This window comes from Triturus cristatus, chromosome 1_2 (genome assembly GCF_964204655.1).
Source record: "Triturus cristatus chromosome 1_2, aTriCri1.1, whole genome shotgun sequence".
NCBI lineage: Eukaryota > Metazoa > Chordata > Amphibia > Caudata > Salamandridae > Triturus > Triturus cristatus.
The window spans coordinates 1,063,339,238-1,063,411,326 of record NC_140580.1 but is presented as its reverse complement, the minus strand read 5'-3'; positions in this window follow the sequence as shown (position 1 = coordinate 1,063,411,326).

The window sequence follows — 72,089 nt, the reverse complement described above, 5'->3', positions numbered from 1 at the left end:
TTTACGTTATTTGCAAATAGGGAATGTCTCAAGAGAACCGATAGAACCAAACAATCAGTGGGGAGAAGATAGGCACGGTGAATTATCAGCCCTTACCGATATGGACAAAAAGTTTGCGCTACCTATCCTTCACTACCTGCAAAGGGAGAGAGAATATTCCTATTCTTCACCGTTTGTAGGCAGAGAATGTCTCAAGAGAACCAATCTCGTTTAACAACCGAGGTTAAGCGATCCAATTAATTAACTAGTATTTTCAAACAATCAATCAAACAAAAAGAGTCGTGCTGTACGATCTTACCCGGACCGTATGGACAGTTTCTCGTCCTCCTCTTCCAGCGCCCGATCGTCCTCTATTCTCTGTTATCGCCGCGGCACTCCTGAGGGTTCCTAGTCAGGACCGTAGATCACTCGAGAGAGGTCTGTTCGGAACAGGTGAAGTTCGGATGATCGGCCGCCAGACGAGGGTCTATCGGGCGTGAGCTCTTCCCGATCGTTGCAGTCGCTCACTTTGTCGTCAGGACCTCTCCCACTAGATCCATGTGCCGCTGATGGGCCCCAATTTGGGCGCCAATTGTAAAAGAGCAGTTTTCCATGGGTAACCTTTCCGAACACTGCTTGGCGTTAGTCGCCTCGAAACCATTCGATGATTATCAAATAAAGAGGCAGGCGCTGGAAACTGGAAAGCAGGAAACAGGTTTTAATTTGCTCCGGAGCAAAACACGTCAGATCGGACAAACAGGGTATCGTCTCGAGGTGCTCACTCCCACATCTCTGTGGCCTGGCCTCTTATACACAGGTTTATTGCTTTATTACATATATATATATATATATATATATATATATATATATATATATATATATATATATATATTTTCACTGAAAAAACCAAAGATTTCAGGCCTGATATAGTTAGGAATTTAAAAAACCTTAGAAATTCACTGAAAAAACAGTAGGTTTTAGGGGTGTTATAGTTAGCTGGACATTTCACTCGAACAAAACCATTGAAATTCCTCCGATATAGTTAGCTGTACTAATTACATCTCGCACGCCCGCAATCCACTGCTGATGATGTCACATATTAGATTATTCATGACATGGTCAGTGACATCACTGATGACATCTCAAATGACATCACTGATGACATCACTGATGACATCATCCACATGGCAATCAGATACACCTCATCATACACTAGTATAACCTTTCATCACTCACTGTAAAATAGAGAGTGCCAGATTTAAAACCATTGACACACCAATACAAGTTTCTAAACACCCACTCAGTGATTCCTAGATCTGATCACTTACCTATAGATTCACTCATACATGCTGTCAATGATCAATAGAACACTATCAAATATACTTATACACCTATATCGACATTACACACCAGCACACAACCTAATCACTTATGAAGTCATCCTACTCACTTATGCAAACAATGGATCATACTTACTTTTACTTACACTTATAAAAACACCACTTCATCTATTCATATAGATAATAGCTCATACTTAGTGTGTTTTAAAATCACTATTACAACTATATAGTTATCCATACAGTCACTCATACAATCACTGAGTCTTATGTATACTTATATATATACAACAACTGACACATACACTGGCTTTTATTTTTCTAGTTTGTTGGACATGTACCATTGAGACATATATTTGCTCATCGCCACACCCATAAAGATATTCACTCACCCAAACAACTGTTATAACATGTAATTTTAACTTCATATACCTACTGAATCAACTATTCACACATCTTTGGGCAGTCACACACCCCCCACCGAACCACACACACATTTACTCTCCCATACAAATACTCAGTTAACTAATCAATAAATAATATAGACTTTCACGTAGCTAGTAACCAACTAGTGCAGCAGTTTGCACAACAACTGACAAAGTGATACAGATATTCACACAGTTTAGTCACTATCCAATATATTTAGTGAGACACTATAAATTAGTCAAGTAAACAGTCAATCACACTGCTACTAAATCCTCCATCCAGATATTTATATTTATATATCCACTCATTCTTCAATGCAAATTGCTATATATATAATACATATTTAAATGACGAACCAAACCACAGTCTCTGGATGATGTCATCAGTGATGTCATCAGTGATGTCATTTGAGATGTCATCATTAATGTCACTGACCATGTAAAGAATGATGTAATATGTGACATCATCAGCAGTGGATTGTGGGCGCGCGAGACGTAGTTAGTACAACTAACTACATCGGAGGAATTTCAATGGTTTTGTTCGAATGAAATGTCCAGCTAACTATAACACCCCTAAAACCTACTGTTTTTTCAGTGAATTTCTAAGGTTTTTTAAATTCCTAACTATATCAGGCCTGAAACCTTTGGTTTTTTCAGTGAAAATATATATATATATATCGTCATGTGATCAAGGGCGGGATCGCCCGAAACGCGTAATGGCGGAGAATGGCTAATAAATAACTGCACGAAAAAGACTGGGTCTGCGCTCGTTTGTTTTCCAACCAAGGGAAGAGTGAAGGCGAGTGGAGGTGAGATATATATATATATATATGTATATGTATATATATATATATATATATATATATATATATATATATATATATATATATATATATATATATATATATATATATATATATATATATAACTTTTTCCCCTTGGTTTTGCTATTTACTGATCCATTAATTGTTTTTAAGAGTGGACAAGCATTCTACCAAATATTAGATATTACATGGATAGGGGCATTTCAATTTGAACATATTTCATATTACCTCTCCAAAAGCAGATGTTGCCCGTGATTTTTAACAGGTGGTTAGGTTTTCTTCCAACAAGTAGACAGACAAAGGGAGCATCAGGAGAACTGAAGCTGGCATTTTTCCTTTACAGCTGACACATTCTGATATCCAAAACATATATGGAGAAAAATCTGGATGAAATTATTTAATTATAATCTTACATCTAAATTATTGCTGTCATGGATTTGACATAAATGTATCACATATGCAAGAATTGTCTGTGCACTCTACAGTATACAAGTTTATTGAGCTGCAAGCTGTACTGTAAGCAGTAATTTCCAAAGTCTGCTGGTTTTTGAGTTTATGGATAATCGTAAACCCTGAGAGACAGTAAGTAGGCAGGCATATCTTCCTTTCCCTACTCCAGGCACTAGATGAAGGGACTCCGGCCTTTTCTGTAATAAGAGCTACTTCGAAGCAATGAAAATAGTAGTGCACTGCTGATTACTTTGTTCACTAATATGGAGCTAAGAATGGTAAAGCTATACTTACCTGTGCATAAGTACCTTCATGGTATTATGTAAGCAATATTCTGTATGTGAAGTGGCTGACAATCTTTTGTCACTTGATGTTGTGACAGACATCTCAGTGGTTGCTACAATAATCTTGCAAGGTGTGGTCATTACTGGAGTTGTGTGTGATGTGGTCACTAATACAAGAATCATCAAAGTCACTAATAGCTCTGGACTGTTTTCATTGATCAGAAGTATATCTCATTATAGACAAGGCTGGAGACCCCTAGCATAAACGTTGTTAAAATCAGAAACTGACATCTCCCCATTGCTTTTGTTTAGACGTGTTTGCAGTGTGAAGAGCCAAAGCCTGTTTTGCAAAAACCTATAAAAAATGTTATCTCAATCATTTATGTAAACCTCTCCAATTAAGATGCTGATTGTGAGAGCCATTCAGTACAAGCTTTACAGGTAGGCTATTACTCATGAATCACCATATTCCCTCAACATCTGGGTACACCCCAGGCTCAGAAGACACTAAAATTGCACTTGTCAGCTTCTTACTTCAGTACATAATTAACAAGAGCAACAGCTTGACATGACAGAATGCCAATTCAAAAAGACTGTAGCACAGTGGTACTCATAAACTTTCTCTCGGGGGCCAAATTTACAGTGTGGTTTGTGGCCGAGGGCCGCACTGGTGGGGGCGGAGTCAGAGAGGGAGGGGTGGGGCTAAAGCAAAAAAAAATTGTGACGATGAGCTTGAACACAGGTCCCTCCAGCAGATGCCTTTGTCCACTGAGTCACCAGACCCAGCATACACAGATCTCCCTCTCTCTCTCCCTCTCCCCCTCCCTCCCTCCCTCCCCCTCCCCCCTCCCTCCCTTTCCCTCTCTCCCCCTCCCTCTCCCCCCTCCCTCTCCCTTCCTCCCCCTCCCTCCCTCTCTCTCTCTGTCTCTCTCCCCGTCTCTCTCCCACTGTCTCTCTCTCCCCCTGTCTCTCTCCCTGTCTCCTTCCCTCCGTCGCCCTCCCTCCGTCGCCCTCCCTCCATCTCCCTCCTCCCTCTGTCTGCCTCCTCCCCCTCCTCCCCCTCAGTCGCCCTCCCTCTGTCACCCTCCTCCCTCTGTCTCCCACTCTGTCTCCCACTCTGTCTCCCTCTCCCTCCCCTTCCTCCCTCTGTCTCCCTCCCTCCCTCCGTCTCCCTCCCTCCCTCCGTCTCCCTCCCTCCCTCCGTCTCCCTCCCTGTCTCCCTCCCTCTCCCTCCCTCTCCCTCCCTCCCTCTACCTCCTTCCCTCTGTCTTCCTCCGTCTCCCTCCCTCCCTCTGTCTCCCTCCATATCCCTCCCTCCGTCTCCCTCCCTGCGTCTCCCTCGCTCTGTCTCCCTCCCTGTCTCTCTCTCTCCCTCCCTCTCCCTCATCTCTCTCCCTCCGTCTCCCTCCCTCTGTCTCCCTCCCTCCGTCTCCCTCCCTGTCTCTCTCCCTCCCTCTGTCTCCCTCCCTCTCCCTCTGTCTCTCTCCCTCTGTCTCTCTCCCTCTGTCTCCCTCCCTCTGTCTCCCTCCCTCTGTCTCCCTCCCTCTGTCTCCCTCCCTCTGTCTCTCTCCCTCTGTCTCTCTCCCTCTGTCTCTCTCCCTCCCTCTGTCTCCCTCCCTCTGTCCCTCTCCCTCTGTCTGCCTCCCTCTGTCTCCCTCTGTCTCTCTCCCTCCCTCTCCCTCCGTCTCCCTCCCTCCGTCTCCCTCCCTCCCTCTGTCTCCCTCCGTCTCCCTCCCTCCCTCTGTCTCCCTCTGTCTCCCTCCCTCCCTCTGTCTCCCTCCCTCCCTCTGTCTCCCTCCGTCTCCCTCCCTCCCTCCCTCTCCCTCCCTCTGTCTACCTCCATCTCCCTCTCCCTGCCTCCCTCTCCCTCCCTCCCTCTCCCACCATCCCTCTCCCTCCCTCCATCTCCCTCCATCCCTCTCCCTCCCTCCATCTCCCTCCATCCATCTCCCTCCCTCCCTCTCCCTCCCTCCGTCTCCCTCTCCCTCCCTCCCTCTCCCTCCCTCCGTCTCCCTCCCTCCATCTCCCTCCATCCCTCTCCCTCCCTCCATCTCCCTCCCTCCATCTCCCTCCCTCCGTCTCCCTCCCTCTGTCTCCCTCCCTCTACCTCTCTCCCTGTCTCTCTCCCTCCCTCCCTCTGTCTCCCTCCCTCTCTCTCCCTCTGTGTCTCTCCCTCGGTCTCCCTCTCCCTCCCTCCCTCCCTCTCCCACCCTCCCTCCCTCTCCCTCCATCCCTCTCCCTCCCTCCATCTCCCTCCATCCCTCTCCCTCCCTCCCTCTCCCTCCCTCCGTCTCCCTCCCTCCGTCTCCCTCTCCCTCCCTCCCTCTCCCTCCCTCCATCTCCCTCATCCCTCTCCCTCCCTCCATCTCCCTCATCCCTCTCCCTCCCTCCATCTCCCTCCCTCCATCTCCCTCCCTCTGTCTCCCTCCCTCCCTCTCTCTCTCTCTGTCTCCCTCCCTCTATCTCTCCCTGTCTCTCTCCCTGTCTCTCTCCCTCCCTCCCTCTGTCTCCCTCCCTCTCTCTCCCCCTGTCTCTCTCCCTCGGTCTCCCTCTCCCTCCCTCCCTCTGTCACCCTCCGTCTCCCTCCCTCTATCTCCCCCAGACTACGCCTCTCTGTCTCCTTCCCTCCGTCTCCCTCTCTCTGTCTCCCTTACTCTCCCTCCGTCTCCCTCCCTCTGTCTCCCCCAGACTACGCCTCTCTGTCTCCCTCCCTCCGTCACCCTCTGTCATCTCACCCCTTGTGTGTGTCAGCCCTCAGCCCGGGCTGAGACAGCTTCCCAGCGCGCGCACACATACAGCCGCACTGAGACAGCTTCCCAGCACTCACAAACAGCCCACCCGAGTACTTCACAGGTCTTTAAAAGACCATTTACATGTTAATAAAGCTTTGTTGTATTTCACCTTTTAGGCCCCCTGCATCTCCACTTCAACAATCACTGGAATCCCCCAGCCCCTACAGAGCAGAGTCTGGGCTGCTAACACTATTATTATTTTTTTTTAAACACATGTAGGATGTCTGCAAGGTCCGCGGGCCGCCGAGGAAGGTTTGCCGGGCCGCTGGCGGCCCGCGAGCTGTACTATGAGTAACCCTGCTGTAGCAAATGGCTTCCTCCAGTTAAGTCACCAGGATTATTCACTACCCGGTTTTTGACTTTTATTGTGAGTGAGACGCACTACCCGAGTCTCACTCACGGTAAATTCATGTAATTGGACTGAGAATGCAAACCACCAGTCTCTGGCTTTTCAGATCACTGCATAACAGCTAGGGAAAGCAGCACTGGGCTGGTTATATGTGAACACGAGTGCACACAGGTGTGCGCATGAGTGTGGGCTACGCATGTGAGACTACTGTTTTGAAAACCTGGTATCAGCACACAGGTAGTCTGGCGCAGAAGGGACTCTGCGTGCATTGGTACTGACTTGGGTTAGGCCTCATAATATGAGTAGACATTCAAAGTGTAGGTCTGTAGTGCTTACTGGTAAATCTGTGGTTTTCACTGTATTATACATGTGCAAAATCTGCCTGAAAGTACTGTTTGGCTCAACTTAGGCTTGCAAGGTTCAGCAAGGTACCAATCTGGGGTAAACTATGCATGCCGAGTTAATTACTCTGCTCCCCAGCAAAGGGATCAAAGGCCTTCCCACACAAAAGGGAAAAGGAAGGGTTGGGTTGGGTTGGGGAGGAAAACTGTATCTGACAATTAGCTTGTCAAACTGCACCTGGCCCATTGGAACAACGGAGGAAGCCCAGACCTCTGGTGCCAACACAGAAGGGGCTTGCCTTTTTAGTTTTGGTGGAAAGGTGTCAGGCAACTCTGTCAGCTTGGGGCTGATCTGATGCCCATAGTGTGAAACATTTACGTCACCATTTTGGATTGCCCGAGAATGCTATGCAGGAGGGTTAGGAGGGGGTTGTGGGATGATGTGACATCCTATGATTGGCCAAGGGACCTAGCCCCTAAAACTTTCCACCCTACTGAAAACCCCCTGCACAAAAGAGAGACAGATGAGAAGGCCCTGGACATGGGAGTGACAATAGCAAAAAGATGCCTAGCTGGAAGTAGAAGCCACCTGATGCCCTGCAAGAATGGACTTTAGGACTTTGACTCTAGCTGACCCCTAGGACCAGGACAGGTCTCCCCAGGGCCAATGACGCTGGCCGCCTTATGCCCACTGAAGACCAGTTTGGAAAAATGACTTGGACTCCACTGCCACATGGGGGTCCTTTACTAAGCCAGAAGGCTCTGTGTGGCAAGCATGGTGGATGGTTGCAGAGGGGCTTTACAAGATGTCCTCACCTGCAGGAGTCAGATTACAAGGCTGGCACAGTGAACCAGCAAACCTAGTTCCCCATGAAAAGCACCCTCTTTAGAAACCAGAAACAAAAAGATCCAAAGATGGAAATAATTGGTTCAATGGGGCCAGAGACCTGCTGTCTTAAAGATTTGCATTTTTTAAATGAAAACTACAAAAAACGAGTGTGTTGCGCTCCACCTGATCTTCTGAAAATTCCCCCGGGGAGGGCCATGCCTCCGGGGGTCACAGCAAACCCAGCTGTTCTCTGTAAATAGGGAAGGGGTGTACCAAGATCTCGCTTTGCCCCGGGGATCCCATCTTCTGTTACCCAATGCAATTGAGGAGTCCCAGGCGGACCCCCCTCCTGAAAGAAGAGTAGTGTGGCTGGATTAGTTGCCTCCCCCCATGCCCGTGTCTGGCAGAGGTGGGTCACACCAGTCAATTCCCTCCCTGCCTCTGGGCAGGAGCAGAAAGGAAAAAAAGTGGCCCGCCAGGCGGGAGCAGACAATGTGGATGCCAGCTATCGCCAAGTCAATCAATCAATCAGGCAATTGTAAGCGCGCTACTCACCAGTGAGGGTCTCAAGGCGCTGGGGGGAGGGGTACGCAGCTCCGTTCTGCCAAATAGCCAGGTCTTGAGAGTCTTCCTGAAGGTGTTCAGGGAGGGGGCGCCTGATGTCTGCTGGTAGCTCGTTCCAGGTCTTTGCTGCAATGTGAGAGAACGATCTTCCCCCTGCTCTGGCTCTGTGGATGCGTGGGGTTTCAGCCAGTGCGAGGTTGGCAGATCAGAGGTTTCTTTTGGGTACGTGGAAGTTTATTCTGTCGTTGAGGCATTTGGGTCCGTAGTTGGCTAGGCATTTGTAGGCGTGAGTGAGGATTTTGAAGGTGACTCTTTTCTCCACGGGGAGCCAGTGGAGTCTCTGCAGGTGTTGGCTGATGTGTTCGTGCTGGGGAATGCCGAGTACGAGTCTGGCTGCGGTGTTCTGTATTGTCTGGAGTTTGCAGAGTAGGGACTTGTTGATGCCGGCATAGAGCGTGTTTCCGTAGTCCAGTCTGCTGGTGATGAGTGAGAGGGTGACTATCTTCCTTGACTCCGGGGAGATCCATTTGAAGGTCTTTCGGAGGATGCAGAGGGTGTTGAAGCAGTTGGAGGTGACGGTGTTAACCTGTCGGTTCATGGCGAGTGATGAGTCGAGGACGATGCTGAGGTTTTTGGCGTGGTCTGTGGGGGTAGGTGGGCTTCCGAGGGAGATGGGCCACTAGGTGTTGTCCCATGCTGAAGGGGTGGTTCCAAGAACGAGGACTTCTGTCTTCTCGGCGTTGAGTTTTATGCAACTGTTGGTCATCCAAACTGCGACTTCTTGCATTCCCTTCTGGAAGTTGAATTTTGCGGTGGTGGGGTCTCTGGTGAGGGAGAGGATGAGCTGGGTGCCGTCGGCATAGGATATGATGTTGAGGTTGTGTTGTCGGACGATAGCTGCGAGGGGGGCCATGTAGATGTTGATGAGGGTCGGGCTCAGTGATGACCCCTGTGGGACTCCGCAGGTGATTTCCGTGGGGGCAGAGAGGAAGGGTGATAGTCTGATCCTTTGGCTTCTTTTGGAGAGGAACGACTGGATCCAGTCCAGGGCAGTTCCTTGTATGACGGCTTGGCGTAGTCTGGCGACTAATGTACGGTGAGAGACGGTGTCGAAAGCTGCAGACAGGTCGAGGAAGATGAGGGCTGCAGAGTGGCCTTAGTCCAGGAGAGTTCGTATGTCGTCTGTGGCAGCGAGTAAGGTGGTCTCGGTGCTGTGGTTGCTTCGGAATCCGGATTGGGACGGGTCGAGGATGGCGTTTTCTTCGATGAATCATGTCAGTTCCCTGTTGACTGCTTTCTCTGCTACTTTGGCTGCGAACGGGAGGAGCAAGATGGACCAGTAGTTCTTGAGGTCGGTGGGGATGGCCGTGGGCTTCTTGAGCAGGGGCCTGACTTCTGCGCATTTTCAGTTGTTGGGGAAGGTGCCTGTTGTAAAGGTGGTGTTGATGGTCTATTGCAATTCAGGTGCGATGGTGTCCCCGGCTTTGTGGTAGATGTGCAGGGGCAGGGGTCGGTGGGTACCCCCGAGTGGATGCCTTTCATGGTCATGGCGGTGTCATCAGTCATGATAGGTGTCCAGTTGGGGATGATGGGCTGGCTGGTGTCTTGGGGAGGCGGGAGGTGGGGGGCTGGTTGTGGCGTCTTGAGGGTGGCCAATGAAGTTGTCTTAGAGTGCTCTAATTTTGAGGTGGAAGTAGGTTCCAAGCGTGTCGCAGAGGTCTTGGGAAGGTGTGATGTCTGGCTTCACTGCGTGGGTTGGTGAATTCCTGAATGACACTGAAGAGTTCTTTGGAGTTTGTGGAGTTGGAGAGGATTTTGTTGTGGATGAATTTTCTTTTGGTTGTTCGGATTTGGTTCTGGTAGTCGTCATGGCATCCGTGTAGGTGGAGTAGTTGTCAGTTGTCTTGGTGTTCCGCCAGTTCTTCTCCAGGCGTCTGCAGGTGCGCCTGGCTTCTTGGAGATTGGTGGTGAACCATGCGGCTTTCCAGAGGGCACTGTTTTCCGGGGTTGTGTAGCGGGCGAGCTCGTCTGCTCAGTTGGAGATCCAAGTGTGGAGTCCTTTGGCTGTGGTGTTTGCGTCGGATGCCCAGGTGGGGTTGTCTCGGGTGAGGGTGGAGTGCAGTTGTTAGTCAGTATGTGTGGAGTTTCTATTCAATGCTGTAGAACTCAGTGATGTCATTAGAATGACATCACTGAGAGACTCTGTGAATGCTGCCAGTTGATGAAGCTGGAGGTTACTCTATGGATGTGTACTTATCATCTTAAGAAATAAAGGACTTAAACTACTAACCACTGTCCCTGTGGTTACTACATTTTTATGGCGACGAGAAGACTGCGCAGGGGGCAGATAATTGAGTGACCTCCACCCCTGGAAAAGCAGATTGACATTGGAAGTACGTCTGATGAACTGTGAGTAAAATAAATATTTCATCTTCACCTTGAGTTTGTCAATGCTTGTTTATACATGAAGCAACAAGCAAAAGAAGCTGTATATTTAATGGATTTTACAAAATTTATACATAATGGGAAACTTCAACGTATGGAATTGAAGAAGTGAATAATTGTGGAGTTTCAATATTCATATTTACAGCCAACGGTGAAGATAATTAAACTTCAGAACAATAGTGCTGTCAAATTGTGGCCAAACGTAAAAAGAGTTAAGTGACATAAAGCTGGTGAAGGTTTAATTTCTTAAACTTCAAATCAAACGTTTTGTCTATATATTGCGAAGATTTAAACAATTCTGAAGCCAAATAAGTTAAAGCACTTAACTTTTCAAAAAAAGCAGCGCGTGCAAGCAAGCGTGTAGAAAGCCATTAACAAGGAGGCTAATGGAAAGTAAACAAGTTGCACTCCATTGTCTGTAACTAAGCATTTAGGTATTCCCTCTTCCAAAAATGCACTCTTTAAAAAATCAATGACCACCTCAGATGTAATATGTTCTACAGGCTTTATCATAAACCACTTGCTATGGTAATCAACTAGAACTATTAATCTACAATTGCCTTTATTATGCTTCTCTTAGGTTTAATCCCCTCAGCAGATATCTCATGCCCTAAATAATCCACTTTTTCCTTTCTTACCTGACACTTTTCTTTCTTGATGGTCAACCCATGACTAGCAATCTTTTTCAAAACATTATTTAACAATTCATCATGGTCCATAAAAGATCTTCCCACCACCATGATGTCATCCTGAAAGCACAACACACCATCCATCCCCTTGAAAATATCTTGCAAGATCCTTTGGAACACGGCAGATGCCGAAGCTAGACCGAAAGGCATGCGTCGATAGCGGAAAGCCCCCAGCGGTGTAACAAAGAGGTTAGAGCTCGTGACTCAGGATGCAGATTTATCTGGTGGTAAGCAGCTGACATGTCTAAGACACTAAATACTTTTCCACCACCCATAACACTTAGCATTTCTGTTATATTTGGCAATGGTTGTCGATCCACCCATATATTTTGATTTAAGTCTCTTAAATCAATACAGAGACGAATTTTGTTTCCATCCTTCGGTGCGACAACGATCGGAGAAAGCCACTCCGATGACTCAATGGGTTCAATAATTTTACTTTCCAAAAGTTTGTCAAGTTCCTTCTGTAAAGGTTCCCTCATTAGTAAAGGTATGGATCTGACCTTATGTACCACTGGGCGAGCATTCTTCTTTAAAATAATCCGGTGACTAAAATTTTTGAGCATGCGCAAATCCTCAGAAAAAACCTGCGGAAACGACAACATTAATTTTCTTCCCCACTCAGAATTACCATCAGAAACAGGCAAACTACATTCATGAGCAGGTTCAACTATCATGACTGGTTCCTTGGCATTGGGATCCAGAATTATATTGAGATCTTTTTGGTGTCGCCACCCTAAAAGATTCGACCCGTCTTCAGTTATATATATTCTACCATGAACGCTGTTACCTTTGAAAAAGATTGCTAGTCATGGGTTGACCATCAAGAAAGAAAAGTGTCAGATAAGAAAGGAAAAAGTGGTTTATTTAGGGCATGAGATATCTGCTGAGGGGATTAAACCTAAGAGAAGCATAATAAAGGCAATTGTAGATGCTCCACAACCAACTGATAAAGATTTATTGAAATCATTCCTTGGGTTAGCGGAGTATTGCTCAAAATTTATATCAGGGTTTTCAGAGATTGTGGAACCTATGAGGATGTTGTTAAAAAAAGGAGTATTATTTAATTGGAATGTTTCAAATGAAGAGGCGTTTGAAAAGATTAAATCATCATTGGTTAGTGCTCCTACTCTAGCCCATTTTGATGTGACTAAGAAAACAATTCTGACAACTGATGCAAGTAATATAGGATTGGGTGCTGTATTAACTCAAAAATCAATGGAGGGTGAAAGTGTGATTGGGTTTGCATCGAGACGTTTGCAGGGAGCAGAGAAGTCCTACTCCGCCATTGAGAAGGAAGCGTTAGGTTGTTGTTGGGCAATAAACCATTTTAAATTTTATTTGTGGGGTTTACCATTTGTTCTAAAAACAGATCACAAACCATTGGTACATATTTTTAAAGGTGGAAAAGGGCTTGAAGGTGGTGTGACTCCAAGGATATCCCGGTGGCTTTTATCAATATTAGATTATAATTTCTCGATTGAGTTTGTAAGAGGTAAAAAAAATATCATTGCTGATTGTTTGTCGCGTATGCCAGTTGAGGGACAGGAGGAAGATTCATTATTGGTATATGAAGTAGAATCTATGTGCGACATTAATGATTTGACTTTGGCATTGAAACAGGAAGAATGGAATGAAGCTTTAGACAAGGATGAAGAATACATGGTGCTTAAAAAAGTCATACGTGATGGTTGGAATAGTGAAGTTGATATAAATGAAGAGTTGAAAAAGTATTTAAAAGTTAAGGACCAGTTAAGCATTCAAAAGAACAGAGTTTTGAGATGCAACAGAGTGGTTCCCCCTAAGATGTTGAGAGGAAAGTTACTTAAATTGGTACACGAAGGACACTTAGGTAGAAGCATGTGTAAAAGACGGTTGAGGCAAAGTTTTTGGTGGCCTGAAATGGACAGAGATGTGGAAGCAATTGTAAAAGAATGTCAGCCATGTTGCAATAGTGATAAATGCAGAGTAATTCGTCAACCTCCTCTGGCTCCCTTGACATTCCGGATCGGCCATGGGAGAAAGTGGCAATGGATTTTTTGGGTCCTATTAACAGGCTGGGTATGAGAAGTAGATTCTTAATAGTTCTAGTTGATTACCATAGCAAGTGGTTTATGATAAAGCCTGTAGAACATATTACATCTGAGGTGGTCATTGATTTTTAAAGAGGGCATTTTTGGAAGAGGGAATACCTAAATGCTTAGTTACAGACAATGGAGTGCAACTTGTTTCCACGATAATGGCAAGGTTTCTTTCAAATCTTGGTATCAAACATGAAAGGGTGGCAGTATTCAGGCCTCAAGCTAACGGGTTGGTTGAGCGAGTGAATCGTATTATAATGGACAATATTCAATTGTCATTAAGTAATGGATTGAGATGGTGAGAAGAGTTAAATAAAATGGTGTGGGCACACAGAGTAACTCCACATTCTGTCACAGGTGTGTCCCCTTTTGAGGCTTTAAAAGGGAGAGAAACAGCAACGAAAGAGTCACCTGTATGGTTACAAAAGAAAAATCAGGTGTGGGTAGATCAAGAAAGAATTGCAGAAAGAGTTAGAGAGTCTCAAGAAAGAAATACAGATGATTATAATAAGAGAAAAGGAGTGAAGGATATAAAAATTGCAGTTGGTGACTGGGTGATCACTAAAAGAACGGGCTTGGTTAAAAAAGGGGAAAGTAAGTTTTCCAAACCTCAAAAAGTGGTAAAGGTAATGAATTATGTGGTAACTCTTGCTGATGGGAAAATATGGAGCATGGGGAACTTGTGCAAGATTGATGTCCCAAATTCTTTTGAATGATTATATTTCTGTATCTCTTAGGATTAATGAATGTTTTGTTATTGCTATGAATGCTAACCTGTACAGTTGTTGTTGTTTTTGGATTGTTTTATTGTAAACTCTTTGTAAGGGGGGAGATGTGTGGAGTTTCTATTCAATGCTGTAGAACTCAGTGAGGTCATTAGAATGACATCACTGAGAGACTCTGTGAATGCTGCCAGTTGATGAAGCTGGAGGTTACTCTATGGATGTGTACTTATCATCTTAAGAAATAAAGGACTTAAACTACTAACCACTGTCCCTGTGGTTACTACAGTAACCTTGCTCCAGTTCCTTCGTGGTGGGCGGGGGGGGTGGTTTCGGTGACTTGGGTTTGTCGATGGTGAAGTGAACGCAGTGGTGGTCGGTCCATGGCGCTTGCGTTATGTGGCTGAAGTGAACGCTGCTACCTGCCGGGTCCATGGGGTTGAGGGTGTGTCCTGCTCTGTGCGTCGGTGTGGTGACGAGTTGGTTGAGTCCGATGTTGGCAAGGTTGTCACAGAGGCTGGTGGAGTTGGGGTAGCTGGTGTTGTGGAGGTGGAAGTTGAGGTCTCCAGTGAGTATGTAGTTCATTGATGCGACGGCGTGGGGTGCGACAAAGTCGGTGATGGTGGTGGCAAAGTGGGTTCGGGGGCCGGGGGGTCTGGAGATGAGGGTTCCTGGGAGTGTGGTGTTGGGGGTGGTCTGGATCTGGAAGTGCAGGTGTTCGGCGGGGGGGAAGGTTTCGCTGGAGGTGGTGAGGCAGAGGGTGTTCTTGTGGGCGAAGACGAGGCTCCCTCCCGGGTGGTTGGGGCAGTCCTTCCTCTGGATTTTGTATCCATCCGGGATGGTGGGTTTGATGTTGCGGGCTGAGGCGGCGTTGGTCCAGATCTTCGTGAAGAAGGCGACGTCGGGCGAGATAAACTTGAGTAGGTTCCAGATTTTCATGGCGTGTTTGTGCACGGAGCGCACGTTGAGGAGGATGCATCTGAGGGTGGCGTTGGTGCAGGTGTTGGCGGTGCAGGAGGTTGGATTGTGGTGAAGGTCTGACGACAGTGGAGGCAGGAGAATTGGCCATGGGTCAAGTTTGACGAGGCCTGTTGGCAGTCTCTGAGTTTTCCGGGGTTGAGTGCGAGGAAGGCGGCGGAGTCGTAGCGGTGGAAGGTCGTGGATCCAGGGTTCCTGGCGCTGGTCGCGGTCGGGTCGCAGACGGGCGCAGACGGGCTTGCCTTAGGTGTGCCTTCACGGCACTAGCGGGGCACCCGCTGCACGCGACCGCACAGCGGCCACCATTAAGTAGGGAAGTGGGGAGGAACGAGCAGCTGGGAGGCGGGGGCAGTGGTGGCGGGAATGGCGCAACACGGAACAAGGTCAATTAAGGAAAAAAACAACAGTGGGGTCAAATAAGGAAAATGGCAACAGTGGGGCACAAAAAGCGGCAACTGTGGGGCACAAAAAGCACAAAGCACAGGGGTCAAATAAGGAAAACGGCAACAGTAAGGCACAAAAAGCACAAAGCATAGGGGTCAAATAAGGAAAACGGCAACAGTGGGGCACAAAAAGCAACAACAGTGCGGCACAAAAAGCACAGACAACAATGGGCAACAAGTGGGCACGGCCTGGGAAGGTAGAGTAGATCAGCGGCGGAGCACACCAGAGCGGAGCTGTTGGGGAGAGAGCTAGACCTAGGGTCAGAGGACTTTCTGTGGGAGTGTGGGAGTGGGTGGGGGGCCTCAGTGCTTCTCTCAGTGCCCCAAACGAGCATTGAGACTGTGGGTGTCCCAGGTGTGACTAGGGCACCCAGGACAAAGCAAAAGACATGCAGTGCCAGCCAACAAAGGTGAAGCGGTATGGTCACTAGTGAAATATTCATTTTCCTGGCCTGGGTGCAAGCCATAACACCAAATGAGGGGGTTCCAATTTGAATAACTCTCTGTGGGCACCAGAAATGTAAAGTACAAATGTTTTGGGGGCTGGGTGAGGGGCAGCAGCCCCCCCCCCCCCAGTTTATTTTGTTTTAATCCAACCCTGTGTCTCCCAGGTCATAGGATGCATGAACTGAGGAGACGGTTAGAGTGATTTTAAAGTATTCTGAGCTGGAGCTTTTGCTCTCAGGATCAGGAGTACAGTGACCTTTTTATGGTTGGTCCTATGGCTATATTACACAGCCTGTAGATTGTGAAGACTTATTAGTACTGTGCTTGCTCATTTAAATGGCGGTGTCATATTGAAACATGGCATGTGGTTGACTTTATTATTGTGGTGACATCCTGGCAAAGACAGTAGGCCTATCTTATACTACTGACACCCCTTATAATGTTGAGAATGTATAACATGGTTAGAATGGTGACACCGTGAAAAGGCACGTAGGCCTGCCTTATTTAAAAGGACACCCCTTTTAGTATGATATTGCATTTGGTATATGTGGGGTGGTATAGTGATAATGGGGATGAGGACACACCAGGGGTGAAATGTGATATGAGGATGTCACCAAGGGTATTTCCATCTACCTAATGTATATATTTGTAATTTAACGCACAGTATTTAGTACTCTGTGGGTAATAAATGTTCTTTTCCTTTTTAAAAGATAAAACACTGGCTAGGCAGTATTTTATAGAGTGCTGTTGTGTGTCATTGAGATGGATGACTAACCCACACCACCATCTCTGAGTAGGCCTTGCTACCCTAAGAGAGTCAAGTGCTAAAATGGGTTACTTGGTTCCCAGTAATAAGATATTTTCAGACCTGTTACTTGTGAAGGACTCACATCCTTCACAACTAATACCCCAAATTCATTCAACAGGCTAGTAAAATGATAATTGTGCCAAGCTACACTCTCTCTTGAGCACAGGGAAAAAGCACTGTATGAGCATGAGCTGGAACTTATAATCACAGACAGCTTCCTTTCAAGAGAACAGGTGTCTATCTGTGGGCATGCCAGAGCTCCTCCCAGGTTTCAAGTAATGAGTGGTTCTAGAGATCTGCAGAAGAGTGTGGGACCACCCTCATGAGACCCTTAAGGCCCCTTCCTAATTCAAAGAGGAGGGCGCCTTGGCTCTGCATCATGTAATATCTGGCTGTCTTAGATAGTAGATCAAGACCATGAAATGGGACTGCAAAAGGTCCACAAAGGCCATTCCAGCAGGGGTTAAATGCATAGACCGTATATAAGGGCTGAAGCTGTGAAATTACTCCTTTGTCAGAGTAAGACAGGCACATCCAAGGTTACATAAATGTACAGAAGAACACCTTTGTAGCCCGGAATACACTGGAACTGCTGAATTGCAGAAGGGTTATGTTACAATAATACCCTTTGCATGTCCAACTAGGATAATGGTGCTGCTGTTTCCCAACATTTGATGAACTCTTTTACATCAGCATGAACCAGAACCCAACAGACCCTTACCCTTCACAACAATTCCACCAAAAAGGAAGCAAGAAAAACAGGAGAAAATAATTAATAACATGAATACGCTCATCAAGGTTTAACATCTCCACTGTATACAAAAGATCATTAACCATTAATTGCTTTATATAGTCCAACCTCCAGCTTGTTAGCCCATTTTCCCTCCATATTTGTCAGGCCATCAATCACGCACATGTTGACCAGAATTCCTAATATTTATGTCCACTACTGCTATCAAATACTTCTCGACACTCATCACACACTCACCATCTACTTACTACGTTTACACATTCTCTGGGAGTCCAATATTTTCACATATTTTCACTACTCAATTCAACTACATCCCTTCTAAATAATCTTTGAAATTTCTTGGAGCTGGAAAACCGACACATCACAGTCCTTTGTAACTTTGACAACTTCACTTGAGCCCATTGCCGTTCATTGAACACTACGGCACTCATTTTAATGATGTTATTAGATTCATAAAAGAGTTGTGTCTGGTTCTATTAGTGTGATGAAACCATGACAAAGCCAGTAGGTCTGCCATATACACATTAAATTTAGACCCTACGCGTTTCGGAGCTCCTGCTCCTTGCTCACGGGTCGGCTTGCCACTGGCAGATACGTAGGAGAGAGTCCCTCTTAACCATTATATCGCCCCCTGATGGGCTCCTGATGTCGTGGGTTTCTCTGGGACTTTGAGTCCTCACGTTTAAATATTACCCTGTATGGGTCCCGCCTACCAGTGCTTTTGTTCATGACTCTCCATAGAGCCACTGGTCGTTTTGCCAGTAAATCCACAAACTGCCACCCTGCTGTACGAAGTCGGGAATCCGGCTTCAACAGTCCATTTGCATATCAAGGTGGTGCTGCCTTCTCGAACAAGATGGGATGATAATAATTCTTCCAAAACTGTCCCACATTCGAAGGCGCAACCGATGGCAGGCATATATATATTCCATTTGCTCTCCTGCAGTTGCACGCTGTACACCAAAACGAAGGACGCGTCATCGAGCTGATTTTGCAGGAAAAAATCTGAACAATTACTCCAATCCTTTGGACAAGGAAGATGACGCCATGTGCGATTTGAACAATCATTTATATGTCAAACCGCCGACCGCATGTTGTGCAATGGTATAGGTACATTAATGACATTTTTGTGGTTTGGAGAGGTACGAAAACAGAAGCTGAAAAATTTGTAATACAAATAGAAGTGAATGATTTGAATCTACAATTCAGCAGCACAATTAGTGCACATTGTGTTAATTTTCAGGATTTAACAGTGTATGTAGCTAATGGCAAACTGGAGACAAAACTTTATAGGAAGCCTATAGCGGGGAACACACTTTTACACGCGACCAGCTCCCATCCTAGAAATCTTGTAAGGAGCATACTTACCAAAGGTGAGGCTTTGAGGTTAAAAAGGAACTGCAGTGAGAGTGCAGAGTCCCAAAAAGAAACTCAAATTCTCAAATCCAGATTTAGGAAAAGAGGCTATCCGGATGAATGGGTCAACACTGCATTAGCCAAGGTAGAAAAACAACCCAGAGAACAAGTACTATTCAAGGAAAGGAGTTGGAAGAAAAATGATCTGAACCAGAAAGATTTGACCCATTTCAGATTAGTGACAACCTACAATACACAGGAAGCCACCGTAAGGGGAATAATGAATAAATACTGGTACCTAAGACGTAGTGATCTAGTGTTAGGCAAAGCAGCACCCCGCAACCCTCTAATCACATTTAGAAGGGCAGCTTCAATTAAACAAAGTCTGATCAGTAGCATGCTGAAAGAAACTAAGGCACCTAGTGGCGCAGCATGGCTAGCCAGGAAACAAGGTTTACTGAAGTGTTCAAAATGCAAAGCGTGCCTGTATGGCAAGAACACAGAAGCATACACAACAGGTTTAAATTCAAGAAAATCAGGGGTAAATACACCTGCAAAACTGACCATGCAGTTTATGTTTTGCAGTGTCCATGTAGACTAAAGTACGTGGGCAGCACCACTTTGGAGGTGCACAAACGCATCTTGCAACATGTACGTGCTATAAAAAATGGAGCTAAGAGCTACACGGTAGCACAACACTTTAATGAACACCATAAAAAAAGATGCGAGAGGTCTTACATATTTTGTGATCAAAGCAGTGCTAATAAATGCAAGAGGTGGTAATCGTCAGAAGATGCTGAGAAGGCTTGAATCATGATATATAATCGAGTTGGACACAAAAAGTCCGAATGGCCTTAATATTGGGGAGGACATGCAAACACACCTCAGAAATATGCGTTAAAGCTAGCGGAATTCCTCTTCCTGCAGTAACTAGTAATATCTGTACATACACAGTTTTAATAATAAGAGTTTTTAAATTTTCTGTCACAGAAACTATATGGACTATAGATCATTTTTTGTACAACAAATACCTGAGACAATAGAACCTATTGAAAAGCCCACTTGGGCATGAAATGTAATCACTCATGATGAAATTCATAATTGTGATTGGTTGCTTGCCCACAGGGGCGGAATACCAAAATCTGTAGGAATGGCTTAGCATGACATACAATAAAATGTTTATAGCCCACAAGGGCGGAATATCGTTGATCATATTTAATGGCAATGAACAAGTGTTAATGATGATATGTCTAGTTTATATTAGCCAGCTGCAATATTGGTAAAGGTTGAAGTGGCAATGAAATGGTTAAAGCAAAAGAACTGTTATGCCTATAATGCTTATCTTTGCAATAATTTGCAAAAGTGTGATTTGTATAACTAAGCATCATGAGATTTTAAGCATTAGTATGACGGTTGTAAATCTTATTGAGAATTGAAATCTCAAAAAATGCAAAAAACTACAGGTCTGTTGTTTATGTCGCTTTCACTTTTAGTATCACTTTATGAATGGAGACAGTTTAAAGACAGCCTGAAATGTTGCCTCGCCATTGGTGAGCAAGGCTGGGATCAGCCGAAACACGTCCGATGGCAGTTTGACAAGTAAATGATTGTTGAAATCGCAAAAAAAATAAACTATGGCGGTTTGACAAATAAATGATTGTTGTTAAAATTGCACATGCCGTCGTCCTCCTTGTTCAAAGGATTGGATATCTATATATATATATATATATATATATATAAAACGTCTCACCAAGTGTATCTCGTACACAAAGGCACTCCTCCCCAAAAACGACACAGCATATCCGAAGTTCCTTCACAAGATTTTAATGTGCTTCAAGCCAAAGGTTTTACCCAACGCGTTTCGACGAACATATCGTCTTGGTCACGGGTAAGTATCTGTTTGGTTTCAACAGTTAAATACAATTACACAAAAAAAAAAAAAAAAAAAGGACATCGGCACTTTGCACAAGTCTGGCATTCGTTAACATCAAAAGAGGACTGTTGTTAGTGTCTATGCCTGATTGAAATTTTGGCGGCCATCTTTGAATGGTAATATACTTGTAATGTTGCCAAATACATTCTCAATAAAGTTATACAATTCATCGTTAAGACTTTAGCGGCCATCTTTAAATGGTAACATACTTATAATGTCAACCTTTGGAATTCCATCTTAATAAAGTTATATCTTTCGAAAACAACCGTAACGAGAACAAAATATTGACGAGAACAAAATTATTAGTCCATATTTCTGCAAACATATCAGTGTGAGCAATTTACCAATAATAAATTAATCCTCTATTCTCTTTTTGTGTCATTCACACACTATAAATTCATTAAACTTTGTTCTCAGGTTCCATTTCCATCGTATTATGGGTCTAAAGCCAAAAAGCACACATCATCATCGTGTCCTACCCAAGTGGGTGAATATTCCCAGACTTAAGATAAATGAATAAAGGAGTGTTCTATCCAAGTGGTTGGCCTGACCTGATATCTGAAAAGAAAAGAAAATGTCCCTGTAATAATCCTTTTCTACAGTACATAATATGATTTTAGTACCAATTTGCACAGTCAATTTGACTATTTCTTCTTAATTCAATAACAAGAGTCTAAGAACCCTAAAATAATTCAACTTAAATATTGTATCTTGAAACAAAATCATGCCCAAGTGGGCAACAATTAATTCTATACCGCTTGTTCTGACTCTTGTGATTATGCTTCTTTTTGGCACTTTCAATCTTGATTGTTGCCTCTTTCATCCTTTATTCTACGTCTGGAATCACCTAAATATTATGAGTGGAGATAGCAAACAGAACAAAATTCAATCAGACTAGTCCTCTTAAAATTCTAGCGCCGATGTTGTCCAACTAAAAGGATTAATACAGATTTAACTGTAGAGCAGGTCAGAGCTAAATTACTGGCAGCCTAACAAGAGATAATACATGAGGTTAAGGACATACGTCAAGAAATTAGAAATGGAAATCTGATCATTTCGATTATAAACAGCAAAGTCTTACAAAACCATTGGGGTTTCAGGGGAAATGATAGCCATGACAATTAAAATGTACATCCCAGTTCTAAAAGGACTTACAGTTTCCTAATTAGCATATGTTAAACTCAGTCGCCCAAGTGCCAGGACAATTCTTCCTCTGAATTTAAACCTACTGGAATCTTGGTATCGAGTTCCATAATGTACCTAGACTCAAGTTGACGTAATTTGCGAATTCTATCGCCTCCTCTCATGGAGGGCAAGATTCGGTCTAAGACAAAAAACTTTAGAAGATTACGGTTACTTTTGTGGAACTCCTCAAAGTGCCTGGCAATGGGGGACAATTTATCCTTATTTTGAATTGCCCTCATATGCTCCAAGATGCGTTTCTTAGCAGCAAACATAGTGCTGCCCACATACTTCTTGGGGCATGGGCATACCAACACATAGACACAATAATCTGACAAGCATGTTAAATGTTTCTCAATGCGTCTATTGCTGTCAGAAACTGGAAAATACACTGTTTTAACATTGGTACTGGTTTTGCATGCCTTGCACGACATGCATGTGAAAAAACCCTGAACATCCAAAAAAGATCCTCTTTTACTGGGTACCTCATTACTGCATAGTTTGTCTTTTAGAGAATTGGCTTTTCTATAGGTGACAATTGCGGCATCTCCTAATATGTCCTCCAATGTGGGTTCAGTTTTTAAAATCCCCCAATGTCTATTTAGACAACTTCTTACTTCATGAGAACTAGAATTAAAAGTCGAGATGAATCTCACAGTTTGAACATCATTCATCTGCACTTTATTCTTTGATTTCAATAGTTCAGATTGTGTGAACTGGTCTGCCTTCGAGAGTGCATCTAAGATCACATTTAATTTGTAGCCTCTTTCAACAAATCTTTTTGTCATGCACTCGCTTTCATTTTTGAAATCCGCATCCGTGCTGCAATTCCTCCGAGCCCGGAGGAATTCCCCATACGGAATGCTGCGAATTAAATTTTTGGGATGGTTACTTTCTGCGTGTAGTAAGGTGTTGCCTGCAGTAATCTTACGGTACAGGCGAGAACATAGCTTATTATTGACAGCCTCAATTTCCAAGTCCAAAAATTGGATTTTCTGGCTATTGATTGTTCCCTCCAATTTTAAATTCTTAGTATTCTTATTCAGACTGGAAATGAAACTCTCAGCTAGTTCATGTGGGCCATCCCAGATGATGAATAAATCATCAATATACCGCAGCCATATTTTCACATGGCTGCGGTATAACTCATTCGTTCTGGACACCTGCTGCTCCCAGCAGCCCATAAAAAGATTAGCAAAACTGGGAGCAAAACAGGTGCCCATGGCTGTCCCTTGTTTTTGTCTGTAACATTTATCATTAAAGATAAAGAAGTTATTCTCCAGACAAAATTTCATCATGTTTAACACCATTTCACTATGTTCCAAAAATGAGACCGATCTGGTATTTAAGAATTGTTTGCAAGCCTCTATTCCATCAGTATGTAGGATAGAGGTATATAGACTGCAAACATCCAAGGAAATTAGCAGGAAGCTGTCCTCCCATCTAACCTCTTTGATTTTGTTTAGGAAGTCTTTGCTGTCTTGTAAGTATGATGGCATAGTCTGAACATATGGACGCAAAAAGAAATCAATGTATTTGGAAGTATTCTCTGTTAGACACCCTATCGAAGAGACAATAGGTCTCCCTGGAGGTGAAATGGGATTTTTATGTAATTTAGGTAATAAATAAAGAATGGGTATTTTGGGATTACGGTTCAAAAGAAAAGAATACTCATCCCATTCTAAGATTCCCTTCGAATGCCATTCTTTAAGCATATTGTGAAATGTGACATTGGATTCATCTATGGCACTGATTGATATTTGTTCATAACACTCTTGATTATTCACTTGACTCAACCCTTCTTGTATGTAATCATGCACATTTAGAATAACAACGTTCCCGCCTTTATCTGACTGGCGTATCACAATACTTCTATCTGATTGTAGGGATTTGATTGCTAGTCTATGATCCTTAGTCAAATTGTCCCCCAGCCATTTCTTCTTCTTTGCCAGATTTTTGAGGTCATTGATTACCAGGGTTTCAAAGATATCAATGCCACAGGGTGGCAACGTTGGATTAAAAACAGATTTTGGTTTGAAATGGTTTGGACAGTTAAAATCAGTTTTGTAACCCAATGTTTGTGCATTAATCGCTCCTATTTCAACATTCTCATAATCCAATTCCTTCAGAGCAATTAGAGTGTTAACTTCATTAATGGTTTCAGTAACCGGCAAACATGTGGGATGAGAGCTGTGAGTTACAACATTTTTAACTTTCAATTTGTGCCATTTGTGTAAACGTAATTTGCGAGTAAAGTAAAATAAATCAATTCTCTCTTGGGAATAGGAAAAGTTAGAGGAAGGGCAAAAGGAAAGGCCATATTGTAAGACCTCCAACTCAGCAGTATTCAGTGATCGTAGGGAAAGATTTACCACATTTCTGCAGTCATTCATTTTCCTCGTCTTTTTTGCCCCCGTGTTTCCACTCCCATTGGGGTTGTCGTTACTTTTCCGCCATCCACCCCTCCTGGTTTGCTTGTGGATGGCGAGGTTTTGCCTCTTCCTCTGCCGCGTCCTGTGAAGCCTCGTCCTCGTCCCCTTCCTCGGCCTCTGTCGATTTGCCAATTTTGTTGGTTTGACGTTAGATTCATTAGACGAAACTCCTCCCAAAAATTTGCCGATTTACTCGGGATGATCGTTGGTTGTGGGGTGCCCTCATCCGACACATCACTTTCCACCACATCACTTTCAACTTCACCTCCTGTCGGAATAGTGTCTATACTGCCTTGAATCGCAAAGGACTTCAAGGCAGTATAGACACTATTCCGACAGGAGGTGAAGTTGAAAGTGATGTGGTGGAAAGTGATGTGTCGGATGAGGGCACCCCACAACCAACGATCATCCCGAGTAAATCGGCAAATTTTTGGGAGGAGTTTCGTCTAATGAATCTAACGTCAAACCAACAAAATTGGCAAATCGACAGAGGCCGAGGAAGGGGACGAGGACGAGGCTTCACAGGACGCGGCAGAGGAAGAGGCAAAACCTCGCCATCCACAAGCAAACCAGGAGGGGTGGATGGCGGAAAAGTAACGACAACCCCAATGGGAGTGGAAACACGGGGGCAAAAAAGACGAGGAAAATGAATGACTGCAGAAATGTGGTAAATCTTTCCCTACGATCACTGAATACTGCTGAGTTGGAGGTCTTACAAAATGGCCTTTCCTTTTGCCCTTCCTCTAACTTTTCCTATTCCCAAGAGAGAATTGATTTATTTTACTTTACTCGCAAATTACGTTTACACAAATGGCACAAATTGAAAGTTAAAAATGTTGTAACTCACAGCTCTCATCCCACATGTTTGCCGGTTACTGAAACCATTAATGAAGTTAACACTCTAATTGCTCTGAAGGAATTGGATTATGAGAATGTTGAAATAGGAGCGATTAATGCACAAACATTGGGTTACAAAACTGATTTTAACTGTCCAAACCATTTCAAACCAAAATCTGTTTTTAATCCAACGTTGCCACCCTGTGGCATTGATATCTTTGAAACCCTGGTAATCAATGACCTCAAAAATCTGTCAAAGAAGAAGAAATGGCTGGGGGACAATTTGACTAAGGATCATAGACTAGCAATCAAATCCCTACAATCAGATAGAAGTATTGTGATACGCCAGTCAGATAAAGGCGGGAACGTTGTTATTCTAAATGTGCATGATTACATACAAGAAGGGTTGAGTCAAGTGAATAATCAAGAGTGTTATGAACAAATATCAATCAGTGCCATAGATGAATCCAATGTCACATTTCACAATATGCTTAAAGAATGGCATTCGAAGGGAATCTTAGAATGGGATGAGTATTCTTTTCTTTTGAACCGTAATCCCAAAATACCCATTCTTTATTTATTACCTAAATTACATAAAAATCCCATTTCACCTCCAGGGAGACCTATTGTCTCTTCGATAGGGTGTCTAACAGAGAATACTTCCAAATACATTGATTTCTTTTTGCGTCCATATGTTCAGACTATGCCATCATACTTACAAGACAGCAAAGACTTCCTAAACAAAATCAAAGAGGTTAGATGGGAGGACAGCTTCCTGCTAATTTCCTTGGATGTTTGCAGTCTATATACCTCTATCCTACATACTGATGGAATAGAGGCTTGCAAACAATTCTTAAATACCAGATCGGTCTCATTTTTGGAACATAGTGAAATGGTGTTAAACATGATGAAATTTTGTCTGGAGAATAACTTCTTTATCTTTAATGATAAATTTTACAGACAAAAACAAGGGACAGCCATGGGCACCTGTTTTGCTCCCAGTTTTGCTAATCTTTTTATGGGCTGCTGGGAGCAGCAGGTGTCCAGAACGAATGAGTTATACCGCAGCCATGTGAAAATATGGCTGCGGTATATTGATGATTTATTCATCATCTGGGATGGCCCACATGAACTAGCTGAGAGTTTCATTTCCAGTCTGAATAAGAATACTAAGAATTTAAAATTGGAGGGAACAATCAATAGCCAGAAAATCCAATTTTTGGACTTGGAAATTGAGGCTGTCAATAATAAGCTATGTTCTCGCCTGTACCGTAAGATTACTGCAGGCAACACCTTACTACACTCAGAAAGTAACCATCCCAAAAATTTAATTCGCAGCATTCCGTATGGGGAATTCCTCCGGGCTCGGAGGAATTGCAGCACGGATGCGGATTTCAAAAATGAAAGCGAGTGCATGACAAAAAGATTTGTTGAAAGAGGCTACAAATTAAATGTGATCTTAGATGCACTCTCGAAGGCAGACCAGTTCACACAATCTGAACTATTGAAATCAAAGAATAAAGTGCAGATGAATGATGTTCAAACTGTGAGATTCATCTCGACTTTTAATTCTAGTTCTCATGAAGTAAGAAGTTGTCTAAATAGACATTGGGGGATTTTAAAAACTGAACCCACATTGGAGGACATATTAGGAGATGCCGCAATTGTCACCTATAGAAAAGCCAATTCTCTAAAAGACAAACTATGCAGTAATGAGGTACCCAGTAAAAGAGGATCTTTTTTGGATGTTCAGGGTTTTTTCACATGCATGTCGTGCAAGGCATGCAAAACCAGTACCAATGTTAAAACAGTGTATTTTCCAGTTTCTGACAGCAATAGACGCATTGAGAAACATTTAACATGCTTGTCAGATTATTGTGTCTATGTGTTGGTATGCCCATGTCCCAAGAAGTATGTGGGCAGCACTATGTTTGCTGCTAAGAAACGCATCTTGGAGCATATGAGGGCAATTCAAAATAAGGATAAATTGTCCCCCATTGCCAGGCACTTTGAGGAGTTCCACAAAAGTAACCGTAATCTTCTAAAGATTTTGTCTTAGACCGAATCTTGCCCTCCATGAGAGGAGGCGATAGAATTCGCAAATTACGTCAACTTGAGTCTAGGTACATTATGGAACTCGATACCAAGATTCCAGTAGGTTTAAATTCAGAGGAAGAATTGTCCTGGCACTTGGGCGACTGAGTTTAACATATGCTAATTAGGAAACTGTAAGTCCTTTCAGAACTGGGATGTACATTTTAATTGTCATGGCTATCATTTCCCCTGAAACCCCAATGGTTTTGTAAGACTTTGCTGTTTATAATCGAAATGATCAGATTTCCATTTCTAATTTCTTGACGTATGTCCTTAACCTCATGTATTATCTCTTGTTAGGCTGCCAGTAATTTAGCTCTGACCTGCTCTACAGTTAAATCTGTATTAATCCTTTTAGTTGGACAACATCGGCACTAGAATTTTAAGAGGACTAGTCTGATTGAATTTTGTTCTGTTTGCTATCTCCACTCATAATATTTAGGTGATTCCAGACGTAGAATAAAGGATGAAAGAGGCAACAATCAAGATTGAAAGTGCCAAAAAGAAGCATAATCACAAGAGTCAGAACAAGCGGTATAGAATTAATTGTTGCCCACTTGGGCATGATTTTGTTTCAAGATACAATATTTAAGTTGAATTATTTTAGGGTTCTTAGACTCTTGTTATTGAATTAAGAAGAAATAGTTAAATTGACTGTGCAAATTGGTACTAAAATCATATTATGTACTGTAGAAAAGGATTATTATAGGGACATTTTCTTTTCTTTTCAGATATCAGGTCAGGCCAACCACTTGGATAGAACACTCCTTTATTCATTTATCTTAAGTCTGGGAATATTCACCCACTTGGGTAGGACACGATGATGATGTGTGCTTTTTGGCTTTAGACCCATAATACGATGGAAATGGAACCTGAGAACAAAGTTTAATGAATTTATAGTGTGTGAATGACACAAAAAGAGAATAGAGGATTAATTTATTATTGGTAAATTGCTCACACTGATATGTTTGCAGAAATATGGACTAATAATTTTGTTCTCGTCAATATTTTGTTCTCGTTACGGTTGTTTTCGAAAGATATAACTTTATTAAGATGGAATTCCAAAGGTTGACATTATAAGTATGTTACCATTTAAAGATGGCCGCTAAAGTCTTAACGATGAATTGTATAACTTTATTGAGAATGTATTTGGCAACATTACAAGTATATTACCATTCAAAGATGGCCGCCAAAATTTCAATCAGGCATAGACACTAACAACAGTCCTCTTTTGATGTTAACGAATGCCAGACTTGTGCAAAGTGCCGATGTCCTTTTTTTTTTTCGTGTAATTGTATTTAACTGTTGAAACCAAACAGATACTTACCCGTGACCAAGACAATATGTTCGTCGAAACGCTTTGGGTATAACCTTTGGCTTGAAGCACATTAAAATCTTGTGAAAGAACTTCGGATATGCTGTGTCGTTTTTTGGGGAGGAGTGCCTTTGTGTACGAGATACACTTGGTGAGACGTTTTATGATAACAGGATTTCCTCGGACCCTGTCTTGTGCACCGCCGCAATTGTGTCCCGGAGGACTGAGGAAGTGGAAAGTGATATATATATATATATATATATATATATATATATATATATATATATATATATATATATATATTCACTCAAAAAACCATAGGTTTCAGGGGCGTTATAGTTAGCTGGACTTTTCACTTATACAAAACCATTGAAATTCCCCCGTTATAGTTAGTTCAGCTAACTATAACTCGTGCGCCTGCAATGCACTGCTGATGACGTCACATATTACATCACTCATGACATGGTCAGTGACATCACTCATGACATCACTGATGACATCTCAAATGACATCACTGATGACATCATCCAGTGAATGTGTGTTTTTCTGAAAATTAAATATGTTTTATATATGTATATCTCAAGGTCGATGGAAGAATAAATGGGTATATAAGTATCTAAATGGATGATTTGTTTTTGAAAAATTGATTGTGTAACTGACTGATTAAGTGTATCATAGTGAATACATGGCTTAGTGAGTAATGTTTAAATATGTAAATATCAGTATCAGTCTCTCACTTTGTGTATAAGTGGCTGCATGGGTTGGTGAGTAGCTACATGGGTGTCTATATAGGTTATTAGTTGTTTTTTTGAGTATCAGTCTGAGTGTCTGCATGGTTCGGTGGGGGTATTACGTAGTGCATAGGTGCATGAATGAGTGACTCACTGTTTGTATGTGTTGAAGACAGCATGTGTGCAGGACTGTATGGGTGGATGAGTGTGTGTATGGGTGTGTTAGTGAGTGAATGACTGTCTCAATAGTGTCTTTATGAGTAACTACATTTGTTTTAAACTAGTATATGTGACTATTGGTGTATATAAGTGATTATATGTGAGAGTGAGAGATTGAAAGAGTTCCTGTATGAATAAGTATGTGTTTCTATAAGTGATTGTTTAAAAGACTAAGTATGTGTAAGTTTCCGTAGAAGTAAGTGTGGGGGTGTGTGTATAACTGTATATGCAAGTAAATGTATGTTTGATTCCTTATTAGCATGAGTGACTATGTGTGTGAGTAACTCTATGGATGAGTGGCATTGTGTAACAGGATGTATAGGTGTATGAGTACATATGATGAGTGAGTACATGTATGAGTGACTGTATAGGACTGTTGGTGAATGAGTGGATGTGTATGTGGATCTTAGAATTACTGAAGAGGTTGTTGTAACTGGTATTGGTATGTCCATTGTTTTGAAAATTTTAGTCTCTATTTTTGAATGTGTGTATCAAAGGTTATATTAGGGTGAGAGGAGGTCTGCCACTCTATCACAAGGATGATGTCATCAGTAATGTCATCAGTGATGTCATTTGAGATGTCATCAATGAATTCATGAGTGATGTCACTGACCATGTCATGAGTGATGTAATATGTGACGTCATCAGCAGTGCATTGTGGGCGCGCGAGTTATAGTTAGCTGAACTAACTATAACGGGGGAATTTCAATGGTGTTGTACAAGTGAAAAGTCCAGCTAACTATAACGCCCCTGAAAGCTATGGTTTTTTCAGTGAATTTCTGAGGTTTTTTAAATGCTAGTTCCTAACTATAACGTGCCTGAAACCTATGTTTTTTCTGTGAATTTCAAAGGTTTTTTAAATGCTAATTTCTAACTATGCCTACAGAGATAGGACATGTGAAGAAAGAAGAAAAAATGCACAGAAAGAAAAAAAAGAAGTGCAGAAAGAAGCAACAGAAGTCTTCAAAGACGAAGAAAAGTGCAGGAAGAAGGATAACGTGCAGAAAGAACAAAAAGAAGAGCAGAAAGAAGCCTTGTTGCAAAATCATCCTGTACCCTCAACTTTTTCAGACGGATACTGGTGGTAACTGAGTCTGACTAACCAGTCCTAGAGCCAGTGCTATGTTAAAAGACACTTAGAATACAGTGAAAACACCTACATATACTAGGAAACATTATGCGTTGGGGTCCCCCTGTGATTAGCATGATCTCCTCTGTAAGCCCCTAGTATATAATAGGGCAGGGGGATTAAAACTACCTCTTAAAACGGGCCACAGGGCGTTTTTGCACACGTTAACTCAAGCCCCGTCCCCTCCCTTCACCACTGTGTAAACACGCCCTGTGTCCGTTTTTAGTTGGGAGATTAAGTTCATTTGAATCCTGAGGGTCCCTAGGGTCCAACTAGCCCACTAGGTACCTCCAGTAAGTGCCACAGTGCTGCGTTGCAGAGAGGTGTAAAAAGTGGCACGGCCTGGACCATCTCTCTGCAATGCAGCTCAGTGGTGCTTAATGGAAGCACTTGGTGGGCTAGTTAGCCCCCAGGGGCCCTCAGGATTGAAGGTAAATTATATCCCCAATTTAAAACGTGCCATAGTGCCCCGTCCCCTCCCTTCACCACTGTGTAAACGCGCCCTGTGGCTGTTCTAAGTTGAGAGATTAAGTCCCCTTGAATCCTAAGGGTCCATAGGGTCAAACTAGACCACTAGGTACCTCCAGTAAGCGCCACAGAGCTGCGTTGCAGAGAGTTGTAAAAAGGGGCTTGGCCTCAGAACACCTGTCTGCAGCACAGCTCCCCGGCGCATACTGGAGATGCCTGTTGGGCTAGTTGGCCCTCAGGGACCCTCAGTATTGAAGAGGAATTAATTCCCCAACTTACAACTCGCCAGGGGGCGCGTTTGCAGAGTGCTGCAAGGAGGGGGCGTGGCCTCCGGCACGATGCCAGTCTTTTATTTATTTTATTTTTTTAAGAAGGGGGGCTGTGTGGTTCCCCTTCTTATTCTAATTTATTGGCCCTGATGACCCCATCCCCCAGGGCCTGTCTCCTAATTATATTTTTTTGAGAAAAAAAATTTGGAAGGGCGCCACGTGGCCCCCCTCCCAAGGCATTAATCGGCCCCAGGGACCCTAATCCCCAGGGCCGGCCACTGTTTTTTATTATTTTTTAAAAATATATATTTATAGACACACCTAGGACATGCTGGACAAACCGTACGTACCTATCACCATGACGATTTGCGTGATATTCATTAAAAGGCGACTATGCATACAATGAATCCACGTGGAATGTATTTACACCACTAGTGAAGCTCTGACATGTCTGATGCCCTACCGTGCCTAATCCCGGTAGACACCCTTGTCGTGTTTTTTATACAAACATGGGTAGCTATTGACGGGCACATTTAATACACACGCACACCAAGCCATTCAAAGGGGATTCGACCAAAATTCGACCAAAACTATGCAAGAAACCCCCCTCATGGTTAATAAAACACACATCCACTGCCGGATGTGTAATACTTTTTATTTTACTCTCTGGAAAGGGGACGAACATCACTTGTGAGTCACAGCGCGCTCCTGGCAGAGCCCAATGCTGTGTTACACCCACCATTGCCTGCCGAGTGCCACACACCTCTGTGTTGTATTCCACTAGCTAGTGCATATGCTATGACACTCTCTAGCCCATGTGCACTGTAACACCACCCCGTGAATATGACATGCCACACTTGTCTTCGCACGGGTTATATTGCCCCATCTAACGTGCCTTCCTCGATGCCTATGTTATAACGCACTGCGCTATGCCATACATATTACAATCTGGGATCCATATCTTTTTTTCACAGTGCATATGCAACGTTACACTCCCCAGCACATATTTTATATTACAACTTTAGAGACTAGTTAGGTTACACAACACTGCCCTGTGCATATTACGCTCCAAGGCGCATATCGCATAGCACGCGCTAGTGCCTGTGCTATCTCGCGCTCTCCAATGAATCTGTCACTGCGCACAATGTATTGCATATTATATCACGCCCGGTTCATCTTATATCACACTTTTTGGTGCATAGTTTATACCATACACTATATCTAGTTTTCATTTTCAATCGTGCTCTCAGGACTATGTTCTATATAACACTGTGTGCACCTACCCTTTTCACGGGCATTACATTTTGCGATAGGGGGTGGAGGGTCAGGGGGTGTTTCTGCCAAGTGAGTCCGGAGTCACAGTCACAAACGTCCTCTTCTTTCTGAATAAAAGTGAGATTATGCTGCATACTTGTTCATATTTTAAGTAGTTCGCACAGACACGCGTTTTAAAAACAATAAAGTTCCTAATACCCGCCTTCTCTGAACAGTTAGCTTGCTGCCCCATCCCCCTCCTCCCTATCCTCTGCTGTGTGAATCCATGGACTAGCCTCCTCCCTCCTGCCATGCATGGTCTGATGTGCTGCCACTGCCCTCAATTTAGTATGATGTACCAGTCCACTCCTCCTGCCCTCCATTGCCCAATTCTATGCCCCATCCTTGACCTCCTGCTTAAACTCTGTGCTTAGCTTGCTGCCCCTATTCCCCTTCCCCCTGCCCTCCGATGTCTTTGTGCATGCCCCTGCTCCATCCTTTTTGCCCACCATGTTCCATGGACCTGCCACTCCTATCTACTCTGAGTGTTCTGTTGAGCTGCCACTCCCCTCCTGATGAATACAAGCCCCAGCTAGGCCCGCAAGAGACAGGGGTTCGCTCTTCTGTAACGAAATCTATAAGGAAGTTGGCACGGAAACTGCAAAGTACAAAAACAACGTTTATTAACCCTTAAGGGTGGTCCTACAATCCACACAACACTCTTCAGTATTGCAAGGAGTAGCACAAAGAACTTGCGTACATTGTCCCCTTTTATACACAACAGAGGGGCTCATGAGTGGGTGGATACCACAGAGTTGAAGAACATTACCATTTAGGGTCATTCTCGATACCAAATCAATACATGGGCGGAGCTAACACACTCCTTGGGCCCGCGAAAACACATGGTCAAGCAAAGCTAATTATAACAGATGTGGTCAAGTCTGGGCATGCGCCAGACGGACAAGAGGGAGCTATTTATAACTGTTGCTAGGCAGATTACAAGAGCAACTAACACAGAGGTCGGACTCTCCTCGTGGTGAACACGTGGCAGCATGTCAATACAAAATGGAGTCCGGACTTCGGCCAACATAATGAGGAAAACACGATAAAAGGGAAACACTAATGTTTTCAGTAAATGCTTAATCACATTCTGCCTTAATTTACAACAGACGACCCTTTCAGCATTTACTGAAGACATCTGGCTTCCAAGAATAATCATCGTATATGTCAATTATCATCATTCCTTTAACCTCTTTAGCTAGACCCTTCTGGCGGGCAACATCGGCAATAGCTTTCTTATCTGGAATGCAGAATGAAATGCATACGGAACAGCACAATGGTCCACATTGAATACACATACAGAAAAGGAACAGAATTGCTACAATAATACAGAGACCAGTTAGAACCTTCCAACCCCAGGCAGTAACCAACGCCCAAAACCATCCAGAAAAGGACCAAGTGCCGTTTTCTGTGTGGACTTCAGCTGCTATTTTGTGCAGTTTATTAATGGCATTATAAACGGATGGCGTATGATCAGGGATGAACACACAGCAGCTACTTCCAATAATTTTACAGGCTCCTCCTCGATCAGCTAGCATTACATCCAATACCATACGATTCTGTAATGCAACAATCCTGGTAATCTGTAATTCTTCCGTAAGATTCCCAAGAGCAGCAGCAGTCTGATTAGTCACAGCTTCTACCACTCTTGTTAATCTTCGGATCTTCCTACTATTCAGAGCGGCTCCAACAAAGAAAAACAGTCCTAAATTAAAATCAATATACTGTTGCAAGCTGGTATCTGTTTGATCCACCTCATCAATTGATAGAGTACGTTTATATCTATTTACAGTCACATTATTCAGCAATTTCAAATCCTTATGATATGACGCAGGTGCTAAGAATACAGGAGGTAATAGGAATGATACGTAGCATACCCCAGACCACCCAGCCGGCAAACGGTAATAACCTTTATTTCCACATACAAAATAGGTATTATGGGATGCTAGGAAGGTGCTGTTATTTAACCCATCAATGTTTAACACAGTTATACAATCACTGACACCGACAGGGATAAAACCCACACTCTGGACACACAGGTCCGCTTGGGCTTGTGCTACTTGGATTACAAATTTATCCTTCCCCACAGTGTCTCTGGTGTTCGTGAAGATATAGGGGATGGATTCATTGTCCGGTCGGTACTCTTCCCATTCCCAAATTGTCCCATTCGCTTGTGGATATCCATTCTTGTCCTGATGGCATTCTTTATTAAGTCTGAAAAGCAATCGTCCCACTGTCGGTTTTCGAGTGGCAAACAACAGAGTGTACCATGCTCTACAAGAGCCATTGTGAGAGAAAGGAAGTGGTATGAATGGCGTGCCTCCTTTCTTCTGATGGGCTGGCATCATCCCACATATCCAACAGTTCGCAGCATTTGTAGCAACGTGGGTGTGATGCAGCATCTGAATGAAAGTGTTATTCAAATAGGATTGTCGATGCTTCAACTCTTGATATGGCAATGTATAAAAGTAGTGCTCCGCAGGCACTGGAGTCGTCAACACAAGTGTCTCTCGGGCAGGAGTTGCCTCCTCCACAAACCATGTGGTTATACCAACGATAGCTACTGTTAGCATGAACCCCAACGCACAAAAAATTTTCTTCTTCTCCATGTCAAAGGAAACAATACCCTGATATCTTCCTGAAACTAAAAAGTCTGTCAGAACTCTTCCCCTTGGGCAGCGGTTGATTTCTTCACCAGCGGGCCAAGACGGGTATCGCTACACTAATGCAGGGCTGATCCCCCCCCCTTGCCTCATTGGCTCTCCGTTTCACTAACCCAAGGGCCGTTCTGACAGTATGTCCCGGTACTGGAAACCTCACTTCCTTGGTCGCAGATGATATCGCCTTCCTCCAGAAGTCGTATGGTCCGGAAAGAGCTCCTCCGTGTCGTTTGGCTCTGCAGCACGGCCTGTCTCTGCTGCTAGGATGTCCCGTTGATCGGTCAGCACGGCAGACTCCACCAATCCGGGCGGTACCTTTCGACAGTGCAGGGAATGAATCCAATTCTTCCTGTTCGAGACTCGCACTGCCGTCCTCGTTGCAAGAAGGACTTGCTCAGGTCCGACCCATCTCGGCTCCAAACTGTTCGTTCTGTCAAAGATCTTCACCATGACATGATCCCCAGGCCGGAGACCATGTCCTTCGCCGGTAGACCGATCAGGGAGCGCCTCTCGGACCTGTTGATGAATAGAAACCAAGTTATCCGTTAACTGTGCCAGATAATCACTCATCATCACACAAGGTACATCATACACAGCCTTAGGCCTTAGTGGACCCCAAATATTCATTGGGCGTCCAAATACAATCTCATAGGGTGTAAGGCCGGTTCGAGAGTGTGGCACCGACCTAATTGACAATAACGCCAGTGGCAAAGCGTCTGGCCAAGTCAAAGACGTTGAAGCTTGAATTTTGGCGATCTTAAGCTTCAGTGTACCATTATACTTCTCGACTAGTCCTGCAGACTGAGGGTGGAACACGGCGTGGAACTTCTGGGTGATGCCTAGGCCCTTCAAGACATACTTTATAACATCTGCTACAAAGTGAGGGCCATTATCACTCCACAGAAGTCTACAGACGCCGTATCGGGGGAAAAACTCTTTCAGCAATAGCTTCGCTGTAGTCATTGCAGTATTGTCTTTCGCAGGGTACGCCTCAACCCATTTACTGAAGGCGCAAACCACTACTAGAACATACTTCAAATTGTTACAGCGCTCAAGCTGGATGTAATCCATCTGCAGAACCTCAAAGGGTGCAGTGGGTGTCGCAAATCCTCCTGCTGGAGTTCGCGTGCCTTTCCCTGGGTTATACTTCAGACAGATCATACAGGTCTGCACCACCCTCTTTGCCGTGCTAGCAATCTCTGGATGCTCCCAGACTTGGGTAAGCAATTTCACAATTGCGGAAGCTCCAACATGTGCTAGCCCATGTGCCATCTGGACCATAGGTTGTACAAAAGCCGTGGGTAATTTCCATCTATCCATCTGCTTATTTCTCCAGCAACCCTCGTCATCCAGTTCTCCTTCGCTAGCCCATTGTTCCCGCTCTTTGTCAGAAGCGGTCTTTTGTATTTCTCGCACTTCCTCCTTCGCATCATGCCATCTCTCCACCTGTGACTTCACTACATACATGGCAGTAGTACCGGGCTGCATCGCAGTCTCCCGTGCTACTCGATCCGCTAACGCATTCCCTTCTCCAACCTTATCAACTACTTTCCTATGGGCACTACACTTAACAATGGCAATTTTCTTTGGGTATGTCAATGCAGTTAAAAGATTGTGGACTAACTCCCCATGCATTATCTGTACCCCATGTGACGTTAGAAACCCTCTCTCCTTCCAGAGTAGGCCGAAATCGTGCGCTACTCCGAAGGCATAGCGGCTGTCTGTGTAAACATTCACGCACAATCCTGTACTGAGCTCACACGCTCGTGTTAACGCTATCAGTTCCGCTGCTTGAGCCGATTTCTGTGGTATGCGTGCTGTCTCCACTATCGTGTGTAATGTGGTAATTGCATACGCTGCTGAAGTCGTACCATCTGGTAGCTTCAGGCATGATCCATCTACCCACAACTCTCCATCTACATCTGAAAAGGGCGTATCCTGGAGATCAATACGACCCTTTGTTTGTTCCACAGTCACAAGAATACAATCATGCGCTTTCTGTGCCTCAGGCTGGGTCTCGGGGTATGGCAACAATGTGGCCGGGTTTAATGTCACGCACCTTTTTAACGTAATGTGAGGAGCTAAAAGCGTCAACTCATATCCCGTTAAACGGGCACTGGTCAAATGCTGCGTCTTTGTTTGATTAAGCAGGGCATCAACAGCGTGGGGAACTAACACCAATAGTTTATGGGACAATACAATTCCTTCACTCTGCCGTATTGACACAGCTGTCGCCGCAACCGAGCGAAAACACCCCGGCAATGCTCGGGCGACAGGATCAAGTACAGCCGAAAAGTATGCACAAGGGCGCTGCTTATCGCCGTGCATCTGCACTAAGACTGATAATGCACATCCATCTTTCTCATGCACATACAACGAAAAGGGTTTTGCATAATCAGGGGTCCCTAACACTGGTGCTGAACAAAGGGCCTGTCTCAATTGCTGAAAAGCAGCGTCACACTCATCTGACCAGGGGATCGGGATGGGCGTGTCTTTTGTCAAGAGAGCTAGTAATGGCTTAGCTATGTGTGAAAACCCCAATATCCACTGTCTACAAAAAGAAACAAGACCCAAAAATGCACGCACATCCTTCTGCGTGGATGGCCTTGGTGTGTCCAAAATTACTTGGATACGATCTGGTGTGAGTGCACGCCCCTCCTTAGACAAAAGGTGACCCAAATAAGTCACCTTTGGTCTACAGAATTGCAATTTCTTCCTAGAGACCTTGTGATTGTGGGATGCTAAAAAGGAAAGTAAGGCTATCGTGCTTTTCTCGCACAACTCCAGGGTGTCAGCCGCCAACAGGATGTCATCGACATATTGAATGAGGGCGACCCCCTCGAGTAAAACAAAGGAATCCAACTGTCGCTTCAAAGCCTGACTATAGATACCAGGGCTTTCTGTATAGCCTTGAGGAATTCTACAAAAACGATAAGATCTATTGTTTAATGTAAACCCAAAAAGAAATCGGCTATCAGGGTGAATGGGAATAGAAAAGAAGGCATTCTTCAAATCAATCACTGAAAACACGGTCGCCGTAGGCGGGACCAAGGTAAGCAACGTCGTGATATCGGAAACCACCGGGTACTGAGGTATCACGATCTTGTTTACCTCCCTCAAATCAATTATAAACCGATAGACCTTTGCATCCGTGTCCTTTTTCAAAATTGGGAGAATCGGACTGTTACAGATATTATAGGGAACTTCTTCCACTACCCCCACTGCGATCAGGTCTTGCACAATCTGTTTGAGAGCCTCCTCGCCCTCCTGGGAAATACGATACTGTGGGAGGCGTGGTAGTACCGCCCCCTCCTGGACACTAATGTGGACCGGAGGAATCACCATTTGTCCGACATCTGTGTCCGAAGTCGCCCATAAAGCTTGGGGGAGGGTAGCCAACAACGCATCCTCTGAGATTGTACACATCCGCCCAGATCGGGGGTAGTTGTCATTTAAAATCACCCTCACACCCTCAGGGGAACAACGAATTGTAGCCCTAAAGTACTTTAACATATCAAGGCCCATAATGTTATCCGGTGTGTACGGAGCAAGCAGAAACGGACAAGGCGCAGAAAAACAATCAACTTTAAATGCAAGGGGCTGTGAAAGAGGGCTTCGGGAGAGTGTACCGTCAAACCCTACCGATGTAACTATTGAGCCGGATGGGGGAGCCCCCGGAACCAAGTACCTAGACAATGCACTACGTGTCGCTCCTGTATCCACTAGGAACTGATCAGTAGAACCTAAAACCTCAGCCGATACATAAGGACCCGTCTGATCGACCGGCACCTCAACTGATTCGGACCCCCATCCTACGCATTCCTATGCATGCTGAGAATCATGATATCCCGACCGATCGATGTCCGATACATGATACTGGTGCTGACGATCGAAAACATTTGAGCTATCTCGGTGCTGTCCAGCGGTATCGAAACGGACATTATCGTTGGAATTCCCTCTAAAGTTCGAGAAGCCCCCTCTACCTCTCGGGCCACCCGGAGTGTGCCCCTGACGCGAAGCACGCAACGCTGGGCAATCCCTGGCCCAATGGCCCAACTGCTTGCAATACGCACACTGGTTCCTATTCAAATCCGATCGGCCCGAAGGGGGACCATAAGATCCGCCCCTTCCCCTATTATTATTACCCCGGCGGGGCGGGCCATATACTTGTGCTAACATCACTTTAGTTTTAAGATCTTTCGATTTCTTCTCCTCCTGGCCCTTCGCCTCGTGCTCCTGACGCTCATAATACTGGGCAATGGTCAGAAGGGCCGTCGGAGTCGCGGAGGACCAAGAACTCTCACTCGCTTTTAACCGGGCCGCAACTGCCGGCAGCAGATTAGCCACATATTTGTCCGCAAAAAGGTGGCGGCCCGTGTCGTCAGTAAGCGACTGGCCACTAAAATCATGGAACGTTTCCTCAAAACGCGTAAAGAAGTCCGCGACTGACTCGTCAACTTTCTGTTTACATGCAGCTAACATATTCCAGTCAATCTTTTTAGGGGGGATAATCGTCTTCAACTTAGCCACAATAGCCGCAGGGAGATCTAAAATATTCTGGGGTGGTTTCTGTGCGGGCTTCCGTTCCCTATCCTCATCCTCAAGGTCAGACCACCGGGCCTTGAAGGCAACCGCATCATCTACCTTCCGAACAGAGCGCCACGTATCCGGCGGTAGGATAAGGCCAAAGAATAGGTCTATATCCGCTAAGGTCATAATGCAAGAATTCAAGGCCCCCTCGACTTCTTCATAGAAGGCCGCTGGATTCTTGCGGGGGTCAGGCAGCGCATTCTTTAATGCCATAACATCGGCCCTATGCCATGGAGTATAAACCCAATTATATACAAAATATCCCCTTGCATCGGCGGAGTTAATATCCGAGCTAGTCCCTGCTCCCTTAGGAGGAACATACAGAGGCGCCGCCTCTCGCATTGGTTTAACATGCACTATGTCATCCTTATCTGACTGGGAGGCGGATGGGTGGCCCCCTGCTGCAGACGAATCCGACTGCTTCTCCTCCTCCGTTTGTTGACGTGCTTTTTCTCTAAGGGCCAGCACCTCGTCCCGCAAAGCGAACAGCCGCCGAGCCGCCTCAGAAGCCTTAGGGGGAGAAAAGACACCATTACGTAATGCTCCGGCATCCGAAGACACGTCGTCAGGCTCAAGGATACTAGAATATTTTCGGAAAGCAGCAATTACTTCTTCTGAAAAATGAGACAGAAAATACACCCTCTCTCTATCTTGCCACGACCCCCAAGCATGGAACAACTCATCCATAGACATCTTGCCCTTAAGTGCACGGAGGGAAAGTTTCCGAAGCTCAGCCATATGCTCGGCCGATAACATGGACCGTGTGTCGACCTTACCCGGAGCCGGGCCAGAATCTTGCGGCCGTGGAGCAGATGCGCCAACATAAGGGGGCGGAGAGCGATCTAGTAAATAAAAATCGTCATCAGGATTATTAAGGACAGGATAAAGCGGCTGACGAACAACATATTGACCCGAAACTTGTAGCCTACGCTCTTTCTCTTGTCTGTCCGTTTGCTCTTTGTCCTCCCGACGCTTCGCTTCCTGCGCTCGCATATGATCATTCTTTCGTTGCTCCTTATCAAACAGCGCTTTCTCACGTTTCTCTCGCTCACGCACTTCCTTCACCCATAATCGCACACACTCAAACATATCCTGACGAGCACGTCGCTTACACATACACTGTTCCACATACTCAATCTTACGTATATCAAACGATCCATACAAAGGCCATCGCAACTCAGGATCCTTCCTAGTATATTTCCTCCATAACGTGCTGTACATTATGGAAGAAAGACCATGCTTCACGTACATATCCCTATTAGGAGTCCCCTCTGGGGGAGCTGGAGCAGATTCCTCGAGGTTCAACCGGTTCCCAAGACAGCAGCACCACTTACGAAGTGCGCTAAAAGCAGGCATGCTAGGAATAATGCAAAATATGCAGTATTATCAAGAAAAATGGCACTTAATCGTTGCGCCGTTCAAAGTTTACACAGCTCCGGAGAAATTTCTCCACATTACCTGCCTATATGTGTTGCAACGCATATATTTTCACAAAGACAAATTCAAAATATGACTAGTCACCATCAATCAAACTCAAATAGCCAGACCAGGCTTCAAAACTCGGAGCAAGTACCGTACAACGGTTCTTACCAATCAAGAGTCCAGGTTCCAACTGCCAAGCTCCACAATCGCCCAAACGGCTCTCACGGCAGGACCGACAGAAGAGGTCTCAGTCGATGACCGGCGCCACCCAGATGGTCAGCTCGGAAGGGAAGGAAGAAAAACCTCGGGATGCCAAGGCTAAGACGCCGCTGGCAGTGATCACGTCCCCGGCCAAACTCCTCACCTTCGTCGCGACCAGTCCTTCGGGCATCCGAGTCGCCGATGAGCCCCACGTGACGGGCGCCAATTGATGAATACAAGCCCCAGCTAGGCCCGCAAGAGACAGGGGTTCGCTCTTCTGTAACGAAATCTATAAGGAAGTTGGCACGGAAACTGCAAAGTACAAAAACAACGTTTATTAACCCTTAAGGGTGGTCCTACAATCCACACAACACTCTTCAGTATTGCAAGGAGTAGCACAAAGAACTTGCGTACATTGTCCCCTTTTATACACAACAGAGGGGCTCATGAGTGGGTGGATACCACAGAGTTGAAGAACATTACCATTTAGGGTCATTCTCGATACCAAATCAATACATGGGCGGAGCTAACACACTCCTTGGGCCCGCGAAAACACATGGTCAAGCAAAGCTAATTATAACAGATGTGGTCAAGTCTGGGCATGCGCCAGACGGACAAGAGGGAGCTATTTATAACTGTTGCTAGGCAGATTACAAGAGCAACTAACACAGAGGTCGGACTCTCCTCGTGGTGAACACGTGGCAGCATGTCAATACAAAATGGAGTCCGGACTTCGGCCAACATAATGAGGAAAACACGATAAAAGGGAAACACTAATGTTTTCAGTAAATGCTTAATCACATTCTGCCTTAATTTACAACACTCCCACCTGCCTAGCATTGTCAGATGACTGTAACCTGTCCCTGCCACCTCCACCCTGCCTGTCCACATGCCATGCCCCTATCCTCTTCCTCCTGTCCTACATGGTCCATTGTACTGCCACACCCTTCTGCCCTCCCTGGTCTGTTGTGCTGCAACTGCTCCTCCTGCCTGCCCCGTGTGGTCTGTTGTGAGGTCCCTTCCCCTGAACTTTCTTGTCTTTGCACAGGTCCTGACCCTCCCTTCTATCCTCCATCGTCCTTTGTGCATGCCCCTGCACCCTCCTTCTTGCCCATCATAGCCATTGTGTAGGCCTGGGCGAAAATTTCGTTCAGTTCGTGGAAATTGCGATAATTTGACATTTTCGCGTTCCGCGGAGAGCGCAAAAATGTCAAAATTTCCGGTTTCCGCAGCTTGGCGATAATTTGTTTCTTGCTCGCGCTGTAAATTAATACATTCTCGCGCTCGCGCGATCGCCTTACCTAAATCCCTGCGTTCGCCGACAAGTTTTCTTGATCCGGTCGCGTTCTCCATGAGATGTTGTATTGTTTTTAGCCATTTGCGCTGTCTCGTGACAGTTCGCGCCCGCAGTGACGTCATGCGTCACGCGATCACGTCTTTCTTCTCGCGATCATGCACCGCGAGACAACTCAAAACAGGATGGCCGCGCCCGCAAGCAACCACATGGGTAAGTTGGCGACCCGCAACCATGCAGAAAATCTCGCGAACATGCCGGAAAAAAACTTCCGCATCTTCGCGATATTTCCGCTTGTTTGCGATAATTTTAAACATTTTCGCGATAATTTGCGAAAGTTAATTTCGCAAATTCCGCCCACCCCTACCATTGTGCTGCCACTAACCCTCCCACTTGCCATGCATGGTCTTCTGTACTGCCATGGCCCCTCCCACCTTCCCTGTGTGGTCAGTTAGCTGCCCCTGACCCCCTCCCACCTTCCTTCCATGGTCTGTGTGTATGCCATCACAGTCTCACTCTTGCTCTTCATGGTGTGTCTTGCTTCTAGTGCCCATCCTGCCTGACCTCCATGGTTATCTTGCTGCTCCTGCCCTGCCCCCTTACCCCCAGCCCTCTGTTTACATGTGCAGACCCCTACTCCCTCCCTCCTGGCTTGTCTGTTCCATTGTAATGCCCCTGATCCATCCATTCTGCCCTTTATGGTCTGTTATGCTGCAGATTTCTCTCCTGTCTGTCCATTATGGTCAGCAAGCTACCATTGCCTCTTGCCCCTCTGTTCTCTGTTGTCCATGTGCATGGTCCTGTCCCCTCCCTATTTGCTTTCTATGGATTGTTGTGCTGCACTCCTGTCCCGCATGCCCTGTTTGGTGTATTGTGCTGCTGCAAACCCTGATGCCTGCCCTGCAGGGTCAGTTTGGTGCACCTCTCCATGTCCCTCCTGTCCTCTGTTATCCAAGTCCATGTCCCTACCCCATTTCCTTCCATGATCCAATGTACATTTTGAACTTGGTAAGAGGGAGATTTTGAAAAAAAACTGGGGTATTGATTTTCCCCTTTGAGTTACATTGAAAAAGAGGAGATTGTAGACAGGAGACAGATCAAATAAAGCCCATTTGAGCTTAAAAACATTGGACGTTTCCTGGCTGAATCGGGTCTGTTGGCATGTATGGTTGTACTACCATTGCCTCTTCCTTCTGCCCACAATGGTCTATTACATTGCCACAGCCTCTCTTGCAAGTCCTGTATTGTTGGTTTGTTGCCCCTGCCCCCCTTTCCACTGCCCTCCATAGTCTGTGGTGCTGCCACGGCCCTTCCTGCCTGCTCAGTGTGGTTAAATTGTTGCCTTTGCACCCTCCTACCTGCCTTCAATTTTCAGAGTTCGTGCCCCTGGCCTCTGCCTCTCAACCGTATCCTAATGAACAACTAGATTGCTAACATTCTATATTTATTACAAAAGTGTGGAACGCCTGACGTCATCTTGATGTAATCAAAACTGTAATACCTAGAGCATTTCCTTTAGAAATTACATATATGAGAGGGTCTTATTTGCATCAAAATTATGGTTAGTGCTCTAAAAGACTAAAATAAGGACATATTTTCTGAGTTTTCAAATAGCGACAAAGCACTTTTAAATTATTTGTTATCTTTATGTTTTTTTATCCAGTTGACCACTTGATTAAATGTTGCACTTAGGGAAGAGGATGTGGTGTTACTTCCAGAACTGCAGACTTTGCAACTGGGGAACCAGGTTGGAGTTTCTGCTTCAGCTCGACATTCTGTTTTTCTGGTCAAATCACTTAATCTCCCCATGTCTACAACCAAAATGAATTTGTTCTTGTGTGATGTAACCAATGCTCATGTAAAGCACTCCAATACCTGACAAGTCTGCACTATATAAAACTGCAAAAACACAAAATAATAAGTGTTTTGCACACTTCTGTCATTGGGCTATATTTGGGCTGCATCTGGGTGATTTTGGGCTACATTTGGGCTCTTTTGTCTCCGGTGGCCATCTTGGGAGATTTATTTGTTATGAAGTTTCCTAATTTCCTCATGTACTGCAGTCTCCTCAGTAGGAAATGCTTTCAGTTTTTTACTTTGATTCCATCATGAAGGTATTCAGATATGTCACACATTTGCCATAAATTCTGAATGTTAGCACTCTAGTTGCTCATTAGATCACTGTAGTAAAACTACTGTTCACCATGGAAGTCTGCTCCTGGTATTAAAAGTGCATGTTTCAGTCTGCATGTCAGAATTTTTTAATGAAATAGAAGAGGATTTGAGAAGTTCTGACAGCCAATCAGATCTCAGGATGAGATGTGTGGTTAGGCTCCGCCCAGATATATATGTGATTTTACTTTTGATTTTCTCAGGAACTACTGAACAGATTGACACCATATATGCAAAAGGCACATCCCTGAGCTGAGGACTACCTCTCTGCCAAATTTCAAGTAATTCTGTTCATCCGTTCGGGCTGTACCTTGGACTAAAGGTCCCTATGGAAAATTACATAGGGAAAACGCGTTTTGGGACACCCCTTTTTCTCAGCCCCCGCTTGACGAATCCCCCCGAGACTTTCAGGGTAGGAGCGGAGCGCCTCACCTATTTTGAAAATTTCGCGAGGATTCGTCAACTGGCACCAAAGTTATTCCAAATAGAATGTTGCGGATTTCCTATGGAAACACGGTCCTAACTATAACTATCTACTGGCAACCGCCAGTAGATAATATGTATATATATATATATATATATATATTGTAACACAATCCCGATAATAATGGAGGCTGTCTGACCGGGCGGTCCGTGCTGGGGCAATCGGCAGCCCCAAATATGTAACACCAGCAAATTTCAAATACGAAATCAAACACGGACACCGAGGAGAATTGCAATACGAGTCGGTTTAATCGCTGCAACCACAACAACGCGTTTCAGCTTTCGCCTTGTTCACGTCAAGCGTACAGTGATTGGAATAAAGTTTAAATATCTTACAAAATGATTGACACAAAGGAAGGGCTACTCAAGTCATCAAAGGTCAGGCTTAGGGAGAGTGGCAGCCATCTTAACACTGTAAAAGTTAAATGAACATTGATACTGCCCGTAACATGTCAAAAGATTTAGACAAAATTGTAATAAAATAAAAGTCTAAATGCAAACAAAACCAGACACAGGAACAGACCAGCGCCCCAGTGGGCGTAATGAATCCATCCTTAATGGACTAAAGAAATTAATCAAATAATGCCATTGATCCGTAATGTCCGCTTACAAATCAACTATAGTTACAAATATAGCCCGAGTGGGCCAGAGCAGCACCATATTGTCCATAGAGAATTTAGTATGTACATAAAAACTCAGTTACTTGAAATCCACAATGACCTGTTCTGCCCTTCGTGGCCCCTTCCTGAAAGAATACAATAAAATGTGTCAAAATATAAAATTACAGTTAACAGCAATCACAAAACATTTGCTAAGTGCACAAGGCATAGTAATTCTATTAAGTCTGCAGGTGTACAGATAATTCCTCACTGGAGTTAAGCCCTCTAGGAGACATTGTTTCAAAGTTCACTATGTATCTAGATTCAAGTTGTCTGAGCTGGAGTAATTTATTACCACCACGTACATTGTCATAAACTGCATCAATCACTACCATCCTCAGCGCTCCCTCATTCTGTTGGTGTTGCTCAAAAAAGTGTCGAGCCACAGGGTACTGCCTGTTATTGTGGCGAATAGCCCTGACATGCTCAAGTACTCTTTTCTTAGCACGATGGATTGTACTGCCTATGTATGCTTTCCTACATGGGCATGTCAGGGCATACACGCAGTACATGGTATTGCATGTGAGTGCTTTTTTGATCTTAAATTCCTTACTCATGCTGGCAAATTGTACCCCAGTACAGTCTGAGCTATTTTTACATGCTTTGCAATTCTTACAGCATCGGAAGCCCGGGCGGCCGCCCGTATTGGGTTTAGGAGAGTCAGTAATTATATTAGGACTAAGCTCATCTCTGAGCGATTTGCTTTTCTGAAAGGTGACTTGTGGATGACTTTTAAGATGTTTCTGCAAATTGCTGTCAGTGAGCAGTATATGCCAGTACTTGTTAAGAATATGGCGTACATCTTGTGCTTGTCCTGAATATTTCGTGATGAAACGTAGATTATCAGGTTCCACTACGTGTTGACCAGGATGTAATAGGTCCATACGTGCCACCTCATCTACTCTTTTACAGGCCTCATTGATGGTTTTATTTTGATACCCTCTGTCTTTGAAACGTTGAATCATTATGTCTTTTTCCTTGAGGAAACTGTCTTCGGAGCTGCAGTTGCGTTTAGCACGCAAAAGTTCTCCATAGGGAATGCTATACACTAACTTTGGAGGGTGTGCACTGGATGCATTCAATATACTGTTCCCCGCAGTTTTCTTGCGATACAAATGAGTATGCATATATTGATCTTTAATTTCTACAACAATATCAAGAAATTCCACAGAGGTCTTACTGGTGTTCGCAGTGAACACCAGATTAAAAGAATTGTTGTTAAGCTTCTTGACAAATGCAGTAGCAGAGTCAGCATCACCTTTCCAAATTAGGAAAATATCGTCAATATATCGGAGCCACAGGACACAGTTGGTAAATTCCGCCATTTGCGAGACCACCAGCTCCTCCCACCAGCCCATGACTAAATTAGCATAACTGGGGGCGAAGCAGGTGCCCATGGCCGTGCCCTGTGACTGCCGATAGATGACGTCATCAAATAGGAAGAAATTATTCATTAGGCAGAACTCAATCATAGCCAAAATCATTTGGGAGTGATTAAGCAGGGAAATGGATCGGGTTTTGAGAAAGTGTTTCACAGCCTCCAGACCAAGCTGGTGTTCAATGCTGGTATAGAGACTGCCTACACCCAACGTTACCAGGGTAAAGTCTGCCTCCCAGTGTATACCATCAATTGTAGTAAGAAAGTGTGTCGTGTCCCGTAAATATGCCGGTAAGCTAACTACAAATGGTCGTAGATAATGATCGATGAAATGAGATGTGTTTTCTAACAGGGAACCAATGGATGAAACAATCGGTCTCCCTGGAGGGTTGACTGGATCTTTATGTAATTTGGGAAGTAGGTATAGAACTGGGGTCCTTGGGTAGGAACATTTGAGATAGTTAAATTCTTCCCATTCTAATAGCCCCTTCTCTCTCCATTCCACCAACAGTTCTCCATAGCTACGATTAGATTGTAAAACTTCCCCTCTGTTGGAGACTGAGTAACAAGCCCGGTCCCCCAATTGCCTGTAGCCCTCACAAAGATATGCAGCCTTATCCAAGATAACTACATTACCACCCTTATCCGATTGCCGGATAACGATGGTATTATCAGCCGCAATATTTTCTAAGGCTTTGATCTGATAACCACTGAGGTTTTTACTGCTGGTTGGGATTTTGCTGTACCTCAATTTCTTCAGTTCCTTAAGAACACCCCTCTCAAAAACCTCAATGGCATCACATTCAATGTTAGGCAAGAAGACTGATTTTGGCTTAAAACAACTGCCTGGGTTAACATTAGGATCAATATCGTAGTCTTCCACATTAACATCAAGAATATCCACATCAGATTCAGACATAGAGGACAATGCATGTAAAACCTCAATATCATCAATATTAAGATTACTCACGGGTACCCCAACATGCATAAATTCCTGTTTGTTGTGTTTGGTGTCAAACCATTTCTTAAGTTTGAGTTTACGAGAAAAATAAAATAGATCAATCCTAGTTTGTACAAAGTTGAAGTTGGAAGTAGGACAAAAGGACAAACCTAGGCCAAGAAGATCTCTCTCATCCTCAGATAGTACTCGTTTGGAAAGATTAACCACAGTCATGGTTGCGCTGTTTTGCCCCTTGTCAGCATTCCCATTGGGCTTCCCATTTCTTTTCTTGCTCCTCTGTTTGGCCTGTTTGTTCCTCTTGTTTTTCCTCTCCCGCCTCGTCCTCTGCCTCTCTGCCCAGTTTGTTCCTGGTATTGTTCTGTCCGCCCTTGATTCAGCATCTGGAATTGGGCTAAAAAATTACTTGATTTTTTGTGCAGAGTTGGACCAGCACTACTCGAAGCTCCTGATGTAGATACATCAGACAGATTACCGTCAGAGACGTCGCTCTCACTCATTTCCACAGCAGGTGTCGCCAATGGGAGGGAAATACCCCCGTCTTTGTTAAAGAGATGATCGTATTTTTTGTGAAAAGTTAGGGTGCGGCCAGATTGATAGTCTTTGTAATCCCTCAAAAACTTCCGTTGTTTTTTCGCCGTAATTTCTTCCTCCAATTTGTCCATACGAAGTAGCAGAGCCTTCACAAAGGTATCCAATGTATCTTTCGCCACCAGTTTTTCCAGCTCACCATATACCACATCAATTTCTGCCAGTAATTTACTCCGATCCTTTAGAGCAAATTTTACTAGAATACGCATCATCGTAATTGAACATGCCGCCGAGTTGTTGGACCACTCTTCCAGCATGTCTGGGTCGGGATCCTCATACGTTGGTATGGTAAAGATGCGCAGTCCACGTGGTACCCGGGCTACATCGATATATCTCTGTAGAGACTCCGCCTCCCACCACTTAGTCAGTTCCTTCTTGTATAATTTCTCCAAATGGGTGTATAATTGCTGGATCTTAATTTCCTCAGTGATACTCATCACTGGGTTCGCTGTATCACCATTCGCAATGCCTTGTGCAAAGAAAAGTTTGTTCGCTGTTAGCTTACGCTTAGCTTCCAAGGCTGCAGCCATGATATACCAAGTTCTTTCTGCAATCTCCAATGCTGAAAGGAGAGACTAGTCAGTCTCAATAATCGTTCAGCTCCCTTCCCGTCACTTGGATTCTTCAAAGAGCAATATGGAAATGTCAAGACCAGGACCGGATTGTACCTCGCTCTCCGGAGCAGTTCGAGTCAGCCGGCCACGTGGTCGGCTGACTCGAACTGCTCCGGAGAGCGAGGTACAATCCGGTCCTGGTCTTGACATTTTGTCGTAAATAAATTATTACGAGTTTCAGAATTTCTAGAAATCAATACAATCATGCATGAAGCAAAAGGCTGAGTCCGTGGTATCAGGTTCAAAAGGGCTTTATTCAAATAACTCGAGTTATAGGGAGAATAGTTCCATCACCACAAGGGATCAGGACCAGGGTTCTCAAAAAGGTATTCTCAAACTTTATTCACAGAGTACAGTATATATATGTTTGTAATAATATACGTAAGCAAGAGCGCTTCAGGCGGAGCAAGAGAGAATGAGATAAAAGCATGTGGGCATGTAAGTAGGCGTGAAGGTGGGCGTCCACTTGATGATAATAGGTAAGTGTCATAGGTGGGTGGATGCCTAGAGGGGGTTGCGTGATCAGCTGGAACTTTACTGGAACTTTGCCTTACTTGTGCTCAATTCGAGCATGACGTGTAACTGACGTGTAAAAGGGTTGCTATGCAACCGGGGAGTCTGTAGTCTAGAAATGAGACCTTCAGTGTCAGGGTGACCAGCACATCTCGTATTATCTGATATCTAAAGTTTGGAGCAGGGACTGATTCGCGACATAGGTTGCCCATTACCAAGGGCCAATGTGGCATTTATTTCTTCGTTTACTGCTGAAGTCTTGCACGGGGGCTATGGGCTTTTCACTGACGTGAGCTTTGTAATCACACAAAAAGAGACAGAAAGGCTAGGCTTTCTCCTTTGCAGATGTCATGTTTATCCCTCCTTCTCCAGGCAGGAATGTGGTTTCGGTAGGAGTAAGCAGATAACCGTGCTCAATACTGTCTCGGACAGGGCCCCTTTGGCTGAGGCCCAAGTGTGCAAGGCCAAGGATACGCAGCTACAGCTTTCAGAGCGTTCTGAGGCCTGAAGCCTCTTTTCGGCTCTGGCTGGGCCACAATAATGGAAATGCAGGAAAACATGATGCAAAACGTGTAGGCCTCAGAGCAGATTTGTCGTTTCTCTCATGGGAGACTGGATTATGGCAGGCCACGTTATAGCATAAGCATCATGATAGACAGGCCATGGAGGGGAAATACGTAGGTGACATGTATGTGCACATGAGTGTGGGGGAACACACGGGGACACATAGGCCTCATGATATTTTATTTTCCTCATTCCCTCCTTGTCCCCTAGTGGACCCTTACGTCATATCTATTCTCATTAGACAGTCAATCTGTTCTTGCAGCATTATTTTTCCATTTTCAATGCTTTGTAAATGGGGATGTGGGACACATGCAGTAGCACACAGGCCGCAAATGGCCGGGCCACACTGCAGACATAGGCAACAACTGAATATCATCAGTAGTATTAGTCCACAGACCGTCAACACTTTCCATCCCCATGCTGATATTATTTCCCAGAGCCAACTGGACCAAGTCCACGTGCCTGGGTCTTGGTGTATGCTTTGGGCAATCTTGTGGAGTCTTGTTATTGCTTTGTATACAGACGGTGCGTTATTAGGTATGAAAACGCAGCAGCTGGAACCGATGACCCTACAGGCCCCGCCCCTATCCGCTTGGATGACGTCAAGAACAAGACGATTCTGAAGAACGACCATTCTCATAGCAGACTGTTCCTGGGTCAAGTTCCCCAGGGCTGATGCAGTCTCATTAGCAACTGTTTCTAGAATCCTTGTTAGTCTGCGGATAAGTTTACTATTCTGGACGGGACCTACAAAGAAAAAGAATCCTTTGTTGAAATCTGTATATTGCTCCCAAGCTGTTTCAGTCTGGTCAATGCCAGAGGCATCGAGCCCTCGTCTGTGCCTGATAAGTGCTAGTTGAAGATTTTGATGATAGTTCGATGGGGCCAAGAAAACGGGTGGTAGGAGAAATGATATATAGCACGTCCCACCCCAGTCTAAGGGCAGTTGTACATAGGCTGTCTGGCCACAAATAAAGTAGGTGTGTCGTGATGCTCTGAAGTAAGACTTTCCTTTGTCTTTGAACACTAGTATAGTGTTACACTCGCTGTGCCCCAACTGTACAGAGCCTTCTTTTCTGACACACAAGTTCCCTTTTACTGGCAGGACTGTGATTGAGGATGGACCTAAATTGTGTATGGGCTTGACATTCAACACTATAAAGTCAAGGGTCGCATTTCCTTGCAGATACTCTTAATTTTCTAGATCGGTACCTTTCCTTTGGGGAAGACCTTCTTCATCTGGGAAACATGCTTTATTCATGACTTTGTTCAAGTTACCCCATACCCAGTCGCCCCTACATTCCTTATCTTGACATTCTTTGGCATCACCGTTGATGGATGTCATTAAGGCAAACCATGCTCCGCAAGAACCATTATGGGAGAATGGAAAAGGGAAAAGAGGCAACACTCCCTTCACCTTCTGATACGGGGGAAGTCGGCCACAGACCCAGCAGTCTGTAGCATTGCTAGTCTGATGTGAATGGTGCAGCATCTGGATAAAAATATTGTTACGTAAGGCAAGTCGATACGATAGCTCATGGGATGGCAGATCACTGAATGTGTGCTTTATGGTATCATTGGTAGAGTGTAAGAGTGAGGCAATAGGAGGAAAAATAGCATGTAGTATTAAGCTGATACATATTATCGTGATGCACAGAAGAAATAAAAATATCAGAGTCGCTATACATCTACCACGTAATATTTTACAGTATTTGGTTTTCATCTTCCTCTTTTTCTCATCTCCGGTATCCAAGATCTTATGCGAGCCAGAATACATGTTCAACCGCTTCACCACCTAGTGGACTTAATTGATCAAACGGGTTCTGACTTGTTAGATCTAAGTTTGGTTTTGTAAGTCTGCTGGGGAGTCTCCTCTAATAAAGGGGGCTCAAAGTCTGAAGTCTTTATGTCTTTTTTAAACGAATCGTTATTCCCAAAGTAGCGTTTGCAATGATGTAGATGAACCCATCCTTTTCGTCCTTCGACTTTAACAGCGGTCCTCGTAGTTAATAATATTAGTTTAGGCGTATTCCGCCTTGGCTCAAGAGGGCTCGTTCTGTCAAAGTTCCTTATGAGAACAAAGTCCCCAGGAGCGAGGGAATGTTCCTTGACCTGGGTGTTGTCAGGGAAGGCGGCAGCAACCTGCGAACGACAAGAGAGTAGTGCAGACATCAAGGAAGCCAGGTAATCTGTCAGCATGTTACTATCAACATCAGTGATCTTTTTAGGCATTGGAGTGCCCAACATATTCGGTGGTCTACCAAAGACCACTTCATAGGGAGATAAGCCTGTTCTAGAATGGGCTACCATTCGCATGTAAAAGAGGGCAACCGGCAGGGCTACCATCCAATCCACACCTTTGTCTGCGCAAATCTTTGCTAGTTTTATTTTTAAGGTCTGATTATGTCTTTCTACAAGGCCTGCTGCCTCAGGATGTCGTACACAATGGAACTTCCAGGTATACCCTAACAGAAGGGACACTTGTTTCATGAGTTCAGAAGAGAAAGGCTGACCGTTGTCTGAATATACAACACGCGGTAATCCATAACGTGGGAAAAACTCTCGCACCAGTTGTCTGGCGGTAGTCACAGCAGTATAATCAGGGACTGGATAGGCCTCTGTCCATCTTGATAGGGAACATACTACTACTAGGACATATTTGTAACCTCTACATCTGTCCATTTGGATATAATCCATTTGAAGGACTTCGAAAGGATGGTCAGGTGGATGGAAACCACCTTGTTCCATCGGAATGCCTTTACCTGGATTGAATTGGCAACAGATCATACATGTTCTGACTTTTTGTTTCGCTGCTGCACGCAGGTGCTTGTTGAACCATATGTTCTGTAAGCTGTCTAGCATTGCTCTCTCTCCTAAGTGTGCAGGGCTATGTGCGGTATTTATAATCACTTGTACCATTGAATCAGGAAGAAACCATGTTTCTTTGCCCTTAGTCATCCAACCCTGATCAGTCAGTACCCCTCCTTGTTCCGACCATTTCTTTAATTCGTCTAGAGTAGCATGTGTCTGTATGTCTTGTACATCCTTGGAAGGATCCCTAACTGTCATGGCTTTGGACCTTAATGGTACCTGTGATTTCGTCATGTCTAGTGGGGTCTGAGCTTTCTGTTTAGCTGTTCGGTCTGCCAGATCATTGCCTTGAGAAATGGTATCTGTGGCTTTAGTATGTGCTTTGCATTTCAGGATAGCTATGGCTGTTGGTAAATGTATCGCTTCCAGAAGGGCATGAATAAGGGGGCCATGCTGTATCTTGGCCCCGTGAGAAGTCAAGAACCCTCTTTCCCTCCATAGGACGCCGAAGTCATGAACTACCCCATATGCGTATTGTGAATCAGTGTAAATATTTACTCTCAGGTGCTTAGCTCTTATGCACGCTTGAGTCAGAGCGATGAGCTCTGCTGCTTGTGCTGACAGTATGTCTATTCTTTTAGTCTCTATGATTTCAGTAGCAGTGGTCACTGCATATGCTGCCACTAATTCTCCCGCCCCCGTCCTCATGCATGAGCCGTCAACATAGAGTGTTAGGTCAGGGTCTGGGAGTGCAACATCTGTCAAGTCTTGTCTTGGTTTCGTCACGGTATGAATTACTTCAACACAGTCATGTGGGGAAACGTTTTCTGTACTGGAGGGCAAAAGAGTAGCAGGATTCAATATGTTGCATCGTCTGATCTCTATGTGTGGTTGAAATAGCGTCAGCTCATAACCTGTCAGTCTCGCTACAGTCAGGTGTTGTGTTTGTGTTCGGTTCAAGAGAACCTCTACTGCGTGTGGTACTTGTACTGTCAGGGGGTGGCCCAGCACTATCGAGTCACTTTGTCTTATGGCTAGGGCTGTTGCTGCAACAGATTTTAGGCACGCAGGCAAAGCCTGTGCTACTGGGTCCAATGTACTAGAAAAATAAGCGCAGGGCTTGTGTTTTCCTGCATGATCTTGTGTGAGGACAGATAGTGCTGTTCCATCTCGCTCTGTCACAAAAAGCATAAAAGATTTGTTGTAATCAGGGATTGCTAAAACTGGTGCTTGACATAAAGCTCTTTTTAATTCTTCAAATGCCACAGTGTGTTCTTGTGTCCAAGGGAGGACTTTAGTAGAAGCTACCTCCTGTGTCGTCAATTGTATTAGGGGCTTGGCTATGTGAGCATACTGGGGAATCCACTGCCTGCAATATGAAGTGAGGCCAATGAATGCACGTACCTCCTTTTGTGTCTTGGGCTGTGAGAGACCAGAAATCAATTGAATACGTTCTGGTGTTAGTCGCCTACCCTCCTTGGATAGCAAGTGCCCAAGGTACGCCACTTGCTGTTCACAGAATTGTAACTTCGAAGGGGACACTTTGTGCCCCTTGTCAGCCAGGAAATGTAAAACAGTGAGTGATGCACTTTCGCAGTCAGTTTCCGATCGTGCGGTAATGAGAATGTCATCTACATACTGTATCAGTGCTGTAGTGGTAGGCATATGAATACTGTCTAGTTGTCTCTTGAGCGCCTGACTGTAGATGCTAGGGCTTTCCGTGAAGCCCTGTGGTGCTCTTGTGAATCTGAAGCTACGGCCTTTTAAACTGAAACCGAAAAGATATTGGCTGTCCGGATGTATTGGGATACTGAAAAAGGCGTTCTTTAGATCAATAACTGTAAAGAACGTAGCCTTCGCATCAATGGCAGTCAATAATGAAGAAATGTCCGGGACCACAGGGTACTGTGGCACCACACATTTGTTTAATTCTCGCAGGTCCACAACTAATCTATAGACAGGTGATGCATTGGGATCAGTTCTCTTAAGAATAGGAAGAACAGGTGAATTGCATATGTTTGACTCTGTCTCTATCACCACCCCTTGTGCAATGAGTTCATCGATAATTTTCAGCAACCCTACTTCAGCTTCAGGTGGAATTTTATATTGTCGAATCCGCGGCAGCACCACTCCTTCCTTGAGGGTGACCTGGTATGGTGTAATGTTCATGAAACCTACGTCAGTCGGGCCTTGTGCCCATAGGTGCTGCGGTACATTTTGAAGCCTGATGTCAACGTCTTTCATAACAAAATGTCCCTTGAAATCACGTAAATACAGTCGCACTCCTTCTGGCGAGCAACAGATAACTGCTCCCAGTTCCTTTAATGTTTTTATGCCAAGTAAGTTTTCTGGACATGATTTAGTAAGCAGTAAGTCTGTTGTATGTATTAGTGGACCGACTCCTAAAGAGACTGCTTCTGAAACCTCATTGATAATAGGCCTTCCTGAAAAGCCCAGGGATATGCTCTTTGAGCCCGAGAGGGGTGCCCCTGGAACCTCAGAATGACTGATGGTAGTTCTACTTGCCCCGGTGTCAATCAAAAACTTTTTATTCTGTCCTAGTAAACGTGCATGCACATAGGGACCCGCTTGGTCCACAGGAACTGGAATAAGGGGCAAGTCGAATTCCCTCTCTGGGCTTTTTCACGAATATGCTTGGTATTCTGGATAGTTAGTCTGAGCGTGCTCATACATTTGTGCTGTGGCGTGGTTCTGGTGCAGGTGCATGGACAGGCGGTGGCGGTGGTGGAAAGGTGTCTGATGTCTGATGTGTGTTATTTTCTTTGGGAGGGTAAGATCGTGGCTTAGTTTTACCTATCGCTATATTGTGTTTCAGGACCGCACATTCATTTACGAAGTGACCTGGCTTCTTGCAATAATTACAGGTCCCAGTATTTTGTTTCGTGCTATTCTTGTTCGTGTTTGTGTTTGCCGGTGTTGATTGGGCTGTGGAAATGTGGATTTTCCTGATCAGTTATGTCCCCTATCTTGGACCCCAACGGTTCTATATGCATGTTACAAGTACATGTATGTTCCCTCCAGTTCCAGTTTCTAAGACGCAAACATATGTGTGTCTACCGTCGACATGTTCTCTGTCAGATCCGCCATGAATGGGCTGGATATTCAATCCCTAAGTATGAAAGGCCACCGACTTTATATGGCTAAGTTACTCCATTTTTACAGTTCAGGCAAGTAGGCCCGATTCTGTCCTCAAAGCCTTTCCCTGCTCTCTGCCTCTGACAGCTTCAGCTTGAGCTCGCATCTGTATCCATGAACTTTGTCCTACTCCCTGTGCAGCTAACGGTGCCTGCCTCGGCCAGTTTTCGCCTGTCTGCCAAGAAGTTGTATTTCACCTTCGAATTATCTATTTTGCTCTCCAGCCGATGCATTCCTGTCTAGTGATTTAAGTAAACATTTCCTTTAGCTCACAAGCAAGGGACTCAGCCTTTCCGTCCTCCTGCAAGTGATTCATAGCCCTGTTGCCATGGAAAGTTTTCTATCCCTCGCATCTCATATAGACACTTAGACGCTTGTACACGTACACAGTCAGTATAGAATAGATTCTGTCCGAGAGTCTCTTCCTTGTGGATAACATAGTTCTTTAAACATAGGATGTTAGATATGATTTGGGATTAGGTTGACTTGACCCCCAGACTTCTCGTCTCCACATGTAGAGCTAAATGTCAAGTCCCCTTCACCCCCTAGTTGCACGTCAATTACACGTCATACTGCTGCGCGCGCATCTATGCCAAGTATTATCTTATAGATCCACCTATGTCTGATAATTCTAACCAATCATGTTTCTTTTATTCCTTATTACGCCTAGTTTCGATTATGTCACTGTTTTGTCACTTTTCTTATCAAATGTTACGCCTTCTACATTCGTTTCATTGTAATGTACTTATTATAAAAATACATGTCTGTTAATAAATTATTGTACTTCACTTCCTGAACCCTCGTGGTGACGGAACCTGAAGGCCGCGACTCGAGTCGGCCATTTTGAATGGAATAAAGCCCATTAGAAAACCTCTTATACCACGGATTCTGCCTCTTGTTATTTTGAGCTATTTACTTTATTTTAAGATTCCGTATGAAATTCAGTCCGGTATTTTTATTTACCACATAATGGCGCCCGAATAGGGACACTTTCTCATCTCACGCGCCGGCGGTGCGTTGCAGGCCCGGTCTCCTGCCACAGCTGGACGGACCATAAACGCGTACCAGCAGGATTTCCTGTAAGCTCCCTCCGGTCAAGCGGGGGCGACTGAGGCTGCGATCAACCCAGACGAGGCGGTGAGAAGTGCGAAGTATCCCGACCAGAGCCTAGCTGAGAGAGCAAGATCCGAGGTATACAGAGGCCCACCAGGTTTTCCGAAATCCCGACGTCCAGAGGGTCCGATGTCCGCAGTTATCGAGTCCTGTCCATTCTCTGAGGCTTTCCGTTTCAAGGAGCTACTCGGTGAGTACCATCGCCGGGGAGGCGTGTTGACGCGCACATAGGTTGTGCCGGTCAAGACGGATTTGGGTACACAAATCCGGTCTGCACTGTTTAGCAGTGTATATGTACTGTTTAGCAGTATATCAAGTATTCCGAAGTATTCAGTTATTGTCAAGAATTCAGCGTGGTGATTAGTTAGGCAGACTGTCATCATTGTCGACCATTATTATAATGTTTAATGTTTAATGTTTAAAGTATTCAGAAATGTCTTGCATATTGTGGTATGAATGACTGTTCATTGTTCACTGTTCATTATTGTGTTTCTCGTATTAAGTAAGTTCAAGAGTAAGTATCAGATCAGTTGTCAATATGCCGTTCTTCTCGAAGTTAAGACAGATTACTACCAGAAAAGGGGTGCTTGAAGAAGCAGTTCCTATTCCTCCTAGAGACACTCCAGGACATTTCATGTACCATAAGCATGGCTTAGATGCCATATTGTTTCTTGATCTATGGGTAGATTATACCAAGGGATTACCGGAAAGTCAGAGGTGGCCCATAGCGGGAACCTGGGATGCAGAGTGCATCATGAAAGTGGAGGAAGAGTTATGGAAAAGAAAGGTCAGACAGTCACAGAAAGACGCTGTTGAGTTATGGCGTAAAGAATCTCATAGACGAACAGAAAAAGCACGTAGACAAGAAGAGAGGAGTAAAGAAAGTTCAAATAAAGTTCAAGAAAATCTATTAATTGAGGAAGGTATCCGAGTGAAATCAGAACAAGTGAATAGACAAAGAAATGCTCTTATGAATGGTATGTATCCCCTACTAGCCGAAGGATTACCTAAGGCTGCTCCAGAGATACCAGAAGACTTGCCACCCCCATTATTTCCAATTAAGGTACATCCAAAGGGGCATCCCAGAACCGCAGAAGATGTTTTTCTTTCCTCATATCTAGACGATGCAGCTCCCGAGTATGCTAACGCCACACCACATAGACCGTCTGGCGGAGGGGTTCAACGTCAGGATCAGGTATCTGTCCCCGTGCAACAGCAAGTTCCGACACAAGCGTCGGCAAGCACATCTGTTTCCGCATCTGTCTCCGCAGTCGACTCTACAGAGGTATCGACACCCATAGTTGCTGTGTCACGTTCAACGAACCCATTCACACCCGACGCCCCAGATAGGGCCACGGGAGGTGCTAGCAGTACTTTTACACCACCTAGAATAAATAAACTTGTCTTTCAAGAGTCAGCACATTCACGTACACCAAAATTCGTAAATGAACGTACGCTTAAGGAACTCCTTGTAAATTGTAGATATGACCCCGTGGTCGGTAAAGAGGATGAAATGGTACTGGCATCATTACGTATCAGACGAGCCGCAGAGTATTTAGCAAGGTTACCAGGAATGACTACGCATCTGGATAACATATATCATTTTGTTCAAACAGGACGAGATCCAGGATGTATTAACAGAGCTATGGAATTCCAGAAAGTAGAAATACAGGGGGAACTGTTACGTTTCCTCATAAACTGTGTAATCAGAAATCAAGATCGTCCGGGGGTAGACCCGAATGCAATGCTTATTCTTACAAGATGGAGTCAGAATATATCAGAAGGGAGACACGATAAGCAAAATTGTATAATAGCCATGTGCCGAAAAATACGTAAAGAAATAGAGCGTATTCATGAAGAGAGATTGGGAACAGACGAGTTTGAGCAAGATGAAGTGTCCGAATCAGGGAATTCCGCAAGACAGTCAGAGACCATAGCCTATGTAGGCAGAGGAAGATACTGTGAAAATACTAGATGTTTTTCTGATCCCATACACTCTGTATGTCCAAATAATAGTAGAACGTATCCGACGCCTGTAATAAATCTGAAATCTCCTGAACATTCGTTTCAAGCCGCAGATAAAATACTACGAGAACGAAGAGGTTACCACCTCCTCGATTCCATGGATGAGCAAGAATTAGCCAGATCAGCCGTTCACTGGATTGACAGTCCTGAAAAATACGGTGATGAGACCGTAGCACACACGTTTCTCAACCTCAGTACAGATGAACAACGTTTAGCTGGAATCTATATGATTCAGCAACTCCTTATATTATATAAGAGCCAACATGCTGACCCTGGTCCTTTACCTGATATATTAACGGAACTACTCACGAACAGATGGAGAGGTTCTAGTAACAAGCTAATTAAAGAGATATTAGTGTCACGTAAGCAGTATGTCCTTTTTGTAAGTCCGGATTCTCTCTCGCTGCCCCACAGAGAAAGAGCGCCGTACTATATGGATAGACAAAATCCCCTACGAGAAGTGCACCCAATAAAAGGCGAAGACAATGAGTTTCACCGTGTATTTGTTTACACACCCATATCAAAAATGGAATTATTAGAAATGAAGAAAGTAGTACCTAGTCATGACAAAGACCCAGCGGGTTTCCACCGAGAAATTAAAGACATGTTACTGATGGGAGAGTACACCTTTCCTGATATTATGACGATATTAAAGGTGCTTTTGCCTGCTGGCATTTATGAAAAACTGAAAGAAAAAGAGTGGGAAGTGGGAGACCAAAAGATAGACTGGACAGCATTAGCAGAGGAAGAAAGGGGCCGAGCTGCAGGTTCAGGGCTCGGGGATAAAGTTAAACTATTACCAGGTTTACTAGTACAGGTACTGCCACGTTTATTAACTACAAAAAAGGAAGATTGGGGTGCAATCACAGCCTGTAAACAAAAGCAAGATGAAGACACAAGCGATTATTATGCTCGATTTGAAAAATGTTTTGGTATAAATAGTGGTATAAAAGCAAGTAGTGACTCATATCCACATTTATTTGTGACAAAATTAGTGGAAAATGCATTGCCTCCAGTGAAGAATAGAATATTGAAATTCGAGAGTACCTGGCAAAGTAACACTCCGTCGCAAATGCTACAAATGTTACAGTATCATCACAATAGAATTAGGGATGAACAAGAACACGAGCATAGACGCATGAAGGATACAAAAATGAAAATGCTAGTTTCTCAGACAGTACCAGCAGATGGTCACAAAAAGGGTGTGACACATTCTGGTGATTCTGCAGTTCCTGTAAAAGGAACCTGCAATTACTGTAAACAACTAGGCCATTATGTACATGATTGTCCAGTCCTGAAACGTAATATAGCTACAGGTATTGCAAAAGAGAGACCACGATTAGTTAGACAAGATCAGAATGAACAAGGAGCTATGCAGCATGGACAGTCCATGCCAGTTCAGCAACAGTCCATGCCAGCCTCACAGCAACCCATACAGTTTGTGCCAGCTGCACCACCGTTGCCTGCTACTGCCACACAAACCACAACACGACAAATGTATCAGACTGCACAGTATGAATACCCTGAGTATCAGCGTTACGCATGAACCAGCCTAGAGAGGGAAGTTGACTTACCGCTTATCGAGATTCCTGTAGATCAAGAAGGACCTTATGTACATAGTGAATTATTAGGTCAAGATAGAAAATTCTTACTCGATACAGGGGCAAGTCGAACAACCATAAAACGTAGTGAAGTTCCAGGGGCACCCCTCTCAGGCTCTCAAAATGTTTCCCTTGGTTTTTCGGGAAAACCTATTGTTAATGAAGTATCACAGCCTCTACCACTTACGATAGGACCTTTGACACGAACTACAGATTTATTGCTTACTAAATCATGCCCAGAAAATCTGTTAGGAATTAAGACTCTGAAAGCACTAGGAGCCATAATATGTTGTTCTCCGGAAGGAGTAAGGTTGTTTTTACGTGATTTTAAAGGTCACTATGTGTCCAGAGACATGGATCCCCGACTACAGACTTTACCAGTACATCTATGGGCACAAGGCCCTACGGATGTTGGCTGCATGAACATTACACCCTATCGAGTTACATTGAAAGCAGGAGTGGTACTACCACGAATGCGACAATACAAGTTACCGCATGATGCTGTAGTGGCTTTGCTGAAAATCATTGATGAGCTAATTGCCCAGGGAGTAGTTGTAGAAACAGACTCCAATGTATGTAATTCACCGATAATTCCGATTCTTAAACGAACTGATCCTACTGCTCCGCCAGTATACCGATTGGTTATTGATTTGCGTGAACTAAACAAGTGTATTGTACCACAATTCCCTGTGGTCCCTGATATATCATCATTGTTGACAGCAATTGATTCCGAAGCAACATTCTTTACTGTAATTGATCTCAAGAATGCCTTTTTCAGCGTCCCAATAGATCCGGAAAGCCAATACTTGTTCGGATTCAGTTTAAATGGGCGCAGCTTTAAATTCTCACGCGCTCCCCAAGGATTCACAGAAAGCCCCAGCATCTACAGCCAAGCACTGAAACGAGAACTTGACAGTATCCACATGCCAGTCAATACTGCACTGCTTCAATATGTCGATGATCTGCTGATCACCGCGAAAAGCGAGCCAGAATGTGAAAAAGCTTCTCTGACAGTTTTACATTTCCTAGCCGACAAGGGGCACAAGGTGTCCCCTTCTAAGCTGCAATTCTGTGTTCAGCGAGTTATTTATCTTGGTCACTCGCTGTCCAAGGAGGGAAGGCAGCTTACACCAGATCGCATCCAGTTAATTGCTAACATGTCAATACCCCGGACACAAAAGGAGGTGCGAGCTTTCATAGGCCTCACTTCATATTGTAGGCAGTGGATCCCTCAGTACGCATTTCTAGCAAAACCACTCATTCAGTTAACCACACAGGAGGCAGCCACATCGACTGTTCTCCCTTGGACTCAGGAACATACACAAGCTTTTGAAAGCCTAAAGAAAGCTTTATGTCAAGCACCTGTTTTAGCAACACCATGTTATAGCAAACCTTTTACACTCTTTGTTACAGAACGCGAAGGTACTGCCTTGTCAGTACTCACTCAGGATCAAGCAGGATCACGCAAGCCATGTGCTTATTTTTCCAGTACATTAGATCCCGTAGCTCAGGCTTTGCCTGCATGCCTGAAATCAGTGGCAGCGACAGCTTTAGCAATCAGACAAAGCGATGCCATAGTATTAGGACATCATCAACAAGGAGAGGGGGGGACCGGGAGCGTAATTAGAAAATAGGTCCAGTACCCATGCTCCCTCAGAGTCACGTTTTAAATTAGAGAGGGTAGCTGTTCCTAAAGAAAGGGGATAGAGAGAGATGCTATGTGTGTTAAGGACTTAGTTAGGCCGGGCTGAGTGTGGGGAATTTCTCCTTTAGATTTTAGTGCCCTCACACACCCTTTCAGGTGTCCTGCTTCATCATAGGGCGTTGCTCCTCGTGGGGGTGGCGCTGCAGTCCCCCACGGGCCCCGCAAGAGGGCTCTTTGTCGGAGTTCTTTTTTCGGAGACGCCGCAGTTGTGCATGTGGGTGTGTGGGTATGTCTATAAGGGATGTGAGTGGTGCGTTAAAATAGCTGGGTAGAAACCAAGACCTTTATTCGCGGCTCTATCCAGCATGAATTAAAAATGATCCTGGAGGTCCTCAAGAACAAATATAATGAGGGCAGATATAAAAATTATTCCGCAACTCTCAGGATGTGTGAGTGAATGGGGGTGTGAAAAATTCAAAAAAATAAGGTCAACATGTTTCGCGCATATGAATAGGTCCTTAAGGGATCCGATTGCGCTTCGTCAGGACCAAAGAAAAATAAGTGGGTCAGAAAAGTAAATGAAAAAATGAAGGTTCCAGAGAAAGTAGGGTACTGTGAACCAAATTTACCTTTATCGTTAAGGGAATTGCGTCGTTGCGCTTATAGGTGCTCCTTCTTAAAGGGAAACCTAAACCCAACCTGAAAAAATACAAAGATGGACAAACACACATATATAAACAGACCAAGAAAATACAACATCTGTCATGTAGAAGTGCCAAGAAATGCCGTGAGTTCATTATACAATGGCACGAGAAATGAACAAAATGCACATGCTTGTAAATTACACATGTAGGTTCTAGTGAAATTATTCACCCAAGAAATTGCTTAAGGAGAATCTAGCCGCTATCCACAGTGCACATATAAATTCGTCGAACTAATTAAATGTGCCCATGTGATGTGAAAAGACCGGAGTGCAGGTCTTTATTACAGCGGCGATTAGAACAATGAGAAAGAAACACCCGGTGTGCGTTCGGGTGTCGGTGGTATGTCATAAACATAATTAAGAAATATTTAAAAAGCTACTAAGGACGAAACAAGCCTACCCTCCGAGTTGAAAGGGAAGGGATCCGTCAGCGGTTCGGATGAGGCGAGCAATGAAACTAAGGGGAATCAAAGAGTATTATCAGTCTACCTTGTCCAAGTCGTTTCCACGTCGAGCGTGTTGCCATGGTGGCGGAATACTCACAAGTGTTCAGTCGCCTGCAGGGTGGTAACCTACCCCTCCTCCGTAACACGCCGGAATGGTAGACCGGTGTTGGATATGGAGGGCTTATAAGTATTCTAAACAAACGTTAAAAAAGTGCACGGTCAATCGACTACGGAGAGTGACGGAATAACGTCGAGTGATGCTATAGGGTGACGAGCGGACGCTCTCCGCCGAGTAGTCATGGCGACGCGTTCCAATCCGGAAGCGTCACGGTGCTGGAAGGTGACGTAGTGACGCTCTCTACTGGGTATCCATGACGACGTGGTCCATTACGGACGCGTCAGGAGGTGCCGTGGTTGGTTGGAAAAAGATGGGAGGGGCGTTGTCACGACGATCAATTAGATCGTTACAGCGTAAGGCGTAAGGGGGGGTGAGTACGAAGGTTGAACGAAGTGAAACCAGAATGTGGTAGCGCAGATAATATAATGCGCGAAGGAGGTACGTTCATTCACTAAGAAACTTAGTAAACGAGAGAACGGCCAGAATGCATTGGCCAAATGTCAGGCAGCGATCAAACAGACGAAAGGAGTGACAGTAGTTGAGCAGCCGCAAAGTGTTAGACGTAATGCTAGTCAGGCAGATAGAGCAGAAGGAAAACTCACAATGTGATGGTACAGTATTGAGTCTCGTTACACGGTATTGGTCTCTAATGTATGTGCGTATCAAAAGGACCGTGCTACCGGAAAGCGTGTTCCTGATCAAGATGATCAGATTGCCAAGTCGGAACCTAGGTTAATTCGGCTCAGAATTCAGTCGGGGGTTCTCTGGGAATCATGTTAGTTCGGCCCACGGGATTTCATCATTTAAACCCGTTGAGTCACATCTCAGTTTATGGACCCACCGTTGTTCTTGTATAAACAAGGTCCGTTTATTCCAATGGGGATTGGAAACTATGATGGTCCATCGCAGACTTTCTGCTGGATGTCCAAATTCAGAAAAATGAGTTAGTAATTTGGTATTGGTCTTCTTGCGTCTTATGGTGCTTTTGTGTTCCCCTATGCGTATCTTGACTGCTCGTGTGGTCATTCCCACATACCTCTTGTTGCATGGGCAAACTATAGTGTAGACACAATTTGTAGTATTACAGTTCGTGTGTCTAGTTTGGCGCCAAGGTGTCATTAGACCTAGGTCGATTTCTCTCGAGATCGCAGTTTCTGCACATGTTGAGCAAGAGCCACAGGGATAGTGTCCCACTACAGGTGGTAGAGACCACAGTGTGGATTGGTGTGTGGGTTGTGGTTTTGGTCTTGTATGTACCAGATGGTCTTTTAAGTTCTGCGTACGTTTGAATGCAAACAAAGGTGGGGGACCAGGTTCGAAAGCTCCTGAGTTCAATATAGTCCAATGTCTTTTGATTGCCTTCTGGACATTGTTGGAGCCGGGGGTGAACGTGGTGACACAAGTGATTGTTTCCAAATCGGGTCTCTCTTTTATTTCCAAAAGGGCTGCTCTGGGGCTGTTTTTTGCTCTTTTGTGAGCTTGGCGAATAATGTTCTTAGGGTAGTGTCGAACCTCCAAGTTGCGCTCAAGTAGAGCTGATTGTGTCTCAAACTCCTTGGTAGTGTCACAATTCCTTCGTAAGCGTAAGAACTGGCCTACCGGGAGGTTGTTCCTTAGAGCACGGGGATGATGGCTATCATAGATCAGAAGATTGTTCCTGTCTGTAGGTTTCCTGTAGTTTGTAGTGTGCAGACAGCCGTTCTCCAGTGAAATAAGAAGGTCCAAGAAGGGGATGCTGTGTTGAGATCTCGTGCTGGTGAATTTCAAATATGGGTTCAGAGTGTTGACCCAATCACAGAAAGCGATGCATTGTTCTTCATTTCCTTGCCAAAACAAGATCACATCGTCGATGTAGCGACGCCAAAGGAGAATGTGTTTGTTGTAGGGGTTAGTTGCTCCTAAGATGTGCCTATCTTCGAAATGTGCCATGTAAAGGCATGCCAGGCTCGGCGCGAATGTGCTTCCCATGCTCGTACCTTGTATTTGGTGGAACAGTTGTGATTTGAAAGCGAAGAAATTCTCTTTCAGAGCTAGGGAAGCACAATCGCAGATAAATGTAATTGGTGTTTCGAAGGGCCATGGTTCAATGTTCCGGAGAGTGTTCTCCAGCACTTCCAAAGTGGCATCCTGTGGTATGTTGGTGTAAAGTGCTTCCACGTCCATGGTCACCAGGAAGTCAATCTTGTCCGCATCCGGGAAGAGTTCTATCAGATTTAAGACACAAAAGCACCATAAGACGCAAGAAGACCAATACCAAATTACTAACTCATTTTTCTGAATTTGGACATCCAGCAGAAAGTCTGCGATGGACCATCATAGTTTCCAATCCCCATTGGAATAAACGGACCTTGTTTATACAAGAACAACGGTGGGTCCATAAACTGAGATGTGACTCAACGGGTTTAAATGATGAAATCCCGTGGGCCGAACTAACATGATTCCCAGAGAACCCCCGACTGAATTCTGAGCCGAATTAACCTAGGTTCCGACTTGGCAATCTGATCATCTTGATCAGGAACACGCTTTCCGGTAGCACGGTCCTTTTGATACGCACATACATTAGAGACCAATACCGTGTAACGAGACTCAATACTGTACCATCACATTGTGAGTTTTCCTTCTGCTCTATCTGCCTGACTAGCATTACGTCTAACACTTTGCGGCTGCTCAACTACTGTCACTCCTTTCGTCTGTTTGATCGCTGCCTGACATTTGGCCAATGCATTCTGGCCGTTCTCTCGTTTACTAAGTTTCTTAGTGAATGAACGTACCTCCTTCGCGCATTATATTATCTGCGCTACCACATTCTGGTTTCACTTCGTTCAACCTTCGTACTCACCCCCCCTTACGCCTTACGCTGTAACGATCTAATTGATCGTCGTGACAACGCCCCTCCCATCTTTTTCCAACCAACCACGGCACCTCCTGACGCGTCCGTAATGGACCACGTCGTCATGGATACCCAGTAGAGAGCGTCACTACGTCACCTTCCAGCACCGTGACGCTTCCGGATTGGAACGCGTCGCCATGACTACTCGGCGGAGAGCGTCCGCTCGTCACCCTATAGCATCACTCGACGTTATTCCGTCACTCTCCGTAGTCGATTGACCGTGCACTTTTTTAACGTTTGTTTAGAATACTTATAAGCCCTCCATATCCAACACCGGTCTACCATTCCGGCGTGTTACGGAGGAGGGGTAGGTTACCACCCTGCAGGCGACTGAACACTTGTGAGTATTCCGCCACCATGGCAACACGCTCGACGTGGAAACGACTTGGACAAGGTAGACTGATAATACTCTTTGATTCCCCTTAGTTTCATTGCTCGCCTCATCCGAACCGCTGACGGATCCCTTCCCTTTCAACTCGGAGGGTAGGCTTGTTTCGTCCTTAGTAGCTTTTTAAATATTTCTTAATTATGTTTATGACATACCACCGACACCCGAACGCACACCGGGTGTTTCTTTCTCATTGTTCTAATCGCCGCTGTAATAAAGACCTGCACTCCGGTCTTTTCACATCACATGGGCACATTTAATTAGTTCGACGAATTTATATGTGCACTGTGGATAGCGGCTAGATTCTCCTTAAGCAATTTCTTGGGTGAATAATTTCACTAGAACCTACATGTGTAATTTACAAGCATGTGCATTTTGTTCATTTCTCGTGCCATTGTATAATGAACTCACGGCATTTCTTGGCACTTCTACATGACAGATGTTGTATTTTCTTGGTCTGTTTATATATGTGTGTTTGTCCATCTTTGTATTTTTTCAGGTTGGGTTTAGGTTTCCCTTTAAGAAGGAGCACCTATAAGCGCAACGACGCAATTCCCTTAACGATAAAGGTAAATTTGGTTCACAGTACCCTACTTTCTCTGGAACCTTCATTTTTTCATTTACTTTTCTGACCCACTTATTTTTCTTTGGTCCTGACGAAGCGCAATCGGATCCCTTAAGGACCTATTCATATGCGCGAAACATGTTGACCTTATTTTTTTGAATTTTTCACACCCCCATTCACTCACACATCCTGAGAGTTGCGGAATAATTTTTATATCTGCCCTCATTATATTTGTTCTTGAGGACCTCCAGGATCATTTTTAATTCATGCTGGATAGAGCCGCGAATAAAGGTCTTGGTTTCTACCCAGCTATTTTAACGCACCACTCACATCCCTTATAGACATACCCACACACCCACATGCACAACTGCGGCGTCTCCGAAAAAAGAACTCCGACAAAGAGCCCTCTTGCGGGGCCCGTGGGGGACTGCAGCGCCACCCCCACGAGGAGCAACGCCCTATGATGAAGCAGGACACCTGAAAGGGTGTGTGAGGGCACTAAAATCTAAAGGAGAAATTCCCCACACTCAGCCCGGCCTAACTAAGTCCTTAACACACATAGCATCTCTCTCTATCCCCTTTCTTTAGGAACAGCTACCCTCTCTAATTTAAAAAATAGTATTAGGACACCCATTGACAGTACAAGTACCACATGCAGTAGAGGTTCTTGTGAACCGAACACAAACACAACACTTGACCATAGCAAGACTTACCGGTTATGAACTGACATTGTTTCAACCACACATAGAGATCCGACGGTGTAATACATTGAATCCTGCTACACTATTACCTGTAATTGGAACAGACCCACTAGCTCATGATTGTGTTGAAATCATTGAAATAAAGACGAAACCTAGACAAGATTTGACAGACGTTCCATTGTTAGATCCAGACCTGACGTTGTATGTAGACGGATCGTGCATGAGAACAAGTACAGGAGATTTAGTGGCCGCGTATGCAGTCACAACAGACACTGAAGTTATTGAGACAAATTGTATAGATATTCTGTCAGCCCAAGCAGCAGAACTTATTGCTCTAACGCAAGCCTGTATTCAAGCCACAAATAAGAAAGTTAATGTATACACTGACTCACGTTATGCATTCGGAGTTGTACACGACTTCGGCGTGCTGTGGCGAGAGAGAGGTTATTTAACGTCCCATGGTGCCCACATTCAGCACGGGCCCCTCATTCGTGCTTTGTTAGACGCAATACATCTACCCACTGCTATATCGATTATGAAATGTAAAGCACACACGAAGGTTACTGATACCATTTCTCAAGGCAATGATTTAGCTGACAGAACAGCTAAACAGACTGCTCAGAATCGCACATTAGACATGACAAAGCCAATAGTTCAGACACCAACACAGTGTATGACAATTAAGGATCCCACACTTGACGTAATTGACATACAGACACATGCCACAGCAGAAGAAATAAAGAAGTGGACTGAACTAGGAGGGATCCAGACAGATCAAGGATGGATGACGAAGGAGAAATCTGTATGGTTTCTCCCTGATTCCATGGTTCAAGCCATTATAGCTACAGTTCACAGTCCAGCACATTTAGGAGAGAAGGCTATGCTAGACAGCATTCAGCACATTTGGTTCAACAAACATTTACGAGCAGCAGCTAAACAAAAAGTTCGTACCTGTATGATATGTTGTCAGTTTAATCCAGGAAAGAGTGTTCCCGTAGAGCAGGGTGGATTTCAGCCTCCTGACCATCCTTTTGAAGTCCTCCAGATGGATTATATTCAGATGGAACGTTGTCGAGGATTCAAATATGTCCTCGTAGTTGTCTGCGCTCTCTCCCGTTGGACAGAGGCGTATCCCGTATCAGATTACACTGCCCCGACTACTGCCAAGCAGCTAGTTCGAGAATTCTTCCCACGGTACGGTTTACCACGTGTTGTATATTCAGATAACGGTCAGCCTTTCTCATCCGAATTAATGAAACATGTCTCACTCTTGTTGGGATATCAGTGGAAATTCCACTGTGTCCGACACCCCGAGGCAGCAGGTCTCGTAGAAAGACATAACCAGACACTGAAAATCAGACTGTCCAAAATATGTAGAGAGAAAGGTGTCGACTGGATAGTAGCATTACCAGTTGCACTCTTTTACATGAGAATGGTAGCACACTCTAGAACAGGGCTATCCCCGTATGAGGTGATCTTTGGTAGACCACCGAATATGTGGGGGACGCCTATACCACGCAAAATAACTGACATTGACTGTAACATGCTGACAGATTACTTGGCTTCCTTGATGTCTGCACTACAATCTTCTCGTTCACAGGTAGCTGCAGCCTTTCCCGACAACACTGAGGCGAAACCCCATGACGTTGTTCCGGGTAATCTTGTCTTTGTGAGAAATTTCGACAGGAAAAGTCAACTGGAGCCCAGGTGGAAAGCACCCAAGTTGGTCCTGTTGACCACAAGAACAGCCGTGAAGATCGAGGGACGCAAAGGGTGGATTCATTCAAGTCACGTCAAAAAATTTCATGGACTACCTTCAGATATAGACACTGTGCCCTGCACTCCCTCACAGACTGATTCAAAACTTCCTTTTGTTGAACAGAATGACTCTCAGTGCTATAAATTAAAGCTTAGGCCCAAACAGTCGAGCAATTTGATTGTTTAAGTCCTCTCCAAGGTGAAGCGGTTGAATTGTCTCCGACATGTATCCCTTGGACCTGAGTAGAGAAAATACCCGAGAAATGTTGAAACGACAGGCGTATTGTAAATCACTGCGTAGCTACTGTATGAGGACATTATTAATTTTGTTTTTATTGAGTATTTTAGTAATTATTACGAGTGTGATTTTGCACATATATCATCCTATCTCTAGACATGTTTATAATGTTGCTGCAGAACATTCTTTTAGTGACCTACCGCCACATGAATTATCTTATAGACTTGCGCTGCGCAATAACACCTTCATTAGTATGTTACATCATTCCCATCAGACTAGTAATGCGACCAATTGTTGGGTGTGTGGCCGACTTCCTCCCTATCAGAATAACAAAGGAGTTCTGCCTTTCTTTCCACATCCATTCACACACAATGGCTCCTGTGGAGCATGGTTTAGTTTATTAAATTCCATAGACCCAGACACAGCAGTTTATCAACAACATTGGATATGGGGAAATCTGAATCTAGTTTTATTCAAAGTCTGTCACCCTAATAAGGAGGGTCACCCCAGTAGAACAGGAACTGATTTAGAAAATGAAGTGTATAAATTAGGTAATTTTACGCCTAATCTTATGATTTTGAATGTCAAATCCGAAGTTGAACTAATTCTGCCCACTATGTCAGTATTTCCAGTTAAGGGTGAATTATGTGTAAGAAAAGTTGGTTCCATACATATGGGCCATAGCCAATGCGTTACTACAGTAGAATATAGTGATCAAGGTAAATCTTCATTTAGAGCTTCTCGCCATTCTTACTTCATATGTGGTCAGACGGCATATATGCGTCTGCCTCTAGATTGGGATGGTACCTGTTACATAGCATTCCTTTTGCCACCTGTTTTCCTAGCTCCCCCTGATTATTATCGAAATGTTCATTTAGTACACAAAAGAGAGCGGAGAGATCTCCCAGTTGTCGATTATACTGAGACGGCATGGGACAAGTATGTAGATTTCAATAAAGGTATCTTTCCCTATATAGGTACAATATCAAATAGTAAGCTGATACGTAGACTCACC